The sequence below is a fragment of the Cupressus sempervirens genome, chromosome 6 (genome assembly GCF_028749045.1).
Source record: "Cupressus sempervirens isolate cs-2001-9-10 chromosome 6, ASM2874904v1, whole genome shotgun sequence".
NCBI classification, from domain to species: domain Eukaryota; kingdom Viridiplantae; phylum Streptophyta; class Pinopsida; order Cupressales; family Cupressaceae; genus Cupressus; species Cupressus sempervirens.
In genome coordinates, this window is record NC_143123.1 from 289,629,533 (window position 1) to 289,701,621 (window position 72,089).

General features: G+C 34.1%; 1 protein-coding gene across 5 annotated transcripts; it reads right to left on the reverse strand.

Moving 5' to 3' along the window:
- Positions 1-36,964: 36,964 nt before the first annotated feature.
- On the reverse strand, positions 36,965-42,105 carry LOC149552350 (uncharacterized). 5 transcript variants are annotated; one of them, XM_089787887.1, is made up of 3 exons: positions 41,808-42,105; positions 37,417-39,701; positions 36,965-37,272 (listed from the first exon to the last, which is right to left on the reverse strand). In XM_089787887.1, the coding sequence occupies exons 2-3, from the start codon at positions 39,244-39,246 to the stop codon at positions 37,096-37,098; spliced, it is 2,007 nt and encodes a 668-aa protein (XP_089644013.1). In that variant the 5' UTR covers positions 39,247-39,701; positions 41,808-42,105; the 3' UTR covers positions 36,965-37,095. The 5 variants fall into 5 exon arrangements, with proteins under 5 accessions (XP_089644013.1, XP_089644016.1, XP_089644015.1 ...); XM_089787890.1 differs by having other exon boundaries at positions 37,417-39,696; positions 41,808-42,098; XM_089787889.1 differs by having other exon boundaries at positions 40,865-42,098.
- Positions 42,106-72,089: the final 29,984 nt, after the last annotated feature.

The following is a 72,089-nucleotide window of genomic DNA, read 5'->3' on the forward strand; positions in this document are numbered from 1 at the left end:
AAAGATCAATATGAACCAACTCCAAAATAACATCAAAAGTACAGGTCTTTCTCTTGAAACTAGACTGTCTTTTTTTCCTTTTTCCAATTGAGATTGTTTACACATCACATTACCAAGTTTCTTCAATCTTGGTAAACCTCTTACTTTCTTCATCTTACTAATGCTTACCAAATTGTCAAATTTTGCATTACATAGCCTCTTGTGCCATAACCAAATGTCATCACATTATGCAAACAAACGTGTATTATTAGATAGGTCTAGATATAACAAGTTGCCTCCAGTTTGGTCTTCACTTCCATTTAGTTTACCATAATCATTATATATCTTAGCCTTCTTGTGTTGAAATTCAACTTAGTATCCTATTGTTCAATTGTGCCACAGTAAAAAATTATAATTAAGTCCTTCAATCCAATAAGCATTATCGCATCTAATATTATCAGTCAATCTTATTGATCGTTTACATTTCACAAGACATGGTGCATCATTACCGAAATTAACACTACCTCCTTTATAATGTTCTAAGGTTTCAAACTTGTTTTTATGACCAATCATGTGATGTGAGAAACCAATATCAATTATACATCTACCACCTTTACTCACATATGAAATAAGTGCAATTTTCTCATTTTCATCAGAATCATCTTTCATTGCAACATAAACAACTTCCTCATCATGACTATCAGAAACATCAGAATCTCTTCTTTAGCAATGTAACAAGACTTCTTACCTTTTCCACTGTAGTCTTTGTATCCCATGTTGTCTTTTCAATCTCTCCTTCCCTTGAACTTTTTGTCTTTCTTTTCATCCTTGTCATCCTTGTCAAGACATCTTGTAGAAATATGACCAACTTTATTACATGAAAAACATATTATAAGAAGTTTACCTTTGAATTTTTGTTTGCCTCTTGGTAACCTTCTAGCGATTAATGATTCTAGATCCTCAAGATCATCATCAAAATATTCACTCTCACTATTCTCAAACTTTTATTTCTTCTTTTTAGACTTATGTAAAACCAATTGTGACTTAAAAGAAGATTCAATAATAGGGGTAGTAAAATTACCAAAATTTGACAATTCAAAAGTAGTAAGTCTACCAACTAGACTATCGAAGGTTAAATCATTACCAGGAGTACATCTCAGATCCTGCATTGCATAAAATCTAATAGCGTAAATAAAAAGTAAGGTTCTCAATACCTTGTTCATCATAGTCTCATCACTAATCTTTCCATCAAATCCTCTGATTTCATTTACAACTTCTTTGATTCTTCCAACATATTGAGCAATGTTCTTATCTTCTACCATCTTCACATCATCAAACCTTCCCCTCAAACTTTTTGTTGGCTCTTAGTACATTTGTGTCTCCTCCATGGATCTTTGCCAACTTTTTCCACATTTTCTTTATAGTGTTATAATCCTTTATGTCATCAAATCCTGAGTGGCTTAGGGTAGATGCAATCTCCAACATTGCATGATTGTGCTCTTATTTCTCATTTATCTATTGGGCTATCATAGGTGAAGCTATTGCAATATATTCATGACCTAAGTAGTATACTCCTAAATCTACAATTCTAGAAATGTCTAGCTTCATAAAGAAAATTTCCTTGTTTAACTTAGGTACCTCTTTTCTATATATCTTGATCTTTATCTTTAAGTCCCTTCAAAATTTTCTTTATAAGCACCAAAAGCTTTGATACCAATTGCTAGAGTGATTTAGAATAACTAGGGGGAGGGGTGAATCATTTATCCCCAAGTCCATATGTACCAATTAAAATTTTAAATACTTCAAATAAATTAGATCTATTCATTAAGTAGCTCGATCTCTATATCAAATTATCAATAACATAGACTTGTAGTCTACTATCCCAACAATCACCTACTAGCAAAATGTAAAACATTAAATAGTAAAACATCTCAAATAACATCCACACAAGTAAGAAACCAAGATTTAATGTGGAAACCAAATTTGGGAAGACCCACCAGTAACATGCTACCAGATTTTCATTCTTTTGAAGTGAGCTTTGTTAGGAGCCAACCATGTTAAAGGGTAAAATGCACATTGTTAAGTGTGACCCTGTTAAAAGATTTAATCACCCTTTTAGGATTTTCATTGTTAGAGGACTTTGGAATATTCTATTATAATGTCACCTTGATTAAAGGATTTAAAAATTATTGTTAGGTAAACCTTGATTAAAGGATTTTAACTGATACAATGGTTAGAAAGTAACAATGGGTTGATCTGATAAATACAACTCACTTTACAAATAGATTTCACAATGTAGCCCAACTACTAAATCATCAACTAGACTGTATTCATATCTCCATCATCAATCTCTATTATGCTTGGAAAATCCTTCAAGCAATCACTCTTCATCTATGCTCTGCTCCTTCTTCTTAGCCTTCTACTCTAGTTTGCTAGTAAAAAAAATTAGTCACTACTAACCTTTCTATGTTAATCCTTATGCCACCTTAAATAGGCAAATTTGATATTTTTGCACTCAAACATCACCATTGATCTTAGGGTTAGGTTGAATTCATCGAATCCTTTCATCTTTTTATTTCATCATTTCCCCTTCCAGATACTTCTCAAAAATTATCTTTGAATCCATGTCTAAAAATGCTCAAACATGGCTTCTTAAAGATTAAATTCTTTAGCTCATCAATACCTCTCCTTCACACACTTTAACCAATCTAAAAATTTAACTATGTCAGCTGGGAATCTCAATTCCTTCACAAAATAACAAATGCTGATACTTGGTCAAAATTGTGTTCCTCGACCATGGTCATCATTAGATAACTCGTTCAATACCAACTATCTTGCTTGGCTTATATTGTCTTTACCCAGTTCAACTTTTCTAATACTTAGTCTTTACCAGTGCTTGATTGACACTATATTTTCTTGGCTTCTACTATTCACTCAGTTGACACTAGCAGAACTCAACTTCAACTAAAAGTTCCTTAATCTTCTACTTGGAAGCTTGGATTAGCCTATGCATTTGGTCTTTCATTTATCATCTCTTCTAGGTTTCAACACAACTATGTTCTCCACTTAATTTAATGATTAAACAACACATTATCTTGTCAAGGTCCAACTAATCAAGTGCTAATTGTAGTTCCTCATAACTTAGCCTTTCCACTAGGTCTTCTTGATATCTCTTCTTCTCAAATCCTCTTCATCAATCAAATGATATGGCACTCTATGAAAGTAGCAACTATCTCACCAATAAGGTTTGTTTTGGTGTAAATACGTATTTACTATTTGCACTTTATTTAAGTTTACTTAGGTTAATACATTATTTTATTATTTCTTAGGTGAAAAACTTAGGAGTTTGCATACTTTTATGAGTTGTCATGTTGACAACACAAAAGTAAGCAACTCTAATTAAGCACATGGTATCTACAACATAAATTTGCATGCTACACCTTTGTAGGGTTATCCTCTCATCATCACACTTACTCCTATGCTTAATGGAGGATAACCCACACTTGGTGGAAATGTGCTTGGTTATATGACTTATTGTGTTGCTGATTCCTAGGCATTCTAGGAGCATTCCAGAGGCCTTTATATAAAGGCACTCCTAGTGTACTTACACATTGAATTGAATACATATTATTATTCTGATCATACTCTTTTTGGTCTACTGTTGTGTTTGTGCTTGAGTTCCTTGATCTTGGGTGAATTTTTCCCTAAGGAAAATTCTTACAGTTTGACATTTCTTCCAATTGCAGTTTTCAACATTTAGTTATTTATCTTTGTACTTTATTTTGGTATTACCATTGTTACCAATTTTTGAATCTTATTCCAAAAATGGGTTATTACAGTCCTAACTTTTCAAAATTGCTTGTCCTCAATTAATTATATACTTATATTTTATTGACTAGCCTTGGAAAGAACTTTCTTCTAAGGTGGTCTTATAATTAATTGTATTACAAAATCAATTATTGTATTATAAAAAAGTGTTTAAATTTGAATATTTTGATTCATTTCATTTAAAAAAAAATTCTACAGCTCTATTGAAAATGTGAAATATATATATATATATATATTGAAAATGTGAAATATATGTGTGTGTTTGGTGATTCGAATTACACATGAAGACACAAAGAAAATTTAATTCATTGCATTCTTAGAATTCTTCCTATTGACTTAGAAAAATTCATTATCATTTTATTTACTCTTACCTCGTAGGATGATAAATGTAATTTGATACCACTATAATGTCCCCACCGTTAGGGTTAGCTTCAAACAACTAATTAATGCAAAATGAATGTTATATTTTACATAATAATAAATCTAATTTTATTATTATACTCTCTATCCTAACCCCAACCTCAAAGACATCTCCACATCAAGATTACTAACCCTTTTGAGGATCTCTAGGTGCTGAATGGTATATCATCGATTCTAGTACCACCATCCTTAATTACTTCTTCGTCTTCTATGGAGTGCTCCCACTAAGGTCCTTCCTAGAAGAGATATCCTCTATCCAAAACCCTTATCACATATGTATATGTTACCTTTAATTGAATATTCTAGCCTTAAAAAACCATGTTAAGACCACTCTCATCCCTAAAAGGGGACTCTCTTGATATTGAACCATAAACCATATTAAGATCACTCTCTTCCCTAAAATGGACTATCTTGATCTTAAACCATCAATCATTAGATCCATGTATACCATTCTTTAAAATTTCATATCTACATATACATATACATTTCTATATATGTATAGATATAAACTATCCATATAAAAATAAATTCATAATGTGAATTAAATCATGCACACCATACCTTCCTTACCTTTAATTTGGTCAAACAAGAATCCTTCTTTATAATATGTTCACCCACTTAGTTATATTTATTTTCCAAGATCTTGTTTTGCTGATCTTAGTGGAAGGCAAAATAAATAAGTAATAATTTGATGCTTCCAAGTTTCTATGTCCTTGCTAAATATCTTTCCTAGGGCTCACCGAACGATGTGAGACTTGGAAAGTTTGTCCCTTCTTTCTAACCATAATTGCTTAATTAATTTGCATTATTATTATTTCTTGTTTCGAATTGGTCTACCAAACTAATGTCCTTGTAATTATCAGTTTCCTTAGAGTATATGATTAGCTTAAGGCCAATTCATATTTTTTAATATTCTGGGTATTAGTTTTTAGATAGTAATAATAATTTCTTATTTTGTTTTATTTTATTTTATTTGAATATTGATAAGTATTTATTTATTGGTTTATAAAATATTTCTTAAGACTAATATGAATATATATATTTTAAATGATAATGAAAATTATTTGATAAAGTATATTGGTTTAACTAAGATTAATCTTTAATATTAATAGTGAGCAACTATTTTAACACTAATAATGAAAAATATATTGGTCAAATGTCATTAGTGTTTATTCAATTTTTGTTGTATATATTTAACATGAATTATTCTACATTATTTGATCCTTTATTCAATCATTCATTATATAACAATATGCCTTAGATTCTTAACTTAATTGAGATTCATTGCATAGGTTGATGTTTATCATAATTGATTTATGGAACATCCAATCTCTTTCCTTTACACACACACACACACACACACACACACACACACACACACACACACACACACACACACACACACACACACACACACACACACACACACACACACACACACACAAAGATCTAACCAATCATTTTGTCACGAAGTATATGATTCATTCTTCATCAGTAACTTCATTTTGCATATTTAATTGACCTTTTTGCAATTATAACTTACATTAACATGATTTATTAATATTAAACTTTCTTATCAAATCAACAACCATTGTTTAATTTAGGACTACATATGAATTAGTGATGACTAATATTTTATTCCACCATCTTTATTTAAAAAAAAAATCTTTGTACTTTAGTTTTGGTATTATCATTGTTATCTTTTATTGAATCTTATTCCAAAAAAGGGTTATTATAGTCCTACCCTCCCAAAATTGCTTGTCCTCAAGTAATTATATATACTTATGTCTTACTAACTAAGTTTGGAAAAAGCTTTATTCTAAGAAATAGTTTTTAGGTGGTCTTATAAATAATTATATTACAAAATCAATGATTACATTATAGCAAGTGTTAAAATTTGGATATTTTGATTCATTTCAATTTTTTGTTATTCCACAACTCTATTGAAAATGTGAAATAAATATTGTTGGCATTATGATTAGTTAGATGTTTGAAGTATTATCATTTATGGCAACATGTATTTAGTATTTCATTTATGCAATCATAGTTATAAAATTGTCCAAGTGTTAAACATATTGTAGCAGTACAAACATATACAACATATATGGATGAATGAGTTTGAGTTATGACATGCACAATTAAGGATCGATCAATGACAACATGATGATGACGTATGTTAGTTCACAGACCTATATAGATGATGTGACACAAGTTACAATCAAGATACCAGTTCAAGTATTTAACATAACAAAACATAGCATATCAAATAATTGGATTGTATGACTTAAGAAATTATTTTGGTAACAAAATAATTACTAAATCATGATGTGCCAACATCCTATATGTTTACCCAAAGTCATTTTTATATTTGGTCAAGCATGTGAAAGCATTAAGGTTAACTGTCTAGAGATTTATTAGTTTGCAAGATATAAGTAAAGATCATATCTTGCACAGATAAGATGTAAAATGTGTGAATTGCATGTGATGTGAACGATTGAGAAGAAAACTTATTTGACATGCAAATCTTATGCGATGCAAAATCTGATGTATGATCAAAGCAAGTGTGAGATACAATACAAGACAATATTATATGTATACCTAGTCTCGTGAAGAAACTAAATTGTATAATTGCATGTTAGGGCAGTGGGCTCTTCTTGCATACATTGTATTTGTTCTACCAACTCTTAATAGGGTTGAAGAAACTCTTAACAAGGTTGAGGCTTCTAACAGGGCCTAGTCCTCTAACAAGGACTCAAGACACTATATGTACTTCACAGACTCCTAATAGGGTCAATATCCTTAACATGATTCTTTTTTTTAGTGAATCATCTTCTGGGTACCATCCTTACCAGTGTTTTACCTTGGCTAGGGTTTCTCTAGTTAACAAATAATGGTGTTACAAGTTCTCTTTGTGCATAGTTATATTTACTATTTAGCATTATTGGTTTACTTTCATATGCAAGTTATAAATTAATTAACAGTATTTAGTTGTGGGAAAATGTTTGTAGAATATTGATTCACACCCCCCCTCTTCGTATTATCTATTCCTAACAATTGGTATGAGAGCCCAATCACTTAGAAGAGTCTTAAAAACTTGAGTAAGATCCCTATAGACATGGAACTGTTGAAGAGAAACCTTGAAGAAGCTCTTGAACAAATTGATCTTCTTATAGAAGAAAGAGACAACTTGAAAGATAGGTATGAGGATGCAAAAGTCCACATTGGTAAACTAAAAGACAAGATTCATGATCTGAATTTGGTAAGGAATCAAATGTGCATACTAGTAACAATGATGAAGTAGGAGTTCTTAAGAAAGAAAATGATATTTTGAAACATGAATTGAAAATTGTTGAACTTAAGTTGATTCTTAAGAAAGATGATAGTAAGAATGAACCCGATTTGAAATTTTAGAATGTAAACCTTAGATCTTAGTTGAGTCAAGTAAGATTTGAATTAGATCCTATCAAGATTAAGCATGCAAAATTAGAAAAGTACAATACCATTGTGAAAGGAAAATTGACACAAGCTAAGCAACAATTAGAAAAACTTTATTCCATTAGTGAGAAAATTGATGAGAAAATAATTCACTAGAGACCTTCATATAAAAAGATAGCTCTTGGATATCTTATTGGAGAAAAGTCAATAAAGAAAGTTGAAATTAAGAAAGAACCAAATCCAATTGTTGAGTCCTCTAAACAATATGATCTAAGTAAGATTGAATCAAGCACAACTATTGAACTATCTAAAGAGATTGAACTAATTGATTTGTCTGTGAAACATGATGACCGAAAGAAAACATACCATGTTGATAAACGTAAGCAAGATGAACCTATTATAAATGCTTTAGAATAACTAAAGGGGGGGGGGGGGGGGGGTGAATTAGTTATTCAAGGTCCAAATGTCCTAATAAAACTTTTTCACCAAGTAAAGTGAGCCCATTAAACTATTCATCCATCCAAGCTTAAACTTTCCTACTTTAGCAAGTTACTATAAAATCAGCATGCAAGCATAACACATGAAGAATCAACACATAACACAATGATTTATGTGGAAACCCAATTTGGGAAAAACCACTAGTATCATGCTACTAAATTCTCACTCTTCTAAAGTGATGCCCTGTGAAAGGCCTACCCTATTAGATGCTACAACACACTTTTAAATGTGACCTGCTTAAAGGATTTAACCATCCTATTAGAAGTGGGCCTGGTTAGAGGACTTTTGAACATTCACTTGGAATGCCACCCTATTAAAGGATTTACAAATGGATGCTAAACCAACCTAAGTCCATAGGATTTTACCCTAACTGATACAATTGTTAGAGAGTAACAACAAGGGCTTTTGACCTGATACAAATCACAACTTAACTTGCAGATTTCAAATCTCTGTTCAACACACAACATTGCTTGGCTTTTAGTCTTTGTAGCTCTGACAACTTGTCCTCCTTTCAAGCTTCATCTCCTTAAGGCTTCATGCTCGATATACCAGTACAATATCCAATATGGCCACTTATCAAAGCAGAGCTTGTATGCTCTATTCTTCCTTCTCAATGCCTTTTCCTTGATACACTTCAACAACTTCGTAACTTGGCATCCCAACAACTCTTGCTTCTTGGACTATGACTCCTTAAATAGAAGTCTAGAATACTTTTCCCTCTTGAATCTTCTCGCTCTTTCTTTTAGTTTGAATGGATTAGGTAGGATTCAATGAATCTACCCCTTTTCTTGTTCCTTCTAGAATCATCATGAAGAATCCTTTTGAATTCACCCAAAAATAGTTTACTTAAAATTCTGTGCCACCAGCTCATCATCCTTATCCTCCATTTGATTCACAAAATTCAAGATAACAAACTTGTCAGCTCAGATTTGGCAAATCTTTGACTTTTCAAATAATGCAACAATTCGACATTATTGAAATTCTGGTGCTTGGCCATACTATATTACTCAACACCAACTACATTTTACTGATGCTTGACATCTACTATGGATTCACTCGACATCCACTAAGTTTTCTTGATGCTCGACACGTATTATTTTCTCAGCACTTGAGCTTGCTCGGCTCCTTCTGTATCACTCGACACACACTAGATTTTGCATTTGCACGATACTTACTGAAAATATGCTCGGCATGAACTAGCTTATTCGACATCCACTAATGAACTTAGTCAAGCTTTGCAGACAGCCTTGTTACAACTTATACTTCTAAAGTTTCTAAGTGTGTCCAACCTCTGTATCTTCAAGTGTATTATCAATACATAATTTTACCATTGTCTTAATTGATACTTGCACTTCATGACAAAACCATAACTCAACCTTTCCCTTAGGTACTTTTGTTACATCTTGTTGATTAAATCCTCTTCATCAATCAACTAAGTGATAGAACCTGGATCTTATAAGAAATTGTCATTCCAACAAATAGAAAGTTTGACATCAGTGAAAAAACAATGATTGAAAACATTCTTTATCAACAATCTCCCTCTTTGCAAACATTCTACCTTCTTCAGTAGTGATCTTTTCAATCAGATTTCCAACAAAACCATCCAAGGAAGTTAGATATGAATTCAAAGGTAGATGTTTCATATGGAAATTTATTACATAGGTAACTCTTTTAAACCTATTACTAATTTCTATTGTTATAATTGTCATGGTTATGGACATAAAGTAGTAGATTGTAAGAAACCTAAGCTTGATAGTAATAATGAGAATAATAGAATGTTTAGGAATAATAACCCTATAGGTAATAGAAGAGGAAGATCAAAAAGTAGATCTAATGATGGAGAAAGATCTAATAGAGAAAGGAAACATGTTGTATGTTATAAGTGTAACAATCCTAGACATTGCAAGGAATTTTAGAGCTCCTAAAAATTAGAATGAAACTAATCAGAGAATAAATTCAACTGTATGTTAGTTATGTAATAAATTTGGACACACAACAAGATTTTGTAGAATGGACAGAAGGAACTTCAACATGAATCCCAATTATAGAAGGAACAATAAAAGGAATGACATAAAGAATGATAATATCAATGCTAATAGTTAGAAAGAAGCAGTAAAAGAGCATGTCGACGAATTTAAAGAAGTATTCATGAAAGCTAAGGATATAGAAAGTTCTTATACGATTTTGGAGGAACAATATTTTGATGTACCTAGCTGTAAAGTTCTTATTTAGTTGTATGGTGCTGATGCATAGTTTCTCGTGGGCTTTCTTTGCTTTTTTGCTTCTTAGTTTTTAAAAGGTTTCGGGTCCTTTCAAAATCTATTTTTACTTAATCAAAAGAATTTTTTGATGCACTTGATGATAAATTGAAGTTAGAAATTGTTTGTGACTCATCCTATTTGAATTAAGCATTTCTAGTAGAGGCAGAGTGTTAGTTGATTAGAAATGATGAGAGATTGTGAATTAGAAGTTGCATACTTAGTAGAAGGTGGAGGACATTGAGAGGAAGCTATGGTCAAGTGTGCAAGCATTTGTGTGATTGCAGTAAGCTGTGTGGAAGAAAAAAAGTTTACTAGTAATTGGTGACAAATTTTGAAGAAGTAGATGCACATTTAATGCAGAGTAAGATTTGAAGCAATTTAAGGATTGTGACCAAGATTGTGAGTACCATTTGTTCATGTAAAAATATTGGAGCGATTTGATAGCGAATTCAAGTGTGAAGAAAGGAGTTTGAAGTGAAAATTTTAGAAGCCCTAAAATGCAACATTAAAGGTATTTTACAAAGATTTTATTGGAATTTCTAGTATATTCTATAAACAACATAGCATGCCAGTTGATATGTGATCTAAGTGATAGACCTAGATACAAGTTTAAGAAACACCCATTTCTATCTCTCATAAATGATCCATTAGGAGCATTTCCTTGAATCTCGTTTAATGTACTTCATGTAGAAGACATTAGAAGTTACATTCACTAGAAATTTAAGATCATTGTCAATGAGGATATCCATAAGGATCTAGGAGTTATGTGTAATGGTGACCTAACCCTAAAGTTTGAATACGCATACATGAATGAGCTAAATTTGATTAAGTATATGTTCTACATAGAATTCAATAATCATGAATGGACCATAATTATTTTGAGTAGAGTTCATGAAGAGATGTTTTGGATAGGTGATGCGCCATTCAAAATTGACAATAACCTAGTTCATAAGGTCACATGTCTAAGTAATGAAGGCTGTAATCTAGTAAATGACAAGAATGTAAGAAAGAGAATTGAGACAAACTTGTATAATAGGCTTGATGGAAGGAACATGAAGGTTGACATGATTTAGGACAAAGGAGTCAAGGTGTTGAGTAAAATTGTAGGATATAAGTTGAATCATAGTTCTAAGTGAACTTAATGCCAAAAGGTTTTATGCATGCAAGATATGTTATGGCAGTTGAGAAAAGGAAGGTAAATTTGTGCAAGATAGTCAGAACACAACTGTTAAACAACATTCTGAAGCTAGAGAAGACTAAGAATGAAGTCTTTAGATTTGAATCTTTGTTAACACATCTATTCTTCTATGCAACCAAGTAGTTCCTTGGCATGACAAGTTGGGAAAGTGATGAATGTTCTATGAAATTGGTAACACAATTTTACAAGGCCAAATTGGAGAATGTCAGAGACAGTGACATTGATAGAATGATGAAGAAATTTCAATCAAAGATGAAATTGAGATACAAAATCCCTCCCTCTATGGTGGAGAAGTATAAATATGAGATATGTTTCAGGGTGGAAATAGATACCACATGTATGGAAGTAGTTGAACTAAGGGTGAAATTAATTGAACCCATGGGATATGAAATGAGTGAAGAACTCATTGAAGGTTATGTACATATCATATTGCAGTTAGAGAAGGATGCAAAATGCCCTAAATGGGGTACATATGAGGAAAAGATGAGGAAGTTTATTCTGAACTTCATAGCAAGGAGATTAAGAAAAATGTGGAGAAGAATATAGATTCTATTCTCAAGGAATTTGGTAGGACTAGAGAAGAATTTAATAAAATGAAAGGGATAGCAATGGAGATGAAAGCAAGTGGGCAGTTTGAGGTGTTAGCAGCTACACCTATTTCTATTTCAGTACCATCTGAAGGTGTAACAGTTGCAAAACTTACTACCCAGACACCTACAACACCTTATGTAATAGTTGCATAAGTGTAACTAGTTAGAGTACAACACAATCAACAAAAGAAGCACTTAGAGGTTGATACACCTATTGCATAGACAAAGTCAGAAAGATTGGTAAAGGTTAAACAAGAACCTACACCACCTTCAAAGGAAAGGGTCAAGAAAACCACTAGTGGACCTGGGAAAGAAGAAAAATATTACAAATCAGTGGTTTTGAGGAATCTGATGATGAAACTGAAGACAAGCTAGTTAAGTAAGTAGTTGAAGAAGGAAGGATACCATCTAACAAGAAGGCTTGGAAACCAAAGGTAGAAAACCTAAACATGCAGAGTATTAATAACGAAAATTTTGTAAAATTGAATAAATATTATGGATTGTATAGTAATATGGATAAGAGACAACTAGAGAATGCTATTGCAAGGAATATGATCTTAAGAAATAAGATATTTGATAGCATACAAGGTAATATCCTAGAAGATCTTTACAATAGTTACTAAACATTAAAAAAAGGAGTAGTAGAAGAAGACACCAAGCTAAGAGAGAGCATGATTAACAAATTATGTGAAGTAAATACTAAGGAAGATTTGGAATTTTTTTTGAAAGGCATTGAAACCTTGCCAAGGAATAAAAGAAGAGCTATTCTTTTGATGGGAGGAAGTTATGAAGAAATTAGGAAAGAAACAAAGGAATACATAGTAAAATTTAATACTTTTATGCCTAAAGTCACCAAGGAGAGTGCACAGCTGAATCAACTAGTCCAGTGTATGCGGAGGCTAGTACTCCTATTAATGGTGAAGAAGAAGCTGAAGAGAAACAACAAGCATTTTCACCTTCTCACACATTTATTGGTATTGAATCCATGCACATGGACAATACACACATAACTATTGATGTCAAAGAGAATCCATTTACTGGATATGGAACAAACATTTTTGGCAATATTACTGCCTACGCTAGTTCTGATGAAGAGGATGAAGAAGAAGAAAGAAAGAGGAATGCAAAAAAAAGATTAGAGGAAGAAGAAAGAAAGAAGGAAGCAGAAAGGAAGAAACAAGAAAAAGAAGAGAAGAGGAAAGGAAGAAACATGATGAGAAGAGGAAGAAAGAGGGAAGAAAGAAATAAGAAAAAAAGAAGAAGAAGAAAAGAGAAAAGAAGACGAAAGGAAAAAGAAAGTAGAAAAAGAATTAAAGAAAGAAGAGGAGAAAAGAAAAAGAAGCTAAGAAAGAAAAAGAAAGATTAGAAGAAGAGAGAAAGAAGGTTGAGGAAGAAATTAGAGTACAGAGCTGAAAGAAGTTACACTCATTCCTACAACAACCCTAGTAGCAACAACAACAACAATATTTGATGATGATGATGATCAGAAATAACTAATGAGTTCTTTGAGTAAATTAATTCAAAAGAACAAATCAGTTAAGTCTTTGGAGAAAATATTGTCAGAAGTCTTGGATAGGATGCAAAGGATAGTTCACACAACTGTTACAAATATAGACTTGTAGACTAAGGTAAAATAATTGGTGAAATCTTTTGATGAAGAATTCAAAATCTTGTCTGAAGTAGCTTCAGTACAAGCACAAGAAAAGCATGATGCATCACTATTTGATACAGTATGCATGAATGTGAGAAATGATCTGAAGAAACTAGATGTATGCATCAAGGAATTAAGTAAGAACATTGATGAAGGTAAGAAGTTGTATGGATAGTGCACACTATCATACAATTACCTATCAGATTTCGAGAATAAGATCAAAGGCCAAATGAGTGAGCTTCAAACACTCACTACTAGATTGTAGTGACCCGAGGCAAGAATTAAAGATATTGGAACTGAAATGGAGAAGATTCACAATGCTATCAGAGGCATTGAAACTGATAAGGAACTGGTAATCAGAACATTCTCTACTCTTAGAGAAATTTTGTCACCTAAAATCAATATTTTATAGAGGCATTTGGAGGAGTGTCTTGCAGCTAAGGCCTCCTATGACAAGTTTTCCTTTACTAACTTGAGCATGGTAGAAGTGGCATCCTATGCACTTTGCACACACATCAGTATATCTAAAACAATCAAGGAGAATTGGTTGAAATATCTGGAGTGACTAAATCTTAGTTTTGTAGATTGTTTATCCAGAATGACAAGTTGAACAACAAGAGGAAACATAGTTCTGTAAACAATTTTTGACACCTTTGCCATTAATGTCAAAGGGGAGCAGTGTATATAAGTAAAATTGTATATGTATAAAGGAGAAGTATATATGTATATGTAAGAGGGAGTACACCTATATACCATTGTAAGGAGTGATAAGGAATTTAATGATCCATCAAAACATGAATACAATTTTCTTTTTTGAAGGCAATTTTTGTGTAGTTACTTTTTGTATTCATTTTTGCATGACATCATTTTGGGACTTAGCCAATTTTTCCAAATGATGTCATCAATGCCAAAGGGGAGATTGTTGGCAATATGGCTAGTTAGATGTCTAAAGTATTGTCATTTATGGCAACATGTATTTAGTATTTTATTTATGCAATCATAGTTAGAAAATTATTTAAGTGTTAGATAAATTGCAGTAGTACAAAGACAGATACGATATGTACGAATGACTGAGTTTGAGTTAGGACATGCACAGTTAAAGATCGATCAATGACAATGTGGTGATGATGTATTTCAGTGCAAAGACCTGTACAAATGATACGACACAAGTTATAGTCAAGATACTAGTTCATGTATTTTATAGAACAAAATAAAACATATAAGAGAATTGGATTGTACAACTTAAGGAATTATTTTGGTGACAAAATTATTACTAAGTCATGATAGGCCAACATCTTAGATGTTTACCCAAAGTCATTTTTATATTTGGTCAAGCATGTGAAAGCATTAAGGCCAATTGGGTAGAGATTTATTTGTTTGCAAGATATAAGTAAAGATCATATCTTGCACATATAAGATGTGAAATGTGTGAAGTGCATGTGATATGAACGATTGAGAAGAAAGCTTATATGATATGCAAATATTATGTGATGTGAAATCTGATATATGATCAGAGAAAGTGTGAGATACAACAACAAGACAATATTGTATGTATACCTACTCTTGTGAAGAAACTAAATTTTATAATTGCATGTTAGGGTAGTGGGATCTTCTTGCATACATTGTATTTGTTCTACCAACTCCTAATAGGGTCGAGGCTTCTAACAGGGCCTAGTCCTCTAAAACGGATTTGAAACACTATATGTATTTTATAGACTCCTAATAGGGTCAATATCCTTAACAAGATTCTTTTGTTTAGTGAATCATCTTGTGGGTACCATCCCCACTGATGTTTTCCCTTGGCATGGGTTTCCTTAGTTAACAAATAATGGTGTTATGAGCTCTCTTTGTGCATGGTTATATTTAATGTTCAACATTATTGGTATACTTTCATATGCAAGTTATAGTGTAATTAACAATATTCAGTTGTGGACAAAAGTTTATAGAATACTGATTCACCCCACCCCCCACCCCTCTCAGTATTATCTATTTCTAACACATATGTGTATATTTGGAGATAAAAATAATGCATGAAGATACAAAGAAAAACTAATTCATGGCATTGTTAGATTTCTTTCTATTGACTTAGAACAATTCATTATCATTTTATTTACTCTTAACCCATAGATAGAATGATCGTGCTTTGATACCACTGTAATGTCCCCACTATTAGGGTTAGTTTAAGAAAAGTAATTAATGACAAACCAATGTTAGATTTTATACAATAATAAATTTAATTTATTAATGTACCCTCTATCATAGCCCCAAACTTAAAGACATCTCCACATCAGGATTACTAATCCTCTTAGGGATCTCCAATGTTGAATGATATATCATCAATTCTAGTACCATCTTTAGTTATTTCTCTATCTTCTATGGAGTGCTCCCTCTAAGGTCCTTCCTAGAAGAGATATCCTCTATCCAAGGCCATTATCACATATTCATATGTTACCTTTAACATAATATTTTGACCTTAAGGAACCTTATTAATATCACTCTCTTCCCTAAAATGGGACTTTGTTATTCTTGAACCATTAACCATATTAAGACCACTTTCTTCCCTAAAAGGGTCTCTCTCGATCTTAAATTATTAACCATTAGATCCATAAATACCATTCCTTAATATTTCATATGTACATATACATATATACATTTATAAATATGTATAGATATAAACTATAATATATAGCAATAAATTCATAATATCAATTAAATCATGCACAATGTACCTTCCTTACCCTTAATTTGGTCTACATGACTTTCTTTGATTGGTTGAACAAGAATCCTTCTTAATACTATATTCACCCACTTAGTTATATTTATTTTCCAAGATCTTGTTTTGATTCTCTTAGTGGAGGTAAAATACATAAGTAATAATTTGATGCTTCTACTAAATATCTTTCCTAGGGCCCATTGAACAAACTAACCCTTGGAAAGTCTTCCTTCTCCCTTCTTTACAACCGTCAATGCTTTATTAATATGTATAATTTATTATTATTTCTGTTTGGAATCGGTCCACCAAACCGATGTCCTTATAATCATCGATTTCCTTAGAATATATGATCAAGTTAAGGCCATTCATATTTGTTTATATTTTAGTGATTAGTTTTAGATAATAATTATTTCTTATTTTATTTTATTTTATATGAATGATAATAAGTATTTATTTAGGCAAGAGCTCACAACACAATGGTAAGTTGCGACCTCTTATCTGTGAGGTCTTGGGTTCAAGTCTACTCAATTGTAACTTATACTAATAATTATTTTTAACAAATAAAAAATAATCCAGGCTTTGGCCCATCACCTATAAAAGAAAAATGATAAGTATTTATTTATTGGTTTATTAAATATTGCTAAAGACTAATATGATTGTTTATGTCTTAATTTATAACAAAATTATTTAATAAACTATTTTTTTTAACAAAGATTAATCTTTAATATTGATAGTGAGCAACTATTTTGAGTAACACTGATAATGAAAAATATATTGGTCAAATATCATTAGTTTTTATTCAATTTTTGTTATATATATTTAATATCAATTATTCTACATTATTCAATCCTTTATTCAATCATTCATATAACAACATGCCTTATATTCTTAACTTAATCAACATTCATTGCATAGGTTGATGTTTATCATAATTGATCTATAGAACATCCAATCTCTTTCCTAAACATATATACATGAAGATCTAACTAATCATTGTCTTACCAATCATATGATTCATGCTTCATCAATATAACTAACATGGTGCATATTTAATTGATCTCTCTGCAATTATAGCTTAAGTTGATGTGATTTATTACTATTAAACATCCTTATCAAATCAACAATCATTGTTTAATTTGGGATTGCATATGAATTAGTGATGACTAATATTTTACACCATCATCTTGGTTGTTTAGCTTTGTACTTTAGTTTTGAAATTATAATTGTTACCTATTATTGAATCTTATTCCTAAAAGGGGTCATTACAGTCACTAACAAAATCTCTAATGCCATCTAAAAGACGATTACAAAATCCACATGAAAGCCTAACAACAGTCTTGAAATATGTCTTATCGAGAAACCTTGTATTAGTCAACTTCATAATAACATATGAAAGAAAAGCGTGTAAAAACATGAACATCATGAAATAAAAAAAACTTGCATAAACATCATAAGCATGATAAAGAGTTGCAAGAGAAAAAGTCACCATATAAATGATTATGTGCCATAGTATGTTAGAGAATGTCATTGTTAAAAAAAGGAAAGCTAAAGCAATCAAATGTCTCAAGATAGACAAATCTTACTCCAAAATCTAAGGAGATTAAGTTCACCAAAAAAAGATCAACACCCAATGCAAAGAGACAATCAAACTCCAAAAAAGAAGGTGGCCACAATAAGAGAGATGTCAAAAGAGAAATATCCAACTCCAAGAAAAAAAGAGGTATGAGATGTTGGGTCCACCAGAATGATTAGTGGTAAAATTGAAGGACTCAATAAGGTATGCAAATATAGGGCTTCCACTTTATACTAACATTCAAATACAAGAGAAAGATGCCCTTTTAAAAGTAAAGGTCAATATAACCCAAGTTAGATTAGAAAAACCCAAGTAGGATTAAGGGATGTTAATGCTAAACCTAAATTATATCAAGGGAGTACACAAGTGAGTCCTCTTTCATACAATTTTTGTTAACTTTAAAATATGCAATGTGAATGTAAATTGAACCAATTGATTAAATGAAAAGAGTAAAATAGATCTTGGAGCTATATAATCAGCCCAATTAAGATATGGAAATAGGTCTATCCTAAGAGATAAAAGGAAGGGTGAAAATATGACCTTGAAATATGCAAGGGAAAGTATTCTTTTGCTCCAAAAATTGCAAATTTGTAACTATGATTGTAATTTTGGCTATAGTTCTATGATCATGATAGAAAATGAAAAAAAAATTAAAAAAAAATGAAAAGCTTGGGCCTCTAGGTATGTGCCGATTAAAAGAAAACCAATTGATAGGTTTACAAAAAGTTAGACATGTTCCTTGAGTGGTAACAAAATCGATCTAGATTGTCTTGAAAGTGCTCAACAAGTAGTTTTCAGCTTCAAAGCCACAATTATGATATTCTGTTCCTTTCTAGATGCAATTGATTGTGATATGTGATCAAATATGAAAATGTCCTTGAATCAAGGAGATTGAAAGGAAACCATAGAAGTCAAAACCTAATGAATGGGAATGTTCGTGATTTGGCTTGAAAAGGACTAGAAGAACATTAATGATTTAGATAATAGATCTCCTCCTTGCAAGCCAAACTTCACTACCAACTTGAAGGAAGAAGCTTGATGTAAGAAGGAAATACTTGATCTTGATGAACACCTTGAAAATACATGCTTGAAGTCTCATATACACATGTATGCTTTCTTTTGATAATGGATGGATAACTTGATGGATGAAAATCAAATGCCCAAGCCTCCTTATATACTAGTATTTGAGATAAAAAAAAAAGTAGGCTAAGATGATAGCAAAATCAAATAATTAAAAAACCTAATACATTTCAAGTCCTGAGACCTAAATTTCTCATGTTATAGGTCAAATTGGATCCCTATACTAGTATAGGCTAACTTGAGTTGACCTAAACCTAACAGTGTCCTAAGAAAATGGGTCCTTGAGGTTTTCGGGAAAGTATAAAAAGATTTGAGAAATGATAAAATTGTTAGAAGATATGGCCAAAAAGGTGATAAAATACCACCTAAAGGGCCATGCCAAAGAAAAAGAGATGACCTAGAAGTTTGAGCAAGATTAAGCAAGATTGTGTGTGTGTGTGTGTGTGTGTGTGTGAGAGAGAGAGAGAGAGAGAGAGAGAGAGAGAGAGAGAGAGAGAGAGAGAGAGAGAGAGAGAGAGAGAGAGAGAGAGAGAGAGAGAGAGAGAGAACACAAAGGAGGGCTAAAAGGTCTAAAATAAAGTGCTTCCATTTTAAGATGGTGCACATGGGAATTGATTCCTTGGCCTAAAGATAAATATTTTATAAGAACTAAATGGGCATTCATAAAAAAATGAATGAATGAGGAGAAGGCATAAGGAATAAAGCAACATTGGTATGTAAAAGTTAATTTCAATAGGGAGGTATTGATTCTGAAGAAATTTTTTCTCCTATGGCTAGATTAAAAGTAGTTAAATTGTTTTTGACATATATAGCTATTAACAAATTCAAGATGTATCAAATGAATGTCAAATTTTCCCTCTTGAATGAAGAATTGGAAGAGGAAGTGCATATTGAGCAACCTGATAGATTTCCTTTGACTAATTGGGCAGACGTGGTCTATAAACTTAAGAAAGCACTTACAGATTGTAGAAAGCTCCAAGAGCTTAGTATGTGATGCTAGATGAACATTTGTTGCAGTTGGATTTCAATAAAGGTAGTGTAAACAATAACTTATACTTGAGATTTAGTTTTGATAGTCTTTTTATTATTGAAGTAATTTTTGATGACATTATTTTTCGTGGAAATGATGGAATGGGTAATAAATTTTATGAGGAAATGAAAGGTGAATTTGAGATGTCTGTGATAGGAGAAATGAGCCACTTTCTTGGCTTACAAATAACTCAAACTTAAGATGGTATCTTTATGTTTCAAACTAAATACCTTAAGGGTCTGTTAGTAAGGTTTGTTATGGAAATTTGTAAACAAGTTGGGGTACCTATGGTAACAAGATGTAAATTGAGTACTAATGATGATTCCCCTAGCATTTTTATGAGAAGATATAGATCTTTGATTGGAGGATTGCAATACTTAACTCACACTAGACCTAACATAGAAAATGTAGTTGGTATTGTGACAAGATACCAAGAACCTAAAGAATCTCATTTGGCAACTAAAGAGGATATTTAGATACTTAAAAGGAACATTAGAATTTTTTCTATGGTATGATAGGTCTATATGCTTATATTGATGCAAATTAGGAATGGAACTTGATCACTGGAAATGTATAGGTACAAGAGCATTCTTCCTAGGTGGAAGATTAATTTTATGGCTAAGTAAGAAACAAGATTGTACATCTCAATTTACTATAGAAGTAGAATATGCAAGTGCAAAAAATAACTATAATCAGTTAATTTTGATGAAATAGATGTTGAAGGACATTGGTATATCTTTTATTGAACATATTATTATGCATTGTGATAATACAAGTACTATAAACATGTCAAAGAATCTTGTGTTACATTGAAAGAGTAAACATATATCTATCAAATATTATTTTCTAAAAGAGAAAGTTGTAGAAAAGGAAGCAAGATTAGAATATGTGAGTACAAAATAATTTTTTCACATATCTTTACTTAACCTTTGCCTAAGGATGCCTTTGATTATCTTAGATGTATGATTGGGGTAATGGCTTTGTGTTGTGAGAGTAAGTGATGTAGGAATGCATTAGTCTAGTATAATCAAAGAACATTCATACATCTAGATGTTATGCTTGGTACTACTCCTTAGAAGGATTAGTTACATTAAGCAGAGCTATTTGAGAGCTCTTATTAGATTAGATTTTGGTAATAGTATTTTTTGGGACTTGACTTGATTTTTGGTTGTAGATTGGCTTGATCCAAGGCACCTTTTTGAGGTTAAAGGAATTGAATATATTTCTTAAGGAAATAAATCTGTTTGCAAGGAGAGATCCTCTTAAGGGGGATAAATTGTTGTTTAGATACTTGACATTATTATGTCACCCCTTACTATTGATGTCAAAGGGGGAGAGAATCATGTGATTTTTTTTTAACAAGGAATGTATGTGCATAAGAAGTTGAAAGGTTATATATGTTGAGGATATTCAAAGTTATTATCTATGATGGAAGGTTGTATGCTTTTGGATTAATGGTTTTTAACCATATGTTGCCATCAATGCCAAATGGGGAAATTTTTGAGATTGGAGGCACTTGGCAAGGTTGTTCAGGTAGTAGATATGTTGTATTGATGACATATTTTTAAATTGACCAACACATGTTCTGAGTTATTTTTTAGTATATCATGGACAATAATTGTTCGTTATGGATATGTATTAAGATTACTATTGTGTTGCAAGAAGAGTGTAGACATCATGTCCATGGTCAAAATACTTTATGTGATGTTGTGTTTGAGTTACATATGATTTAGTAGAGACTGGTAGAAGACTGATGAACAAAGATTTATGCTAGAGGTAGTTATTGTATTTTGGATGTAGCTTGATGGAGAGTAGAAATTAATGTTGGTGAACATAGAGGATGATATAAAATTCTTTGGTGCATGTATGTTTAGATGTGTGCATCATGCTAATGCTAGAATGACTGTTGGCATGTAACATATGACATATTTCACTAGCAACTGACTAGATAATTGTAGATTTTTGGTTATTATTGGCAAGTGTTAATTATGTATTGTAGCATGTGGACCACTTCATGTAAATATTGTGCACTTGTTAAAGAAGGCATGCATACCTTAACATAGACCTACATATTTAATTATACATTGGAGAAGCTCTAACATGTTGACTAAATTTGATTATTTGTAATTAGTATAAAAGAAAGTTATTTTTCTCATATAAAATGTATGGAATGGTAATTTTGATGCGAGCCTTGATGCTAGAATATTAAAAAGAAGCTGAGATATTATTAGATGCTCTGAGAAGAGGTGTGAATGAAATCTATCATTCCTAGTGGACTTCAAAGGAATTGTTTTGGTAAGTAAGTTGAAGATCAATTAGATTACATTTCTTGAACTTGTTATCCTAAAATAAAGGTGGTTTAATCTTTTATCCTTTGAGCAACTGTGCTCCAACAATAGGTCTTTTTGTTCTCATCAACTCCTAATAGGTTTGGAACCTTCTAACAAGGGCTCAAGGTCTCCTAATAAGGATCTGTCCTTTAACAAGGACAATTGTACTAAATGCATTGAATTTGACTTCTAATAGAATCACATCTTTTAACAGAGAATTTATTTATTAGTACAATATCTAGTGGGTATCATCCCCATAGGGGTTTTTCCCTCTAATAAAGGGTTTTCCTTTGAGCATAAGCTACTATGTTATGTTGTTTGGTTTCTTGTTATTGTGTAATATCCCCATCATAAAATAGTTTATTAATCAAATCTTTGTTATTGGGTTGATTATTTTAAAATATCTTGGACCCATCTTTGTTTTGTTTTTGTAGATAAGTGTAGCCATCAATTATCTTTATACACCCTTGGAAAGTCTTCACGACATGTATTTAAGCACGACTTGTAGGTAGTCATAGATATGCAATTTGGATTATTTATTTGTACTGCAAATTCTAGTTGGGATTCTCTATAATTCACCATTTTGAAAGTAAAAGATCTTCCCTACTTGGCTATTTGCAATTTTGGTGGGATTCAACCCTCACCGTATTCCATCACCTATAACACTTCACTTGGATTTGGTAAATTGGAGCACCATCTTTGGGAAAATATCAATTAAAGGATATTCTTGTTCAAATCTCCATTTTTGTTTGGTGTTACCTAATAAATTCAGGATTGATAGTTTATGGTGCATGACTAAATTTTTTTACCATCCGTACCCCATCTATCACTCACCCCTCTTAGTGCAACGTCTATACCACCCTCAAAACCCACCATACAACCTCCAATATTACATCATATGACCTTCCTTGTTCCACCGTATAAACACCCCACACTTCCCATCTATACAGACTTATTAGCTACCTTCTATCGTACGACCACTAGACTGTATGACCCCCTTGTGCCTCCATCTACCATATGACCATTATACCGTAAGACCCTCTTGGCCTCCATCTATTGTATGCTATTACTAACTACATTGTACGACCATCAAACATCCATTGTATGACATTCCTATTTTTCACTGTACAAAAATATATATCATTCCTTGCACTATCGTACACCCCCCAGTCATTCATCTCTGTACAATCACATCGTCTTTGCAGTCGCCTACAGAGGATAGGAACATTATAGTGGTATCAAAGCTTCAATCCTTTCAGCTTGTAGACAATGAATGTGAGTTTATAGCCATAAGAGAAGAAGAATCTATTCTGTTGATATAATGGTTGTTGAACTGGAACCCACAGCTGCTGAACTCATGGTACTACTAAGAGAACTTGTGAGGAATCAGACACAGATCAATGATATTCACTGACTCATGGAAGAGACTCTCAAGAAGTTGGCAGTTAATAAAATATCCAGAGAACAAAATGGTCACAACACAGACTTGGTGTCGGGTAAAGCAAACCCTCATCCAACATGCTCTTGATCTTCAATGCCATCTTTTCCCCCATGAACGGAGACACCACCTAGAGGGAAGCAACTGACTTTTGAAGAAATGCAAGAATGACTGAGAGAAGACTAGAAGAATGCAAATTTTGAGGAAGATATATCTTACAAAGATTATGCAGATCTAAGAATGAGATACTTGGGAGGTAGAAACAGAGGATATTTTAATGATGATATTAGGAGGAAGTTGAGTAAAGTAAATATGTCACTATTTGACAGATCTAGATCCATATTTGCACAAGCATGGGTAATGAAGGCATATAATTCTAGCTTAATCCCATGCTAGACGAAGAAGTAATTAAATTTTTTGCCTTACACTTGGAGGGAGTTGCACATGAATGGTGGCATCACGATACCATCACACTGAGACACGATCAAATAAATACCTATGCAGAATTCACTGAGAGATGGATATATCAATTTGATGGTAAAGATCTAGAACTCAATTTCAAAGATTCAACATAGTTGAGGCAAACTGGACCGGTTGACTAGTACATTGCAGAATTTTAGAAACTCTCTGTTTTGGTCATGGACATTTTTGAAAGAAGACAAATAGTGCTCTTCATGGACAGACTCACAAAACCACTGAAAGGTTGGGTAAAAGGGTTCAATCCTACCACCCCGTTGAAGGCTATTAAGAAGACAATGAGTATGGCATCATCAACAACATCATCCTAATGAAGTTACTCACATTCCAAGCCACCAGTGTTTTCAAGGGACAAAGATAAAAAACCTCCATCGAGAAAGCTGTACATGGATGAAGCTACTAGATAGGAGCTCCGAAGGAAGAAACTATGTTTCAATTGTAAAAGACCATGGGAACCTAGGAATAGATGCCTTGAAAAAGGAAAGATCCACTGCATTGAGGTCATGTTTGATGTTGAAGATGAACAAGAAGAAATACCATCTGAAGACAACCAACACCATGACGACACCAATGTGGCTAGTTTGAATTGTATAGAAAGAATTACAACATTGGTATAATGTAGAGGAATTATTGCCCTAGTTGGTAGACTGAGGTGCATGGGAAACCCTTTAAGGACAAAGGGTTATGGTGATGCTCGATAGCGGAGCCACTCTGAACTTCATAAACTCATCCCTAGTGAAGTGAAGAGGTTTACTTATGGATACACATACAAGATTCTAGGTCAAAGTTGCCGCAAGGAATCTTTTTCCCTACACACACCTTGTTCCTCAGCTAAGTATCACAATGGTGACTGAGGATTTCTTTACATTGGCCCTTGATGAGATGGAGGTTATTCTAGGCATACAGTGGATGGAGACACTTGATGAATACACTCAGAGCTTCAAATAGATGGACTTCACTTTTGTTGTCAATGGAAAGAAGGTTGTTCTCCATGGAATGAAAAATGAGGGTCCGAAGGAAGTTTCTGCACATCGGATGGAGGCAATTTTTTGATGTGATAACATTTATTGGACTACACATTGTTTTGTTTTGGCAAAATCTATAAATGGGCAACAGACACCTCCCTAGGATGATGATCTCTAGAATATTTTATATGATCATGATAAAGTTTTTATAGACATTCCTCTTGATAGACCACCTCATCGAGGGTTTGAACATACTATCGAGTTGGAAGTAGGAGCCAAGCCAGTCATAACCACATCCTATCACCATCTCAATAAATTCAAAGATGAGATCAAAAAGATGACTCATGATTTTCTAGAGAAATGATAGATCCATCCCAGTTCTAGCCCTTTCACATCATCAGTGGTATTGGTCAAAAAGAAGGATGGGATGATGTGCATGTGCATGGACTACCATGCATTGAACAAAAAAATAATATAGAACAGATATCCCATTCCAAGGATGGATGAGTTAATGGATGAATTGCATGGCACAGTCTATTTTTTAAAAATAGATCTCCATTCTGGATACCATCATATCCGCATGAGGGAGGAAGACATAGAAAAGATGACCTTTTGTTGTCACTACGTGCATTATGAGTTCTTGGTCATGCCTTCGGATTAACGAATGAACTTGCTGCATTCCAATCATGCATGAATCACATCTTCAACAAAAAATTGAATAAGTACTTACTAGTATTTTTTGATGACATTCTTATTTATAGTAGGACATGGGGAAGAGCATTTGAAGCATCTAGATGAAGTCTTAAGGATCATGAAGGATCAACCTTTGTTCGTCAAGCATTGCAAGTGTGATTCAATATGACAGAAATATTGTACTTGGGACATGTTGTTAGTAAATATGGAGTTCAAGTTCATTAGGAGAAGATTTAGGCTACCCTTGATTAGCCTCCCCCAAAATCACTCACAGAGTTGTGAGGATTTTTCAGACTGTGTAGTTATTACCGGAGGTTTGTAAAAGGGTTCTCTCAACTTAGTACACCATTAACAGATCTGACAAGAAAGGGGTCTTTCTAGTGGAATGACAAGGCAGAACTCACTTTTGATAAGCTAAAGGAAGGAATGAGCACTTGTCCCATGCTTGCTTTACTTGATTTCACTTGACTATTCATTATGGAGTGCAATGCATCTAGAGAAGGCATTGATGTGGTACTGATGCAAGATAAACACCCCATAGCCTATGAGAGTAGGAAGCTTATGCAAATAGAATGCTTGTATTCCATCTACGAAAAAGAGATGTTGGCCATCGTACATGCACTAACCAAGTTTTGACAGTATTTGGTGGGTGCCAAGTTTATCGTTCATATGGATCACAATAGTTTAAATTTTTTTTGAAGCAACGAAACTTGAACAAGAGGCAAAAAAAATGGGTAAGCAAGGTTTAGGCTTTTGATTTTGACATTGAATATGTGAAAGGAAAGAATAATGTGGTTGCATATGCTTTGTCTAGGAAACCCACCATTTTCTTACTAACCTAGATTTTTAGCTGATTGGAAAGCACATTTGTTGGTATAATATTCTAAAAACACATTTTCCTATGAGCTAATGGATGGCAATACCAGGATGATTGTTAAAAAGTGGTGGATGACATCATTTACTATAAGAATTAGATATTTTTAGTGCCAGAATTAGAATTGAAGTAGAAAATCTTGAAGGAGGTACACCACTCACCCTTGGCCAAACACCCAGGCTTCTTCAAAACTTATAGACATCTCAGGGAGAGGTTTTTATGGAAAGGTCTTAAAGGAGACATATTATAGTATGTAAGAAAGTGTACAATCCATCAATAGAACAAATCTGAACATACTCTACATGCTGGGTTACTGTAACCTTTGCCAATTCCAAAATAAAAGTGGAAAAGTATCTCGATGGATTTCATAATAGAACTTCCCAAGGTGAACAGAAAGGATTGTATCTTCGTAGTGGTTGATAGACTAACAAAGTATGCACATTTCTTCACCATCTCCTCAAATTTTTAGGTTGAATAGGTTGCCGATCTATTTTTAGAGAAGTCTTTCATCTGCACTAGTTACCCTAAAACATTGTTAGTGATTGAGATGAGTGATTTATTTGTATTTTCTAGACAAAACTATTTTAGTTAGCAGGGATAGAATTATCACCGAGTACTAGTTACCACCCTCAAACAGATAGACAAATAGAGATTGTGAACAAGTGGCTCGAAGGTTACCTTCGAAACTATGTTTCAATACAATAATGGGCATGGGTCAAATAGATACGCCTAGGGGAATATTGTTACAATACCATGTGCCACATGTCCATCAGGATGACACTATTCAAAACATTATATTGGTACAAACCCCTTTCCTTCATTGACACAATTCTCGGTGATAGTCATGCACTAAGGGCGAGGGACTAGCTTTAGGATGGTTAGGAAATTATAAGATACTTAAAGGAAAACTTACAATGGGCACAAAATCAATAAAAGATGTAAGCTGACAAACACTGAATGGAAAGGAGTTTCGAAGTGGGAGACTTGGTCTATCTTAGACTCCAGCCATACTGACAATCCTCATTGAAGGAAAAGGGGAAAGAAAAATTGAAGCCACAATTTTATGGCCCTTATCGTGTAGTTCACCGCATTGGTGAAGTCACCTATGAGTTGGAAATTTCGGAGGGGAGTCGTATTCACAACTTTTTTCATGTTTCCTGCTTGAAGAAAGTTGTGGAACAGAATGTCACGGTAGCTTCAGACATTCCACCACTCACCGAAGAAGGAAAACTCATATTGGAACTAGTTGAGATTATTAAAGTACGTGAGAAGACCCTGTGAAATCAAACAATGAAGGAATATTTGGTACGCTGGTTGGATGACGCAACTTGGAAAGGTGAACAAATTCTATAGAATTTGGCATTGCATTTGCTTGAGGAAAAGAAAAATTTGGGATGGGAGGATTGTAATATCCTCATCATAAAATAGTTTATTAATCAAATCTTTGTTATTGGGCCGATTGACTTAAAATATCTCAGACCCATTTTTGTTTTGTTTCTGTAGATAAGTGTAGCCGTCGACTATCTTTGCAAACCCTCAGAAACTCTTCCCGACCAATATTTGAGCATGGCTTGTAGGTAGTCATAGGTATGCAATTTGGATTATTTATTTGTACTACAAATTCCAATTGAGATTCTCTATAATTTTCCATTTCGAAAGTGAAAGATCTTCCCTACTTGCCTATTTCTAGTTTTGGTGGGATTCAACCCTCACCCTATTCCGTCGCCTGTAACACTTTGCTCAGATCTGGCAAATTGGAGCACCATCTTTTGACAAATATTAATTAAAGGATATTCTTCTTCAAATCTCCATTTTTGTTTCGTGTTACTTGATAAATTCAAGATTGATAGTTTATGGTGCATGATTGGACTTGTTTACCATCCACACCCCATCTGTCACTCACCTCGCTCAATGCAACATTTGTACCACCCTCAAAACTCACTGTACAACCTCCATTACTACACCGTACAACCTTCCCTATTCCATCATATAGACACCCCACTACAAACTTATTGGCTACCTTCTATCGTACAACCACTACACTGTACGACCCCCTTTTGCCTCCATCTACCATATGACCATTATATTGTACGACCCTCTTGCCCTCCATCTACCATACACCATCACTAACTACACTGCATGACCATCAAACATCTATTGTACGATATTCCTATTTGTCATCGTACAACAAAAATATTACTGCTTGCACTACCGTACCCCCTCCCCTAGTCATTCATCTCCATAAAATCACATAGTCTTTGCAGTCACCTATGGAGGTCAGGAACATCACATATTGCACATTGCTATTTTGGTTATTGGTGATTAGTTTTATATGTTTGGAATTAATTACCTTTATGCACATCTGCTTCACCCTAGAGTTGTGAGGTGTGGATTTTACTTCTTAACACTTTTTTCATTTCTTGCTCTTGATATTAGACAAGCCTTTTCTAATAATTGACACAAATTATCCATGAGAAATATATTGCAATGATTTATGACATGATATTTAGTTACTAGGTGTGGTCTAGACTCTTCCTTCCAAAGAACCCATCCTTCTTTCTTTCCACCAAAAGTTTTAATGTGTTAATGACATTGATATATAAGACTCTTATAGCAAAGAGATGTGCCAATCGCCATTGACATGATGTCTTTTAGTATATACACTTATAATGAATTATAGTTGAATATCATTCTCTTCATCAACAACAATAATAATGAGAACAATGTTATGAGTAGTGTGATTTTATATTTATTTTGTTTTGCATTTCAAACAATAGACATAAACATAAAATTAGAAAAGAATAGTAATCTGATGTACAATACAAATAGTAGATATAAACATAAAACTAGAAAAAAATAGAAAACAAAGATAATATGAAGCATTTTGATAAATAATAAAAAGTAGACATAATTCATAGTATTTTCATATGAGAAATTAGTTTAGATGAAAAATTTAATACAGTTTTGACTATCACAAAGAATCAACTCACAACTTTTTATGTTTTTGGATTTGATTATGTATTAGAAATGGTTTGCGAAAATTTGATATTATTAAGCCGAGAGGCTTTCTGCAGTGAAAGCATTCATCAATGTAAACATTTAAAGTTTTTAAAAAAATTAGACAACCATTTGCACGTCTTGTATATTTTAGAATGATATTATAGAATATCAAAGGTTCATTGACAGTTACAAAAGAATAAAAATGAATTGAGAAGATGTAACGGTTGGAGTTATAATGAAATGAAGCTAGGTAACTTGAGTCTCTGCAGAAATGGAAGAGTCTTTTGATAAATACACTTTCTCATCGATAAACAAATCTAGAATACTACGACGATTGAAAATACAATGCCTCAACATTTGAAAAAACACATTTCAAGAGCTGCTATGGTGAATTAGGTTTTGCATCTGTCAATTAGTTTTAGTATTGTTTCTTTCTATTTTGGACATATGCTATTGAAACAGTAGTGCTATAGTGCCAGTCTTTAGTGGTAGCAATTTTAATGTTGCAAAGTTAATCTTGTTTTTCATAAAATCTTTGTTACCTATAATCTGGTAACCTTGCGCTATAATCTTTTCAAAACTGCTCCAATACTAACTCATCTTATCTTTTAATATATTTTATTTGGTTGCGATTGCACTTTCAAATAGTAGTTTGGCAAAATTTAGGTTTTCATTGTGTATATTATTTTGTTTATTCAACTGTGTAGTATTTTTGTATCAAATAGTACACAGATGAATTCAAAAAGAAATATACAATCTGATCTATGAAGTATGGCAATCTAAATTGATATTTGGAGTTCTGTACGTGGCTAGATGTGTATCAGTACATTTGTGATATTAAGCGTTTTGATTTGAGCAAGCTGCCCAATTTTGAGAAACTATTATATCAATTCAAGCAAGGTTTTCAATTGATTTGAGCAAGTACTTTGGGTTGGCTTTCTCCTTAGGTGAGTCTCATTTTCTCTAGGATGATGAAAATTTGAAAATTTGATAGTGCTGATGATATAAGATTCTTTTATTTCAATCAGGAGCTACTTTTAATGTATTTTTTTGAGGCACACAAATGATTTGTTTACAACTAAAAATTGTTATGCAATTGACTTATGAGCATGACATTCAATAGCATTTTTAAAGCTTTTTAAAAATCCTTTTTGGTTACAATTAAATGATCCTGAGCATTTTCAGATTCTTTTCCTAAATAAAAGTTCTTTGTCTACAACCTTTGAATATGGTGCGTTGATTAATGGCTTGAGGGAGAGTTAGGAATGCTTTTGGAGAGTTAGGGATTCTAAAAGAAAATTTCAATGTAAGAGAATATAAAAGAGAGATAGTTACATAGACATGAGTGAGAAAAACTATGAAAGAGGTAGATACAAATGCATGTTATTACTGTAACCATTTAGTTTATATATTCAATAATCAAGATTTTGTAAAAAGTGTGATTAAAGAGGTCTTTTGGTAAAATTTTAAAGGAAGCAAAAAAAAAATGGTTCTTAAGAATTCATAATAGAAATATGTCATTTGAATTTAATTAACATCAAATATTTGCATAAAATAAATAATTATAAAATATTAAATTTATAATTAAAAAATTAATTAAAAATAAAGAAAGAAGGAATATATAGGAAAAATGGTTTCTTTGTATCTTTTTAATTATTAATTTTTTAAAAATTTATAAAACATAACATAAATCTATGATCTAGAAGAAATCTTTAATAAAGATACTATATAAACATTTTATTATTGTTGAATACTCTTTCAATTTATCAAATAGAAAGCTTTTAAAATATAATAGAAATAATTTTAAAATAAGAAAGGGGTGAATGTTAAACAAATAAATAATTTAAAAAGAAAAAAGAAAAAATAACTAAAATAATGAGTTTTGAAGTTTCTTTTAATTCAAAAAATCTTTATGAAAAAATAGAAGTTTCATTTTTGAAAAAAATTATAGAGTTTGAATTTTAGTAACTAATTTTTAAACCTTAATAGGAAACACTTCAAAATATTTTTTATGGAATAGTTTCTAAGTTAAAAATTATAAAAATATTATATAATTCTACTTTAGAAAGCTTTGCATACAAGATCTTTTAGTATGTTTAAGTGGACATAATTTATTTATTATTTAAAGTTAATCATAGACACCACTTAATTTGTAATATAATCGATTAATTTTCAAATTTTAAGATTTAGTTTTCTATAAATATTTAATTATTTTTAAAAAATTGGAACAAAGAGTTAGATATTACATAAAAAATTATAACTAAGGTTGAATTTAAAAATTTGGACAAACCTTAGAATGTAGTCAAACATAGATAAATGAAGGTTTAGAAGTACTGTTAAATTTTGAATGTTAGTGAATGCTTTGAAATAAAATTTAAGTTTACAAATAAATTAAGATTTATAAATAAATTCAAAGCAAATACATGTAATCAATTTTGAAAATGAGTGTATGACATGTGAGAGGGAGTGAGACAAAGGAAAGAGGGTGACACATAAAGTAGACACTATGAGAGAGGGCAAGAGATAAATATAAACATGACAAAGAAATTGGGGCAGTAATAAAAGAAGAAAATATTAGAGGGGTAGTGGGAAGTGCAAGAAACATGAGGTAGACATAGAGAGAAAAATTGAGAGATAAAGTGATTTTGAGGGAGGAGACATGCACGAGAGAGAGAGTCAGATAAGGGGATAAAGGGTAAAAGACATGCATTTGAGAAAAAAATAGAGTGATAAGTAGGTGTGTGTGTGTGTGTGTGTGTGTGTGTGAGAGAGAGAGAGAGAGAGAGAGAGAGAGAGAGAGAGAGAGAGAGAGAGAGCACATGAAGATATTGTGATGCGAGGGGAGCATTAAAGTGATAAATTAGGGAGATAGGTATGTGTGGGAGAGATAGAAAATGAGAGAATGTGAGAGGAGGGAGAGGGTGACATATGAGAGGGAGATGAAGAGGGAGGGAGGGAGAGAGAGACCACATGAAGATATTGTGGTGGGGGGGAGAGCACTAAAGTGATAAATTAGGGAGATAGGTATGTGTGGGAGAGATAGAAAATGAGAGAATGTGAGAGGAGGGAGAGGGTGACATAGGAGAGGGAGATGAAGAGGGAGAGGAGAGGAGAGTGGGTGAGTGAGTGAGAGAGGGAGGGAGGGAGGGAGGGAGGGAGGGAGAGAGAGAGAGAGAGAGAGAGAGAGAGAGAGAGGCATGTGTGACGGAGAGTAGGAGAAGGAGAGGGTAAGAGGTGGTGGGAAATGAGAGAGATGAAGTAGAGAGAGAGAACACAAAGATATTGTGAGAGAAGGGCAGATAGTTATATGTGGGAGAGATATAAAATGAGAGAGTGTGAGAAGAGAGAGAGGGTGAAACACAAGAGGGAGAGGGAGAAAAAGTGTGTGAGAAGAGGAAGAGGGTAAAACATGAGAGAGAGAGAGAGAGAGAGAGAGAGAGAGAGAGAGAGAGGAGAGAGAGAGAGAGAGAGAGAGAGAGAGAGAGAGAGAGAGAGATGCATATGTTAATTTGGGGAAATGGTATGAGGGGGTAGGAGATAGGATAGATGGAGATGAGGTAGAAAGGGAAACTAGGGACATGGAAAGAGATGGGGTGGATAGAAAAAAAAATTAGGGCATTGAATAGAGAGAGAGGGAGGGGAGGGAGGGGAGGGAGAGAGAGAGAGAGAGAGAGAGAGAGAGAGAGAAGAGAGAGAGAGAGAGAGAGAGAGATGATGATGACGATACCAATGTATATGGTAATTAGGGGAGAAATGGTACGAGGGGGTAGGAGATATGATACATGGAGATGTGATAGAAAGGGATAATTACAATAGTGAAAGAGATGGGGTAGATAGAAAAAATAAGACAAAGAGATGAGTGTAAGACATGAAGTAGACACCAAGAGAGATTGTGAGAGGTAAAAACATGAGACAATGAGAGTGGGTGGTAATAATAAGAGGGGATGAAAGAGATTTAGAGAGATAGTGGAGAGAAGAGGGGGAGGGCAAGAGAGATGAGATAGCCACACAGAGATAATTTTAGAGATAAAGAGGCATGACAGAGGGGAGATGTGTGTGTGTGTGTGAGAGAGAGAGAGAGAGAGAGAGAGAGAGAGAGAGAGAGGAGAGAGAGAGAGATGATGATGATACAAATGTATATTGTAATTAGGGCAGAAATGGTATGACGAGGTAGGAGATAGGATACATGAAGATGAGGTAGAAAGGGACAATTGTGATAGGGAAAGACATGGGGTAGATAGAAAAAAAAGACAAAGAGATGAGGGTAAGACATGAAGTAGACACCAAGAGAGATTGTGAGAGGTAAAGAAACATGAGATAATGAGAGTGGGTTAATAATAGGAGGGGATGAAAAAGATAAAAGAAAGACAGGGGAGAAGAGTGAGAGGGTGAGAGACATGAGATAAATATAGAGAGATAATTTTAGAGATAAAAATGCATGAAGGAGGGGAGATGTGTGTGTGTGTGTGTGACAGGGAGAGAGGGAGAGGGAGAGGGAGGGAGAGAGAGAGCGAGAGAGAGGGGGGGTGGGTCAACATAGAGAGATAGAGAGACATTGTTTGAGAGAGAGAGAGAGAGAGAGAGAGAGAGAGAGAGAGAGATGATAAAAAAAATGTATATGGTAAATAGGGTAGAAATGGTATGAGGGGGTAGGAGATATGATACATGGAGATAAGGTAGAAAGGGACAATTGTGATAGGGAAAGAGATGGGGTATATAGAAAAAAAAAAAGATAAGGAGATGAGGACAAGACATGAAGTAGACACCAAGAGAGATTGTGAGAGATAAAGAAAACATGAGTCAATGATAGTGGGTGGTAGTAATAGGAGGGGATGACATAGATAGAGAGAGATAGGGGGGAGAAGAGGGCGAGGGCGAGAGAAATGAGATATCCATAAAGATAATTTTAGAAATAAAGAGGCACGAGGGAGGGGAGGTGTGTGTGTGTGTGTGTGTGTGTGTGTGTGTGTGAGAGAGAGAGAGAGAGAGAGAGAGAGAGAGAGAGAGAGATGATACAAATGTATATGGTAATTAGGGGATAAATGGTATGAGGGGGTAGGAGATTGGATACATGGAGATGAGGTAGAAAGAGACAATTGCGATAGGGAAAGAGATGTGGTAGATAGAAAAAAAACAAGTCAAGGAGATGAGGGTAAGACATGAAGTAGACACCAGAGAGATTATGAGAGGTAAAGAAACATGAGACAATGAGAGTTGGTGGTAATAATAGGAGGGGATGACAAAGATAGAGAGAGATAGGGGAGAGAAGAGGGAGAGGGCGAGAGACATGAGAGGGAGAGAGAGAGAGAGAGAGAGAGGAGAGAGAGAGAGAGAGAGAGAGATTAGAGAGAGAGATCTATGAGGGAGAGTAGGAGAAGGATAGGGTAAGGTGTGGTGGGGGCGAGAGAGAGAGAGCATAGGAAGATATTGTGAGAGGAGGAAGGGGAGAGCCTTAAAGTGATAAATTAGGGAGAGATATGTGTCGGAGAGAGAGAAAATAAGAGTGTGAGAAGAGGGAGAGGAAGAGGTAGAGAGAGAGAGAGAGGGACGGAGGGAGGGGGGAGAGAGAGAGGGACAAAGGGAGAGAGAGAGGAGAGAGAGAGAGAGAGAGAGAGAGAGAGAGAATAATTACGATAGGGGATAGATGGACATGATGATGGGGGAATGAAGAGGGAAGAAAAAAGAAAGAGGGAGGGAGAGGGATGAGAGAGAGAGAGAGAGAGAGAGAGAGAGAGAGAGAGAGAGAGAGAGAGAGAGAGAGAGATATTGTATTAGTGGGGAGAGAACGAGGGAATGGATTTGGGAAAAATGCACGAGAAGTGGAGAGATGAGGTAGAGAGAGAGAATTGGGATTAGAAGACCAATGAGGTAGAGAGAAAGATAATAATTAGGGCATGGAATAGATAAATATGGAGAGAGGGAAAGAGGGAGAGAGAGACAGAGAATAATTTCAAATTTAATTTTAATTTTAATTACTTTAAGAATATTTTTATTTTATTAATTATTATACATGTGGTAATACATTTTTAATTTTCAAAGGGAATTTATTGTATTAAATATACTTTTGAAGTGAACATATAAAATATCATATTTTTTATAACTATAATTTACTCTTATAGAATAACAATAATAATGCCTTTCATTTTGCATCGTAACTACTACTAGCCTATATACATACATATACATACATACATACATACATACATACATACATACATACATACATACATACATATATATATATATATATATATATATATATATATATATATATATATATATATATATATATATATATACATGTATGTATGTATATACATACATACATGTATGTATATATATATATAATAGGCTGATAGATATCATTCTCGAGGCGCCTATTTTCATAATCTGACTCAGTGTAATAGGCGCCTCAAGAAAATATCTCTTGACTTATTATATATATATATATATAAAAGCTAGTTATTATTAATAATAGATCTCTTCTAGTCCAACTTTAAATAAATGCTCATACTAATAGACACTTCAAAAGTAAATTTATACGTTGAATGGAATTATGCACAAAATAAACATAATTAGCAAAATGCATATACAGAAACATAAAATACCCAGAACACATTCAATTTTCTTTTCTCAGAATGTAAATCATGAAGTTGGGATGATCTCATCCATACTATTGAACATGGACAGAATACATCTATCCAACACTAACCTGTTAGCCAGCCGAAGCACAAAGAGCCAAAGGCTATGTAGATCCCATGGCTTGTGATTGCTGTCGATCTAATGCCTCTTTAGCTTTTATCCTCGCAAGAATGACAATAGCTGACAAAACTTGTATCTATTAAGCTACTTTCATAGCAGTGAGGTGGAGATGGTATCCTGCAAAAAAGCTTTAGAGAAAGAACATGTTTGACTGAACAATCTAACACTATAAAGAAAGCCATCTCCATCGGCAGAAGGCAGTTCACTTATTCCCTTTTTGATCTCTATATTTACACTCGTGTGTTGGCTAAATCAATAGCTACATTGGCTACATTCCACTTCGCAATGTTAATGACGATCTCAATCGATGTCTTTCAATGTCTTCCTTGACTCATTCATAGCAGGATCTCCAACATGAAGTAAAGCCACACAAATAGAGAAAGCCTGTAAAGCTGATAACTGTGATTGGAAGGTAAGAATGTAGAGACCCTCATCAACAGGTTCTATTGTGAATGTAGGGCTCTTTTGTTTTCCTCCCTGCAATAAGGCTATATAAGCTTAGAAAAAACTATGAAAACAAGAAGACCTAATGATATGTACAATAACTCATCCTGATATGTTAAAAAGGGCATACTAGTTGCATAAGCATGGCGATCATTGTGAGAGTTAAGAGAAGTGTACCTTGGAAAGAGAAAAAGATGAATGAGAAACATCTATGTTTGGGTCAGCCATAACAAATTCATTTCCTTTCTGCTTCTGTCCATGAAGAAGGGTTATGGGGCAACCAATATCCCATCCGCCACAATCACAGTTGCCATCGAATCGCCATCTTTCAATCAAAGATGAAGGACGGGTTGAATTGGTTACTGGCAAACCATGTACATCTGCTGGCACAATGGCTGTCACACTTGACTTGTGACCTTTCTCTACACAGGATGAGCGATCCCCTGCCTCTTCAATTTTGCACTGTGAATCGCAAGATTCGGGTTTTTCTTTGCAATCAAGTACAACTTTTGGAGTCGAATTTGCAGAACGTTTCTCAAGAAACTTTAAACCCCATCCCCCTGATTCTTTCGAGACAACATCTTTTTCAAATCTTCCTCTTACACTTTGTGACTGTGAGATCACTATGGCTGCTAACTCTGGCATATCTGTGTTCAAACGGTTTTCTTGTGCAGCTGCATTTGCATCCACGGTTTGTGGTTTGAAAGAGTTTTGGCGTGAATGATTCTCAAGCTTTGATTTTTTCACGTCGCGTAAGAACACATGTCCTGGATAAGGCATTTGAAGGAGGAGGGTTGAAACGGGAAGAAGGGAAGTTTCTGATGTGGAAAGCGAAACAGAGGAATCTATACTTGTAGTTGTGCGAAATGATTGATCAGGATAAGAAGTGCTTTTCTCTTCCACCCTTCTTGGTGTCTCATTGGCTGGTTCTATTATTTCTCCACTTGCGCTGAAGAGAACAAACTCAGTTTGGACATTATGTTGTGAGCTGATGAAACCCTCAACAGGAGGTTTTGGTGAAGTAGAGACCCTCATCCGCCCCACAAGATCAAGTGCGTTCTTGTCCTCCATCACTGAAGATACCCATTTGCTCTTGTTGCTTGTTTTCTTAACATCATGGCTTGAATGAAATGTATATATCCAGTCAATATCTTCTCTCTCACCACTGTTTGCTTTCCATGTCTTTGCTACGAGAACCTGGTAAGATTCATTCAAGGAAAAAGTATAATAGGGAAGGCCATTCTTGTGGACACGATGAACAAGGCCTTGTGAGTAAGATGCTTGAGAAGATGAAGTTGATGTGGTCGAATGACTCTCGCTTGATTCTCTTGCAGAAATCGAAAGATTTTCAGAAATCTTTTCTTGATTTGGGCCTGGGGCAAACAATGTCTTGTATTTTTTTGAGAGCGGCTTGCGTGGAACTCCATCTTCTGAAGATACATTGGGCTGATTCTCAGATGTTTTAATTGCATTACTAACTATTTTCGATGTGGAATAGATGGCTCCAGGGGAAGCAGAAACAAAGTATTTGCTTTTAACATTTCTGGCTCTCGCCCATATTTCAGGGCTCCATAGCGGAATATAAGAAGACATGTTTTCAAGATTACCATTTTCTGGATCGATTTGACATTTTCTTACTGTTACTGTTTCTTTGTGATCTTTACCCGAAAAATCTGTAGATCTATCCTGTTTCTTTGTGATCATTTCTTCGTAATCATTACCCCAACAAATATCCAGAGGGGAATGAAAAGAAAACAATTCCCCGTCACGTCTACTAGAAGAAATAGGCAATGATGCTTCTCTTTCAGAATGAACGGTCAGTCCACCTCCTGCCACTCCTAAACTGGACCATTTTGCCAAACTGGACCAGTCCCCTTTCTCAAAATGCACACCTTTATCCTGATAAATCTTCCCACTCTTCCTGTTTTTAGGAAGAGCAAGTGCTGTTTTCTCTTTAAGATCTCCTTGCATACCAAGAGCCAAGATTTTGTCAGCCTCTTTCGGCATGTTGTCTTTCAAATGTAAGGTTTGAGCACACTCTTTGACAGCCGCCCTTAAACATCATACACTAAGGAAAAAAATTAAACCTGAGAAAAATAACTCAACTTTGACTATTTAACACTTCCAGTTTAGAAATCAAGCCTTAGCATTGATATTTAAACTCTTTGACAACTCCAAATCCTTAGACTGTTCCAGCATGGTAACATCTCTCTTAGAAAGAAACGTCATCACTGAAGGCTTAATACCCAGATTAAAATCTGAAGTGATGCCAATTGGAGGATCCTTTAACTAAGCTACCATCATCCACCACCTCCACTATTGTCTACTTATTTCCCATCACTGAAAGATTTGGTTATTAGCTGACATGATTTATTGAATGGAATATGTCCCATCATAAAAGTCCAATGTATTCTGGTTCTGCTATAAGGTCATTGGTTCTGTTCAATGTTACAGAGCCTGAACTGTACAATAAACACTCTATTAGATAATGATATTGGGAGCTTCAAAACGAGAAATTTTCAATAAAAAGAACTGCGGACAATATCTTTAATTGCACATATTTGCTAGATCAACATGAATACTACAACTCTTGGAAACAAAATTACTGGTCCAGTTGAAGCACTCGAGTGATTACAACGATATTTCAAGTCATATCACATACTCAGCTAGAGTCTTAATATCAATAAGCGACGAGTAATCAAGAATATGACCAGCAAAATAAAACCCACAATGATGAAAGCTGCTATTTACAATTAAGGCAGTTCTAACTATTGAAATAGGGCTCCTACGGATCTAGAAAAGAACAAGGAAAATAAACCAGATTAAAAATGTTCTCTACAGTCGCTCCAAAGGTGCAGAGACTTACATTTTAAATTTTAATGAACAGCTTCTTGTTGTTGGCATTCTATCGAACTTAGGAGAACATAGACTTTTATTATCTGATGCAAGCAAGCTTTCAAAACGATAATACTAATAATGTACAAAACCTAATACAAAATGGAGTTTCTTTTGGAGTAGTTGGTATGAGTTTTCCACCATTTTCTGGAGTAGTTGATATCAGTTTTCCACTACTTTTTGGAGTAGGTGGCGTGGGTTTTCCAGTGTATGATCGATTCACATTTTCTATATAACAATCATTGAACATACAAACCAAACATTACTTTTTCAAAACATTAAGTATTTTAACTGATCATGACATTTTTTATTCCTAAAATATGAAGAGATTATTAATCACTTTTGTACATAAATAAATTTATATAAGAGACCAGTAGAGCGGGTGGTTTCAGGTTCAAATTTCATTTCCTTACTTTCAATAGTGCATCTGGCATCACACCCAAAAAATATCAGAATTTCAGTCATTTGCCAAAGTTCATTTGACTTATTGTACTTGAGTTCAGGTATGGATGCAGGCATTTTGAGTTTTGGACAAACTTTGAATGCAGGCGTTGTGAGTTTTGGACCAACTTTGAACACTTCTAGAACTCAAGAAGTCTTTTTTATTTTCCACTTTAGCATCCCAACAAGATAACTTACAACTCTGGATGAAACAGGGGAATCCTGGCATCTCATTAACTCACTATTGCCTATACACTAAACTTATTCAAAGTTTTAAGTATTTCTGTACCTTATACAAGGTTTGCTTCAGCAATGTTTGAGATTTGATATCTCAGTTATTGGTATGAAGATAATTTCAATAATTCTTCACTCTTCAAAAAAAATGCATGCAGTCAGTCCAGGCTTTTTTAAAAAGATGTGGAAAGTGTGATAAATCATGATTCGAGAAGTGTCAATAAGATCTTCAACAGTGGAACATAATTTTGAAATGCGTGTGATTGCCCTAAATTAAAGAGACATCCATGAGATTTGATGTCTATACAAAATTCATATGGACATTCCCAGGAGCCTGCAGGTAGGTTAGATGATCAATTGAATTTAATTCGAGTTGAGCCCTAAGTTAATATTCACACTAGTTTGTTTATGGGAGTACAACTCATATGTTGAAGCAAACTCTTTTTCTGGATTTGATTGTGTGTGTTTATATAATATCAACATTTCGGATCACAAAGTCCATCATCAGAATGAGAGAAAGATAGAAAGATGAATAGTAGCACTTGTCGAGAGTTAAAGGGAATGCTGAAGTGCAATTTCAATTGTACCATTACTTATCATTTGCAGCTTTTGGAGAGGAAGCAAAATTGGAGCTACCCTGAAGTTTTTTCATGGGAGGCTTCCAATTGGGTAATTTCTCAATATTAGGCAAGTAATCAGAAAGCAGTGATATTGAATTCCTAGAAAGCTTATGAATTTGGCTGCATATATATTTCTCATTAAAATCTCAGATACTAAATACTCCATGATGTATATCAAAGCTATTTATCACAATTCAACAGTGTTCATGGCCATTCCAGTACTACTCAAGAGGGTTTATAGATTTATCAGTGGAGTTTGCCCTACAATCAAACTCTCTCATTTGATACATAATCTAAAACAGAAATTTGCAGAATGGGTAGTGCCTCAGCCAGATTGTAGAAGAAGAAGATGAGAAAGGAAACCAAGATAATGCTTACTGTCTACACAAAGAAAATTGAGCAAGCAATCACGTCATGAACTGGTCGTTATTCCAAAATTTGAATTTGGGAACTTATCTCTTGGAGAATTGATTGTGATAGTAGATTCCCGAGAGCAGAAGATATTCACTTAATTTGCAGGCAGACACCACAAGCAATTGATATCGAAATCCAGGTGTCGCAATCAAATGGGAATGAGAGGAACAAGTACAGAGGGAAGAATGCGCATTTTCACAAAGAAGATCTTCTCAAATTTCAGAGAAAGAGATTAGAAGAATAGTGTTTCGAGTCTATTATTGGAGACAATCTTAAAGCTGGAGGGCATTACAAACGAAATCAGCGGAACAACCAACTTTGAGCCCCACAATTGGTTTGGATTTACACAATTGGGTGTAATAAAGTATAATTGACTTTTTGGAAGGATTAGATTCTAGTTATTTACGTCATGTTAGGGACCCAGCGTTTGGAAAATGTTCACCTCCCTTGGAAAATAAGGAAAATTATATGAGGACGTTCAACTATTCTCCGGCTCTAATTCCATGCCCACCCTAAGACCCGGGTGGTGTTGGGAACGTGGTTTGAAAGGTGCATGAACCATTTTATAGTGCTCAAGTCAGGTATCCATCTTCTTTTTGTTGTGAACTTAGTTTTGTGATTATTTTAAAGGAATGTTTTAAATCTTGGAGGGAGTAAGGTATACATGTTTTGTTTAGATAAGTGTTTCTTCTTATTATTAGGAGTAGTGTAGTTTATGATGATGACATGTTCATTATTGTTAAGAAAGTTCAGGAAATAAGGGGAGAGTTTATGATGATGACATGTTTCTAACTTGTGTGATGCATATGTGATGTTTATTAAGAGTGTGATGATGGAGGATGTAATGGATGAGACTAGGCTTATATAAGATGTGCATGTTTGTATTATAAACTAAAATTGATATGGGAATGATAATGAATATGATAACATGGTAATACAAATAAGGAGTAATGATGATGTGAAACTATGTGGCAATGCATAGAGAGAGATATCGCATTATGAAAGTGAACATATGTGTTTAAGGAAAAAAAAGTGCCTAATTTTTTAAGACAACTTCTAAAGTTCATATACTATAGTAATTAAAAACTAAAAAAATCTGACACACAAGTACCTTGATGGGCCAAACTTAGGGCCATGTTTTATATGTTTTTAGTTATTTCTTAAGACTTTGTCACTATATATGATGTTTTATGTTGGTCTCTAACGATCTCTTTTCATGGATTAGGTCCAAATACTTTAAATATATTAATATTGTATGATGGTTCTACACTTTACATGCTTTGATAATATGCTTGGTACGTATAATGAACTAATTTACCTTTATGATATTCGTTGTGAATTATTGAAGAGTGATATAAGTTCCTGCAACCAAGTGATTTTTCATCTTGCAACCACTGATGTGTGCATAATTAATTAGGAATGATATACTAAATAGATGAATGTGAAATAAATGAGTTGCATATCTTGTACTTCTAGCCTCTTGTTGCAAGAGCAAGTCAACAAGATAAAAGGAGAAGATTAACACATTTCTAGCAAGGATTTTGATGTAGGGGCATATGAGGTTCTTGAAGATTTTGGCATTTTCGGTGGAAGACTGGAGGTGCTTGACCATCTTTGTGGTGTTTCTTGGTTCGAGGCCTGACCGAATGGGCTCAATTGAGAAGCTTGGTGTTTGGTTGAGGAAGTGTTGCTCGGTCATTATTGAGTACAATGTTGACCGAGTAACTCAGTCGTCAAAGAAGCTCGATGATGCTTATGGTGATGCTCGGTCATTGAAGGAGCTCGGTGGTGCTTATGGGAACTCAATAGTTGAAGAAGCTCGATGATGCTTGGTGTGCTCGACTTATACTGGGTTGCTCGTCTTGTATTGTGGTGCTATTGCTCAATGTTGTTTGGGGGATTTGTTGAAGCTTGACAACGTGGTTTTTCGAATGGAGTTCTTATGGATTAGATTGGCTGACTTGGAGCATTTAATGCATGAGGAGTGTGATCGTGATGAAGAGTGATTGTGGGAGTTTGTGTGGACCTGTTTGGGTCTTGGTTATTTGTCCTAAGTGTATTTAATGAGTGTTGTAAGCATTCTAAGGCATTTGGTATTTAATATTTGTTGTAGGCTGACTTGCGGCTCAAACATGTATTTAATGTAAGCGTTTGCTTAATTTGTGACTTACTAGGCCAACTTGTGGCTTAGTTGGGTATAAGGGGGTCTTATGGAGTCTAGAGTCATGAATTCAGTTCAATATGGAGTAGCTAAAAAGAGCGAATTTGCTTGGTGGCTTGTGAGCACAAGTTTAGATCTCATTGGAGGTTTCCATTAGAGTGTTGTTGTGTTACAAATATGGGCTAGCTAGGGTTGGGTTGGATGTTGAGGGATCTTGTAGAATTACTTTTGTAAATTGCTTTGTATTTGACCTTAATTGAGAATGCCTTACAACCTGACACATTGTATGTAATCAATTATTTTATGAACAAAAGTTATGTTTGGTATTAGATCTTGTACCTTGTATTTTGTTTCCATTGTGTGTTTATTTGTTTGGGGGCTAGGACATCTCCTTTGGGGATTCTCCTACCTTGTACTGCATTAGATTTATTAGGCTCCAACTCTTAGTCAGGCTATCATGAAGGAGGGAGTTAAGCTTATGTGCAAGTCCATCTAAACCACTTGGTTTCTTGGAAAATATTGTTGTTTTGTCTTTATGGGCAGTAAATCTAGGTACCAAACTTCTCTTTTTTGTTGAAGAAATTCCTCCATGGAATCTTTAATGTAAATAACTACCACTATTTATTTCGAGGAAGTGGTCACTAGTAGGTAAGACAGCTAGTTATATTCATAGGTATTAATCAGGGATAGTTTTAAGAAACATCCCTTTAGAAAAATGTATAAAATTTTGGCGAATCAAACATTAGTTCAGGGGGAAAAATTAATCTCTACTGGCAAATTTTTATTTTTAAGTAGGAATTTTTTAAATTTTATTGGTGATTATTTTTCAATCATTTGAAAATTCTATAATATCATGGCGAATCTTTCATTATTGATGAAAATCGTGGAAAAAAGTACACATACCTAGAAATAATAATTTTTTTATTATTATTATTATTATTATATGGAGCCTAATTAATTATCAAACTTTAAGGTTAAATCTAGCCCACTTTTATCATTATAGTTTCCTTCCAAATTATCGAATGGTGGTTTGGGGGAAGCACCCCTATTATTTTTAACTGTTGGATGGTCCTATATCAATGGCCTAAATCCTATTTCAAGCCAAACTTTTAAATGGATACCAAGTTTTAAAGAAAGTTCCCAAAGTAAAGACATGTATCCCCAATCAAATATATTTCGCGATAAAGTGAGAAATGATAAAAAGTTCCATTAAAGTCTTCAGAATAGAGACACATGTCAAATCTACATACTTAATATGTAGTGTAACTTAAAATTTTACCAAATATTGGTGAACATGACCATCAATTAAGACAAGACTTGAAAATTATAGGCGAATATAGTTCGATTACTATGTAGAAAAATTAGATTCCATTGGCGAAGTGATCACTGAAATATAAATACATTTGTATTGTTATTGGTGATTAGCCTAAGCATGGGACCCAATTTTGGTGAAGTGTAGGCGACATGGACACCCCAAAAGTGCAAAAAATTAGCCAAATCTAGGATCCCCAATGAGTGAGATTAGCCTATTGGTGAATATTAGCCACTAAAGTTATCCTTGGTACTAATAAAGTATTGAAATCATTCTTGGAGTTAGCTAAGTAGAGAATAGAGACAATTTATTACTTGTATTCTATTTCAGCAATAAAGATTGATTTCAATCACTATGTATAACAAATTTAAATATCATGAATAAAAATGCATTGTTTATCTTGTATCCATAAAAGTAAAGTAATCTAGTTTCACTCATCTAGTTTCCTAGTTAATTTTTAGATTCTTTCATGCTACTACAAACATAGAAAAACAAGTTCAATGATTGTTCTTATAGCCAAGGCTGATAGAGTAGTTCATTCCTAAAAGTTTGGATTTGTTATCTTTTATAGTTTGTTCTTTCTTTATTAATTAGAAATTAAATAGGTTCCATTCCAGTACTGATCTTTCTACAAATTTATTTCTAAGTTGTAAATGTATGGCTCTAAAAGAAACTTAATACATATATTATGATGAACCATTTCAAGTATATGTCCATGGGTCTGATAGTTAAATGCACCTCGATATAGACAAATAACTACTTATTGGATGCCTAATCCTTATGTATGGAAACCATTCCTAATTATTATTCTTATTGTTGAGGTCAACATTTTTGGCATCATTGTTGGGGATGGTGTCAGGATAAGGGCCTAATGAAATCATTAGTTACAATTTTTATCTTAGATTTTACTTTGTGATGTTTCAAGTTAGTGATCAATATTCTTGTCTAATAAACTTGTATGAATAGAAGAAGAAGACCAAGATATGCCTTAGGAAGACCTATCTTCCTAATAATTTGAACAATTAGTTAGGATAAAATCTTATTTGCCAAGAAGAAGAAGATAACCCTTTTGTTGATGTTGCATATGACTTACCGACAAGTTCCTCATCCTTAGAAGAAGACCCATTTTGCTTGCTCATTTTTGAGGAACCCAACAACCTCAATCCTTTTGTAGAGATATTAGCCAATTTTCATATAAATCCTCCTCATCAACTTATTGCACAAGGACAAGTTGATAATAGGAAAACCTTAGTTATTTATAGATGTCCCCTAGAAGGTCCTCCAAGAGGTTTACCAAAGATGACATCTCCTCCTCCAACCTTTCCATTTCCAACTACCACCCAACATATTAACGATAACCTCAAGAATATTCCAACTTCATCCCTTCCTAAGTTATGTGGGTTAGTTACAAAGGATCCTGATACCTTTCTCTTTAAGTTTGATATCCTTTGTAGGCATTATGATTGTAGCATTGATGCCCATAGACTCAAGCTATTTCTTGGAACTCTTAAGGAACCAATCTTGAGATTTATTCTTCTTACACTCTTTTTTCCTACCTCTTTAGGTTTTTGTAGTTTATTCTATTTTTGTAGGAATTGTTTTGGCCCAATGACCATCTTTTTTGTTGGTAGTGGGCCAATATCTCTCACAAGATTTGTGACATGGCTTAACTGTCTCTTGTGTTCTATAAGACTAGTGGTTTCATTTGTTTTTAAGATTTCAATGTTTTGGTGCAATGACAACTAGCAACTTAACAAGTGGTATCATAACCACTTAGAGGTTTGAATCCATATATGAGAGTAACATTGGGTGAGGGATTGTTGGTAGTGGGCTAGCATCTCTTATGAGATTTGTGACATGGTTTATTTGCCTCTTGTGTTCTAGAAGACTAGTTGTGGTATTTGGCCTTTTGCCCTACTTTTTGTTTTTTAACCAGTTGGAAAAAATGAGTATTGTTTAGATAGAGAAGTGATTCAAATCCTTGATCGTGTTTGAGTCTAGGTCTAAGTCCATAAGGTTAGGTGATCTCTATCAGATTTTCCCTTTTTACCTTCTCTTTTCCTCTTGCTGGGTGGGTGTTTATTTTATCGTGTGCTAGTTGGGTAAGTTAGTACCTAGTCTGATAGAGATCATATTTTATCTTTTGATGATCAATCATGCTCCATATTCACTCACAACATACCACTCTTTAATAATTAGGTGTTGGCAGCAATTTGAAAATCATCTTCTCCTTGGTGGGTTTCAGACCCATGAAGGTGATTTCCCATAATAACCATTTGAAGACACATATGGAGTAAAAAAGTACAAAGGGTGAAGGGTTCTAAGCTAAATAAACATTCTAATATAAGTTAAGATCTCCAAGCATTATTCAAATTCATTGATACTCAAATATTTAAGCATCGGCAGAAAATCTAAAGTTGTCTTCTCCTCGGCGGGTTTTCAACCCATGAAGACAGTTTTTCGCAAAATGACTTGAGGTGAAAAACAAGATGTTTAAGTGACTCTCAAATAGGTCCTCACACCTTTAAAAGGTATTCCAAGCTTCTAGAAGTGTTTTTGTCAAATATTTAAGTTGGAAGGAAGCAACAACGAAAAATGGAAAATGTCTTCTCCTTGGCAAGTTTCCAACCCATGAAGACAATTTTTTAATTTTTCAAGAAAATCAAGTTAATGGTTAAGTTTGACCCTTGTACTAGATCTAGAGTGTGTCAAAGCGATATTGGAATGGATCAAATCATTAAGGAAGAGGAAATATAGCAAGAATCTCATTTAGTGGACTTCCTCAATAGGGTACCGCAATGGTAACTTTCTGGAACTTAGAGGAAAACAAAAAAGTTGTTGGAATATTCAAATATGGAAAGAGTACTTATGAGAGGGGGGGGGGGGGTGTGAATCATAAGTATCCCATTTATCCAATAAAAGTTTTAACTGAAAGTAAATTGCATACATGTAAATACATCAAATAAACTTGAAACTAAACACATGCATCAATAACTCATAACACTGGAATTTGGTAACCCAGAAACCCTCCAGGAATAAGAAGGTAAAACTGGGGTGGGGATGATACCCACAAAAGTTACTGCAACAATATTGTTCAACCACTTCTGATGGTCTGCCTTGTTAAAGGCCTACCCTATTAAAGGCTTTACACTGTGTCAATAGTGACCTGGTTAGAGGATTTCAAACACTTAACATGAAGTGTTACCCTGTTAAAGGATTTAATCACCTAATTAAGGATTTATCGAAATAGCTGTTAAGCTAACCTATCACCATAGGACTTTCATTCTAATACAATTGCTAGAGAGTATTAGGTACAATAAACCTGACTGATTACAATCCTTGATTGCTAAATGCAGACACTTGTTCTACTTTCTCTGATCTGGATCCTTTTTGTGATATGATAATCCTTGCTTCTGAAAATAGAATTCCTTATGAACCCTTGTATGTCTTCTCACACCTCTCGTCTCCTTTATAATGAAATTTCATCTTCCTTATAAAGACATTTAAAAATTTAGGGTTAGGTATGGATCTATGATCCACATTCAATCTTCATTTTCCGCTCAATACTTATCTTTTGCTGATTGGTTGCATGCCTTCATTATTTTTCTTATTGGCTGCATGTAAATTGCATAGGAAAAATAAAAGATTCGATCTCATCATTAAATCCTTGGAGATTTACCTTATGTTGGCTGTAAAAACTATTTGCATCATAGTTTGTGCAATTTCAAACTCTTATGTTGATCTACTGAGTTACTTGGCTCCTCAAGTATTGCTGATACTCGGCACATGATGTTTCCTGGATAGCTCGACACCTTAACAAAACTGTATCACTCGACACCTTAAGTAGCTCGGCACCTGTTAACACTCGACACTTTAAGTAGCTCGGCACTTGTTAACACTCGATATCTGATCTTCACTCGATATCTGATCTTTACTCGGTATCTGATCTTTACTTGGTATCTGATCTTTACTTGGTATCTGATCTTTACTCGGTATCTGATCTTTACTCGATATCTGAAAACTACTCGGCTTCCAATGTGCAATGTGATTAATTGTGTTGACACTCAAATGTCAAAAACCATTATGAGGTTAACAATCTCCCCCTTTGATATGAGTGACAAAAACACTTAACTGACCTTATAAGTATATTTACTAATCTGATTGGTATGTACAGATTTTGAAGAAAACTTGATCAAAATTTGTAACTTACAATCTTACATTATATACCTCAAAAAAATTTGTAACTCCACCTGAGTTGATTGTGCCTTAGCTGTATAACAAGCTCCTCCTTTGTATTTTTTCGTTTTATAACTCCCCCATTAATTTTATCTCATATATGTATCTCCCCCTTTTAATCTGTATCACCCCCCTTTTAATCTATATCTCCCCCTTTTTGACACTTATGTCAAAGAATGTTTAAGGGTTAAGACCATATTTACCCAAAAATGTGCTATTTACCTCCATAATCATTCTAAGAGCTGCATCCCAATTGTTCAAAGCAATTTCCAGTGACTTATGCTAGATAGTAGTCTCGGCAACAAGCTGAATAAGTCCATCTAATGTAGAAATATTTGGGTCTTTCTTGAGAACAATTTCAGCATAGACTTGTTCTTTATGGAGTATCTTTAAATGTGGGGTAATGGAGGACTGGAGCTGTATTAATTTGGCCTTGATATTAGCCTCATCTGCTGTTAAGACAGCTATTTCTTTATGAGTGTGAAGCGATTGAGCAAAATGCTTCTCACTTTGAGCTAGATCACTTGGTAGTTGCATGCTTGAAATGTTTAGATTTCTTTCCAAGCTCAGTATCTTTTGGCTTGTTTCTTGTGTGAAGTATGAAAAATCACACAACTTTTTGTACAGTGAGAATATATTCTCAAGTACCTTCTTCACTTTATCAATAAGCTTTGCCAATTCAACTTGTGAAAGTGTAATTTGTCTTGATATTTTCTCATTCACTTTCCCTGAAATTTTCTTTCTGACCATTCCATAAGTTTTGCATTGGTTTCTAGTTCTTCGTTTGTCACCTGGTCAATAATATCTATTAATTGCTCTGTGATATGCTTTGACTCATCTGGTGATTGCAAACTGAAGGCATCCATAAAGATGTCCTTTATCTCATAAAGTGTTTGCTTATGTTTATACTCCTTCCTGAGTATCTCATGTCTTTTCCTTTTATTCAGTGCATCCTGCACCTCATTGATTTGATCAATGGTTATTGATTTTGAGTCATAGCTCGGTATGACTATCTCCTCATCTAATTTAGGGTCTCCATAGTGAAGTACCCTTGCAACTTTGGTAGTACTGGATGATGGTACAGAAATTTGCAATGGTTGGTGTGAAGGAGTTCTCGAGGTAGGCAAATTTATTAATGTTTGTACTACCTCTTGTTCTTTAGGGGTTTTTACTATTTCCTCCTCCTTCTATCTACCATGATCAATTATTGTAATTTGTGGAAGTGCACCTTGTGTTTGTGCTGTAGGATCAGATGTAATAGTCTGTCCTGTTTGTTCTGTTTCTTTTTCTGTAGCTGCACTTTGCTTTTGTCTTGCAGCATCAATTATGCTTGTTGGTATTTCAAATTGACTACTAGTAGTTGTGATAGAAGGTGGTTCTTGTGGATTCACCTTATCTTTGACTGTATTTTCTACTAGTTTCTGTAACTCATCTATACTGACCAATATTGGATCTGTACACAATATTGCTTGTTATGTAGATTGGTCAAGAATTCTTTTCAGATCTTCTGCAGTTAATGGATTGATATTCTGACCAAAAGTATCAGGAACACCAGTTTTCGTCACAGTGTTTGCAGGTGAGATGAATGCTTGTGGAGGGCTAGGAGGTGGCAATTGTGTGTCTTGCACACTCTGATCTGGTTGCTGCTCTTGCTCAGCTGTTGCCATTTTGTCCTATTTTTGTGTCTCTTCCTCCTCTTCATCTTTCTTTTCTTCATCCTTCTCCTCTTCTTCTCTTTTCTTTTCTTCTTCTTCTTTCCTTTTTCTCCTCTCTTCGATTGGTATAGCAACTTCTTCCTTGTATTCTTCCTCAAGAAAATCTTCAATCCTTTTGTACAAACTCTTCCATGATTTCATTGTTCTTTGAACAATCTCTTCCATTCTATTTTGGAGTATGAAGAATGCCCTGTACTTAGGTGTAAACCTGTTATTATGCCTTTTGACTGCTTTGCTAACTTGTTCTCTAGTCAAATCTGGCAATACACTGGCTAGGGTTGATTCCCTCATCTCCTTCTCCATTTTCAAACAAAAATGCCATCTGTCTTCTTCAATTTTTGATAGCTCCTTTGGTAATTGACCATCTAGTTCAAGTGGAGTGTACTTGAACTGTGCCATCATTCCATACACTATTTCTTCTATTATATTTTGTTTTTCTTTATTAAATTTACTAAAATCAACTTTATTTAAATTATTCAAGTCACCACTTGCAATCTTTTTACATAAGATATCAACTGATGAATTGCTTACCTTTTCTGATTGATCTTCTTCATCAGTGTCAGGTTGAGCCACATACCTTCTTCTTTTCCTTGGCTCTTCTTGTGATTCCTTAACTTGTTTCTTCTTGGTAACTTCCTCTTTAGCCTTTTGAGTAAAGGCTCTTGTTGATGCTCGTGTTGTTGGCTTTTGAGGTGATGGAGTGGTAGCTTTCTTTGATCTGGGCTTAGCTGAAGGCTGTTCTGTTGTCTTTCTCTTCTTTGGCTCAGCTTTAGTTGGTGCTTCCTTGGCTTCTTCTTCCTCTGCACCTTCCTCTTTGTCTTCTCCAAGACCTTGAGTTAGTTCCATTGGCCCTTGTTCTTGCTCATCTTCATCATCACTGTCATCTTCTTCTTCTTCTGCCTCAGCCTCAATTTCTTTGCCAAACTTCTTCTTAATCTTCTTGATTAATTTGTCTTTCTTCTTCAATGTAGAAGCAATTTTTAATTCCATGTTTATCTTTGATCTTACCACATCATAAGTGCCAAAAAGTGGTGCACTTTTATCTGCTTCTTCTGCCAATAATGCAGTTATTGCTGCAGATGCCTCATCAATATTGATTTCGTATCCAAATGGCCTTAACCATCTTACCCTTGGTATTACTGCTTGAATATAGGTAAAATCTATGTCAACTAAGAAACATATATCATTAGTATGTTTTTCCACTAAAGAAGCTGGTATCCTTGATCTTTGCTTCATGGATTTCTTGAAATCCTCAAAATAGCTTGTCATTAAGGTATCAAAATTTTCTCCCATTTGCTCTAAATATTCATTAATTTGTGCAATGATGGTTCTGTCATTCCTCCATGCTACTTTACCAAAAGAAGGAAATTCATTCTGTACATAAAAGAATATGCAAACTAGGATTGCTCCAAATTTGTATTGAGTGCCTTTTGTTCTTCTTATAACAGCTAGGTTTTCATTGATTTGTTGCAATTGCAATTCTACAAGATCATAAGTATAATCCTTTTTCCCCAATTTGTGACCTACATCTATTGCAATGCATGGTACACTGTTGAGTCTACTGGATTGATAGAATTTGTGAGCAATGACTCTAACAACAAATTCAACTAGAGGATCCTGTATGGTGTGAATTGTCATTCTTCTTTTGTTCCACTGTGCACCAGTATTCTTTTCAATGACCTCCTTTGATTCACTTCTTAGGGTTTTGTACCAATCTAGGGTTGGGTACCCTGTTACTCTATGTATAATTTCCTTTTTCAATTCGATGGGCATATCTTCTAACCACAAGTTTCTTCCATGAATTCTACTCAGTACAAGTCTAATCCATTCAGTTTTGAATACGGTAGGAAAACTTAAAACTCGGGTCAAACCCTTTCTTTCTATGATTTTGAATTCTTCTTTCAGTACTCCATCTACACACAGTTTATCATATGCTTGTCTAATTTCCATGTCTCTTAGAGCTCCTATCTTGCAATTGTAACATTTCCTCACATCTTGAACCATTACAACTTTTGGGGGAATGTGGGAGAGAGCTCCGACTAGGTCATTTTTGTAGGCAACTTCGAGAATAGGACGAAAATCAGGTTGCTTGACTTCATTTGAAACTAACTGAACTTCAAATGACTCTTTTTTCTTGACTTTCTTTGAACTTGATGCCATTTTTGCGAACTAGGGTTTATACAACAAATGGGTATGAAACTACGTAGCTCGGCTCAAATGAAAATACCTTTAGATCGATGAAAAACGTGTTGAATGAGGTTGCAATCTGCTTGAAACACTGGATTCTTGCTATGAAGTCGCTCAGCTCTCTTTCTTCTCCTTTGCTTCTTGATCGTGATGAGAAAAAATGATTGAAATCGCAATAATATACCCTAATTTCATCGCATTAAATGCTCAATTGCCAACTCGACTTCTGAAGAAATTTTAACCTAACTCAACTTCCACTATATTTCACTTTACTCGACTTCCATCTTAATTCGGCATCAGTTATCAGCTTAGTCGCTATTGGGAGCTCGGCATCTTTTTTAACTTGGCATCCAAAGACAACTCGGCATCAACATTTAATTTTTGTCTTGACATCTTGTTTCATGTAGATTTATACTTTGCTTAGCTTCTTTGTCATGGGACTGATGTGTGGTATAGCTTTGTATATCACTCCTGTGTACTTCTCATGCTTAGTTTGATGAAGTGTGATCACTTGACCCATTGGGTGAAGTGATCCCTCCACTTGATGTGTTGCACTCATCTTTCTTTTTCCAAATCTTATTCATTTGCCCCCTTATCTTTTCAATGTCAATCTTTTGTTTTCCTTTGTTATCTTCAGTCTTGGGTGCCTTTGATCTTGTAGGACAGTTTCTGCTGATATGACCAGTTTTCAAACAACTGAAGCATGTAGTTTGATTCAACCATCTTTTGTAGTTCCCTTTGAAATGTGTTCTTATAAAGTTTTGTGGTATATGTCCATATTCTTGGCAATAGTGACAACTGTACCTGGTGTTGTAATCCCAATGCTAATGACTTTCATTACCTTCTATTTTTGCTGGATGATTTGATGTCCACATAGGTTTTGATCTGCATTCAAATGCCCTATGTCCATACTTTTTGCAATTATAACAATGTCCATCAAATCTCTGAGTCCTTGTGACATTGGATCTGCAATTTTGTGTCATATGTCCTTGCATGTTGCACTTGTGACAGAAACTTTTGGGTATGTTTAATTGATTGAATCTTCTACTCCTGCACACATTAGCTGTATGCCCCTTCTTATTACAGTAATGACAAGTGGGTTTTGAATTCTTACCTTTATCACTTCTTTGTTCAACACTTTTTGATGATTCTCCAACTTCAGTGCTATTGTATCCTAGTCCTGATGTATCATGGGAAGATTTTGGGGATTTCAGCAACTGTTCAAAATACTTGATGGCTTTACTTGATTTATTGAGATTCTTTGCTACCTCTTTTTCTCTATTTAATTCATTCTGCATTTGTTCATTTTGCATCTTCAAAGTAGAGATCTCAATATCTTTTACATTGAGTTCATGATGAAGGTTCATCATTTGGGCAAGTGTATCCATCTGCATGTTTGAGATCCTTGTCATTTCAGTACATTTTTCTTCAAGTCTGTTTGCAAGATTTCTTTTGTCATTTTTCGTCATGACCTTATCATCAACTGCTCTTTTCTTTTGCTCAGTAATTTCACATATCATTATGGCCTGTGATTCATGTTCCATCTTGAGAGATCTTATCTCCTCTGCTTGAATTTTTTTTTCTCCATCAGTTCTGCTATTGCTGCATCAAACTCTTCAGTGTCTCCATTGGTAAATATGTTGGTGGTATCAATCTCCTTGTAGTGTATATCATTTTCAGCTATGGCTAGATCCTTCCTTTTTTTTAATGAGTTTCTCAACTTGTTTCTGAATTCCTCCAAGCTATGCAAAGCAAATTGCACATCTATCACCTGATTTTCAATGATCTTTCCAAGTTTGAAAGCTTCCATCTTTAGATCTTTTCCTCCAAGCTGTTAAGCTTTTCCTTGTGAGAACCTAGATTTGCTCTGATACCAATTGTTGGAATATTCAAATATGGAATGAGAGAGGGGGGGGGGGGGGGGGGGGGGGGGTGAATCATAAGTATCCCATTTATCCAATAAAAGTTTTAACTGAAAGTAAATTGCATACATGTAAATACATCAAATAAACTTGAAACTAAACACATGCATCAATAACTCATAACACTGGAATTTGGTAACCCATAAACCCTCCAAGAATAAGAAGGTAAAACTGGGGTGGGGATGATACCCACAAAAATTACTGCAGCAATATTGTTCAACCATTTCTGATGGTCTGCCCTGTTAAAAGCCTGCCCTGTTAAAGGCTTTACACTGTGTCAATAGTGACCTGGTTAGAGGATTTCAAACACTTAACATGAAGTGTTACCCTGTTAAAGGATTTAATCACCTAATTAAGGATTTATCGAAATAGCTGTTAAGCTAACCTATCACCATAGGACTTTCATTCAAATACAATTGCTAGAGAGTATTAGGTACAATAAAGTTGACTGATTACAATCCTTGATTGCTGAATGCAGGCACTTGTTCTGCTTTCTCTGATCTGGATCCTTTTTGTGATCTGATAATCCTTGCTTCTAAAAATAGAATTCCTTGTGAACCCTTGTATGTCTTCTCACACCTCTCGTCTCCTTTATAATGAAATTTTGTCTTCCTTATAAAGACATTTGAAAAATTAGGGTTAGGTATGGATCTACGATCCACATTCAATCTTCATTTTTTTCTCAATACTTATCTTTTGCTGATTGGTTGCATGCCTTCATCATTTTTCTTATTGGCTGCATGTAAATTGCATAGGAAAAATAAAATATGCGATCTCATCATTAAATCCTTAGAGATTTACCTTATGTCGGTTGTAAAAATTGTTTGCATCATAGTTTGTGCAATTTCAAACTCTTATGCTGATCTACTGAGTTACTCAGCTCCTGAAGTATTGCTAATACTCGGCACATGTTATTTCCTGGATAGCTTGGCACCTTAACAAAACTGTATCACTCGGCACCTTAAGTAGCTCGGCACCTGTTAACACTCAGTATCTAATCTTCACTCGGTATCTGATCTTTACTCAGTATCTGATCTTTACTCGGTATCTGATCTTTACTTGGTATCTGAAAACTACTCAACTTCCAATGTGGAATGTGATTAAGTGTGTTGGCACTCAAATGTCGAAAACCATTATGAGGTTAACAAAAGTAAGTAGTGGAAATATAGAAAGTTATCATTGAGATCAATAGAATAGTGAAAATACCTCTAGATTTCCATTGAACTCTCACATTTACTATCCAATAGTTATCTCCTTAAATTAATTCATGTGGCATGAATTCTAAAGATCAACGGATGAATTGAGGCTCTCATATATAGATAGATAAGTAGTTGAATAAGTTACCACATTTCTTTGATGTTTCTTTCTATCCATAAATATAACTTTTGAAAAACCTATTACTGTTGCATTGTTCATCTCATTCACTTTCTCAATTCAAAATCTCATTCAAAAACTCATGGCAACCAAGTTTGCAGGTTTTGATGGGTTAACTGGATCAAGTCCGCATTGCAAAAATGCACAGGTACTTCTCTTTGCTTCTTTGACATGGTAGACTTCCAGAAAAGGTTGAGAGATGAATGAATTCATCCCATCACTGAGAAACTTTGAGGATGCAATTTAGTTGAGGCAACTGGTTTCTTGGTCATGGTCCAAGCCCCTAAGTTGATTTATGAATGCATTCATCACTACAACCCAGAAACCATACAAATTGTGCTACTTGATGATACAATGCTAATCTCAATAGATAACTAAACAATGGTGAACTACCTTCAAGTGCCAGAGTGGGAGGAGTTCTATGATTTAGACATTGGTGGAGCCATCTTAGAGTTCTTAGCTAAAAAGATGATCTAGAGGAAATAAATCATGAGGACATGGTTCTAGAAACTACGGAATGATAAGAGTAAAGTTCCCAAAACCTTGTTTGGGACAAACCTAAAGTTAGAAATCATTGATATTTTAGTCCTCTTGCATAGGTTGAAAGGTGAGGTAGAGGTTTTGAATTTCATTGAGCAATATTTATTTTTAGTTCAAGTAATTTGCTCAAATACCCAATACATTGACTAGGCTCAAGAGGTAAGCAAAATTTTGTCCAATGCTCTACGAGTAGCTAAGTTTTATAATACGTTCTACATGTCGTCCTTCTTGATTTACATGTTTTTCTCATTGCAATTATGGCTTGGCCTCCCAAGATTAGAAACTTTCCCTGATGATGTTAAATCTTATGAATTCTATCCATGTTTATAGTTACATAATAGTTATTCAAATTATGTTAAGGTGAATGATCCATTTACTATGAGGATTTGCAGGGATCTATAGGGATGCCTAGAAAGAAGATTTAGCCCAGAAGCCATGGTCACCATTAGTCAATTTGGATATTTCTTCATTTAGTTCTCATCTTTTTTGTATTTGCATCTTCCAGCATTTGACAGATTCCCCTTGAAGCTGCCAAGGTATCCAAGCGACATGATCGTGTTGATCGAGATCATAAGGCAAGCCCTACAAGTGAATATACTAAGTGGGAGCCTGAAGAAGAAAGGATACAAATTCTCCATGAAAATTGGAGCCTTTAGCTATGACACCCGGTCTGATGCCAAAAAACATGATGAAGGTGTTCGAGAAGAAATATAAGCTGGACATGTATGAAGTCCTAAGGACCATGTTTGACTCGAATGGGTATGCTAGAGATGTCTTGCAAATAGGGAGCATGATAAAGAACATCATTTCCATTGAAGACTATTGGGTTGACTACAAAGATGAGTTTGATAGCCATGGTTGAGCCTTTGCTAGACTGACATTTGACCAGGCAAAAATGTATAAGGTTAACATTGATGTAGAAGGAGTTGAAGATGATGGTCAAAAAATGTATAGCAACACTTACTTGACTAAGCTAAGGAATACTCTAATAAGTTTGAAAACTTATGAAGAAGTTGTGGAAGACCTAGATATGATGACAGCCATAATTTACAAGAGAACTAGAAAATGGGTCAAGTGGACCACTGCATGGTGAAGTAGGAATAAAGACACAACAACCCAAGCATCTCCAAATGTAGTGGCAGCCTCATCTTCTCAAAGTGGTGCCTCCAGCACAATCTTGCCTATCACTCAAGGGCTTGCTCAACTTGTTGGTGGAGGTGACCAACCTCATGACAAGAATATCCCCCTTGATAAAACTTGTCAAGATGGTTTAGTACCAGTGATCGAAACTAAAATAAAGGCTGAGAAGAAGGTGGTGGAGGAATTGAAGGACAACATAGTCACAGTGGCCCTCTCACCCCATAGTAGTCTGATCCCATTTATGAATGCCACGCTACTCCTACCAAGTAGTCCCCAAATACAAGTGGTGGACCTTGGAGATGGTGTAAGCAGCAAAAGTGAATCTACCAAATTTGACAAAGCTATAAAGAAGACTATAGAAATAGAGACAGGTCTTGAAGTTTCAAAACTTATTTCCTAGGTCTCAAAGAACTCTTTCTCTTCATCTCCAAAGACATTGACTCCACTCAAAAGAAATATGTTTAGTGTAGACAAGCTCAGGACTGCATCTAAGGTGATTGGCATTGATTCATGGTTGGAAGACACCTTAGATAGAAAGAGAAAGAGGAAAGAAGAGGGAGTCCCCAACAAAGAAACTTTATCTCTAGCTATCCATTCTAGATCAACATTGAGTAAAGTTAAGAAGTAGAAGACCCTATCAATTCTTGGACAAGATCTTGATACATGGCATTTGACTATGGAGATTGCTAAGCCCATTAAGGAAGGGAGGATTGAAGACATGTCCACAAAAGACTTCACCTTACATTCTGTGGACCTCAGAGAAGTTGGACATGACACTAAGGTGGGCATGTGGAAGTCAACAAATGATGTGATAGAAGGACAAATAGAAAGCCTTAAGCTAGCTAAATTCAGAATGAAGGTGGAGATTTATGAATTTAATTTCTTTATCAGGAAATTAGTCACCCGTTGGAAAGCATCTCAGGAATATCAACTGCTAGTGCTCCTACAACCACTGACATTTAGGCTATCATCTCCTAGTTACAAGAAGGCAAGCACTTCAGGCAAATTGGTAGGGAGTAAAGTGATAACTCAAGTCTAAGAGACTTGTAATCATAGAGAAACTTGGTAATGTAGTACTGCAACTTGAAACAAAGAAAGATAATATCTCACCTAACTGAGCTACCCTGGCAATAGAGAAATCCAAGAGTGGAGATTGCATTTCCTTATTCAAAATGATCATCCACATGAAGGCTAAGGAAGCTATAGAGGAAAAGATTCTTCCTAAGGGAGATGAGCCCTTGTTTGAATGGCTATAGAGTATGCAATTGAAATCTAAAATGATCCTAGTAGTAGAAGAAGGATTAAAGGAAACAAAGGTCAAAGTTAAGAAGGATCAGGACAAAGACTATGAATTACTAAGAGGGCTACATATAGATACCCAATCTAGTGGACAAGGAAAAGGGATAGTTGGAGTTTTTGTCATGCAAAATAATTTCTCCAATTATTTGGATAGCTTAACACCAGAATAGAGTGTTAGAGCTCCAAAAGCTTGGCAGGTGTGTACACATGGCTGTGGAAGAAATGCAAGAGTGGTTGAATGCCATCAAAGATCTAGCCAGCGAGCATTCCAAGTGGCTCCTAAGATACACTAACATTCATGTTCATAGACATGAGTAGCTAATCCCAATCATTGTTGCTGCTAAAGCCTTAGGGAAAAGTCAAAAAAAGGAAAGAAGGCAAAGTGATTCTTATCCTGCCCTTTCATATTTTGATGTAATGATTGTAACTGACAATTAGGTCCTTGCCATTTGTAAATTTTGAGGAAATGAACCAATTTGAATCTAATTTTGTAATGGTCATCCCAGAATCCTATATGTATGTAATTGAAAGATTAATAGAAGGTCAACTAATTTTTGGCAGAAGAGACAAGTTGAATGTATTTTGTGTTGATTATTTACTGTTCCATTGTTTCTGTGATAACCTAGGATATCTCTTTCAATTGAGTTGAGTTAAGGAATAAACCAAGTTTTGTTCCCCTGTTCAATGCAATAAGCTTAGATAATAGTAAATTTTATTGAAAATTTAAAGAGATTCTATTCTATGTTTTCCTTCAAGTTAGTTCTCTTCTTTGTTAAAGTTAGAAGCTTCAGTTAAGTATTTGATTAGTAGATAGAATCCATTAAGTCTCCATCAATCTTTGCGAGTTCATAAGATATGTGAGTTCATAGACTTGATTAGTTTTAAGATCCAAATCTTTGGCTAAGTTAGCTCCTTTCTAGGCCTAACTTGGTTTACCTCTGCTATTCTCTGGTCAAGAACAAACCCCTTTTAGACTTAGGAATAAACAAGATTCATTGCAAATCACAAAATCTAAGGGAGCTTTACCTAAGAATTCAGAGGGAAGTCAATCACTTAGCTATGATTTCCCAGTTGTTGTAATTAGATACTGTTCAAGAATATTGGGCATTCAAGAGTAGAATAAAAGAACAATCTGTTTGCCAACATGGCATTAAAAGTTTGAGATTTTTCTGCAACAAAAATACTAGTAGCTTAACATTTTTTACATACGAAGTATGAAAATGGTAGAGATTCATACTCCACCTGTTGATGACATTTCTCAAGTTTGGAGACAATCTCCACCGACCTTGGAAGATCTATGTTCTTTCCAACACAAAAACATATTTGAGTATTCACAAGCATGGACTTGGTAGGGGTAAAAGAACATGTATATGTGTCACCTTTTAGGACCTCTAAATCAATTTTGGTCAAATTTTATATCTTTATCAAAACTTGACTTTTTTCAAAAAATAAAAATACCCTTTTATAGATCTTGGATTCGATATCACCATCACATAAATTTCATATAGTTTTGATTAGTTATAATGTGTTATAATTTTGAAATATTATAAGTAAATATTGTAGCATTCGAGAAGATGCTACTGCAAAAAAGGGAAAAAAATGTAAATCATATAAAAAAAATTTAAAATTTACATTTAGAGCTATAAGAGAAAGTCCTCTCTAAGAATATGTATTTTTTTCTTTCAAAAAGGTCTAGATTTGATAAGGAAGTTTTGATGGGAGAAAAAAACACTTGATTCATGATAAGGTCGACCGTTAGTACTTATAAAATATAATAAACATCAAAAATTAATATTTCTTTTTTTCTCCACTAGCTATACATGTCATCTATAACATAATTTGAAATCAAGGCAAAAAAAGATTATTTACATATACTTATTTGACAAGAACTACACCCTATATTTTTCGCAATTAAAAATAAGACTTCAAAAAAGAAAAAAGAAAAAAAGATCCTTTCTTAAAAAAAATAAAAAAATTAAATGCATAAAATTCATCTAATTTTACACAATTTATAAGTTTACATCATCTCCAAATTCTACATACAAATGTCATTTAAGTTGAACAATTGTGTTGTGTGGTCCCTTTTCTTTAAAAAAGGTGACATAGGTTTGTGCTTTTACCTGTAGTCATTATAGGATCAATTGACAATAGCTCGCCAAAGGAAAAATCCAAGTCCTTAAAAATATCCTCATTAAAAAACTCTAGAGGAAGACCAAGTAGTTGAATCCAAACATGAGAAACAACAAATATGGAATCATTTATTTCAAGATTTGACTTCCACTTTTTGAGGGAAAGGGAGGATTTGTCAATCATCCACAAAAAATCACATAGAATATGTTCCATATCCTCCTTACTCAAGAATGAAAAGGAAAAATATCCTTTTGATATTGCATGAATCTCAACACTTTCTTTCAACTTCCATTACTTCTTCACATAGCTTCTAACGAAATCTATATTCATCCTTGGCCCCATAAATTTCCCAACCAAAGTAAGGGGCATAGATGAAATAGAATGATCTACTAGCTAGTTAGCAACCAAAATGAAATGCTTAGCATTGGAAAAGTCAGAGATATTTCTCACTAGGGGAAAAGATAATTTACTAGTAGGTTTGGCCCCAAAGAGAGATGACCATGAGTGCTCCTCCTCTAACCTTTTGGGTCTTGAGGTAAGGAAAAATATTTAGACTACAACTAATCAGACTTCATTTCTCTTCTAAAGGACCTTCCATCTTTCCATCATACCTCTTACAATCTCGTGACTTCACAATTCTCAGGGAAGATGCCCCCCCTCCCTCCCTCCCTCCCATCTTTTGGATCCCCTACATTTTCCTTATTCCTATTATCTTCTCACATTCTATTCTTTTCTCATGTTGGCCTTTCCCTAATGATCCCAACATAGATCCAACACAAAAAACATCTGAATCTCTAGGTCCACCTTTCTCACTCTCACCTAAAATTTCAAAAATTGATTTGGGGTGCAATCATGGTAGGCACGTGTTATCCAAACCTTTTTTCTTTCATTTTTACTTTCTATTTTTGAGTTTGTCTTATTTTGAATCCACTATAAATATTTTCATGTGATAGTTCCTACAACTAAAGAAAAGAAAATAGTTTCCTGTCCAATTGGACTAAGCATTGATGTAGTTTCTTGCATATTATTAGTTTTAAAAGTGGATTTTGTCAAGAATTCAAGTTAATTTATTTCTAAAAATTTCCTTTTCAAGTATTGCTTCTTTTCAAGCTATAGGGTAGCATGGTTTTAACTAAAACTTAGTGCACATACAATGTTGGTCCATTTCAAGTTACCGTCCCTAGGTTGACATGAAAAATGAGCCTTCACCTTAGGAAAGATAACAACTTAGTACATATTTCCAATCCTTTAGTTAAAGTTTTACACCTTAGTTAGTCATCCACATTTTACATTATATTATTGTTCCCACATTTAAGGTCAAGATAGTCCTCAACATCATTTGGGCCTTTCCTCAAAAGTTTACATTCAAAGTTTCTAGAATATCTCTTAGGATATATTAACTACACCTTAGACATTATTTAGTCATTGATTCATAGTTTTCATTTGTACACTTAGAAATGTGTACTTCTCCATGTCTTTCTATTCAAGGGATCTCATGGATTGAGACCCTCAAATGCCAACCTAGTGCTCCCTAGTCATGATATGCAAAGAGTGCAAGCATGAATAAAATGAATCTCAAATGAGCATAAGAATGCATTCCCTTGAAAGTAAATCATGAAATGGGAGATTCTAAGACAAGAGAAAATGATGATAGTGTCTAATAACCAATATGCGATGCAATGCAAAATGCAACTAAGCTACATAAAATACAAGAAATGTAAACTAACTAACAAGAAAATGAGAGTGTTACAAGCTTTCTAATTGAACTAGATGTGTTATTCTAATGCATAAAAGGAAACTATACTAATGAAACATGATATTAAGATACTATGATATGAAAATGTGAGAGTATGAGGCCACACGATCTTCCAAAGTTCCAAGAGTGCCTAGAAAAATTTGCAACATAATAATAGTGCAAAAGAGTGGATCCTTAGATGAGGAGAGAGCTCTCCCTTTTAAAGAAGTATGAATGGTGGAGATCATGAGACAAGAGAATCTAATAAAGGGTGGGGAATTTAATTTTTCATGATCCATGTGCACAATCACCTCCACCAATCACAAAGAGTTGAGTTTTGCATCTCCATGTGAGACAAAAGACTTTTCTTTTATTTTTAAAATAGAAAAAAGATTGCATGTGTGAAACTTAGGATAAGAGATGAATGGGGTCTTTTATTTAATTAAGGGGGACATGTTCCTTTTAATTAAATAAGTACTTAGGATAAAGTGGTCAAACTATAGGATAAAATCAAATAAATTGATTTTTGAAGATTTGATCAAAATTAATGATTTAATAATTTTAGCAAAAATTCTGAGAAGAGGGCTAATAGTCTAGATGGCCCTTTTTGGGTGGTTACATTTTCCCCTCTTTGACTAATGTGTGATTGATATAGGAACACATTACATCAAAGAATGAAGAAGCCAAGCAAGCGGTAAAGCGGTCTAACTTCGAAGAATGAAGTGTAGATCGAGACAACAAATCCTAATGCACAACTTGGTAGCGACAATACTGGACACTAGGAGAGAGAGAGAGAGACACTATCAAAACTCAAAGACAAGGACTAATATATCAAGCAAAGTAAGAAGATAGATAAAGAGAAAAAGGAAAGGTCAAGCATATGCTCCTTAGAAATAGATAGCCATAGAAAGCAAGCAATTTGCAGTGATGATAGAATATTCTGGTCCCCTCGGGATCAAAATCAAAATGAGGTAAAAGAGATGCAAAAATGAGCGAAACATGATCAAATCAAGGTAAATCAAGGTCCATGATGATAGATAAGCAATTAAAACCCAAGAGTGACTACTAAGAAGTGATAGGATGCCCTGGTTTGACTAAGTTTGACCAATGAAGATAAAGCATTAAAATTAGGTCAAAACAAGAACAATGATGAAATGAAATGAATGAGAAGAATGAAAGAGATGGGAAATGAGGAAGGGATGAAGTAATGATGATGCCCCAACGAGATTTAATGATTAGGCCTCAAAAGGCCAGTCAACTGCATAAAAGAAGGAAGAAATTTTTTAAAATAAAATTTTGACCTTCAAGATGAACTCAAATTTTGATTTTGATTCCAAAAATGGATCCAACATGTCAAAATTAGCTAGGGGTGCAATTTTTGTGCAATTTTGAGGAGTTAAAAAATTAGGTCAAAATTGGGTCGAAAGATTATATAAAGGGTCCAAGAGTCATTTTTAATTCATTTTATCTTCTTGTGATTTTGAGAGCTTTGAGAATTTGAGAGAGATAGCGATGCATAGGGAGGGATTCCAATGGATAGACATTGTTTTGAGTGCAACCAGTTACATAACCAACCTCCACAATATGGTGCCTCGGTGAGTGTTCGATTTTCCAAGCATTTTGGATATTTTTTGAGCATTTTCAATGTTTTTTCATAGGTTTTATAGGCTTTTCGTAAAATATAATACGATACTTTAGAAGTATTGCATGATAGTTGCATAAACTATTGCATGATACTTTTGGTATCAATATAGTATCGTGCAGGTATAGGAAAAATTGTCATACGAGCACCGCCCATTAGTCACACGATAAGATACAAAGTATTGCACAACTAAAAAAGTATTGCATGAGTACTCTGTGAAGTATTACATGATACAATACAACCAAAATTGTTGCACACTAATAAATAAAAGTATCACACAATACTATTTTGAGCATTTTTCTCATGTTGTTGGTCGTTTGGTTCATTTTTTGCACCTGTACAATAGAGTAGAAGTATTTATGATCTTGTTTTGCATGGTTTGGTTGTGTAGATGGTTTTTCTGTGGTTGATCATTGAGGCCCCCAAGTTTGTGGGGATGAGATTAGTACACTTTTTAGACATTGAGCAAGGGAGAGCACTAACAACCATGGGATTTGGATGGTTGCTATGGATGCCCCTTATCCAAGAAAAACATGTTCTTTTAACAAAACTAGTAGAGAGGTGGCATAGCGAGCATAAAACCTTTTACTTTCCCATTAGAGAGGCCACGATTACACTAGAGGATGTGTATCACATTCTTTGAGTGCCATGTTATGAGAACCCGATGAGTGTGATAAGTATGTTTAGATGTTTTTCTTTGCTTGATTCTTTCTTTACCATGAGTGTTGACATGAGTTTTGTGTGTCACATGTGTACTATCATTAGAACCTAATAAAGGGGAGGGCTACACTACAAGAGTTATTCTAGGATGTCATTGTCCTAGATAGATATTTGAGTTGGGAGAGGCTGGTGAAGGGTTATGGAGAGTAGTATTTGGTGGCCTGTATAGTATGCTCTTTGGTGGTATAGGCCTTAGTGATAGACTTAAGCCAAGAGGGCTTCCATTGGGATGGGGGAGACTGGTGATGGACCTGGTAGGGCGGCTGAGATGAATGCCATGGCGGCCAATCATCCTTGTAGATATGTACCATGAGCTACATGCTATAGTCTATCAGGAGGGGACGACATGGGTGTGTGGGGCTATGTTATCTTAGATATGGGCATGGTATCACATTATGGTGATCCAACCAAGAGTGCAGCTGAGGGAGCACAAAAATCCCTATATCTAAAGATACTCAAGCTTTGTAGCACAACCTCATAGCATAGATGTCACATACTACTAATGGTTATTTGGAAAGATGTCATCCTTTGAGTGGAGGCCTTACAGAGGGTGTGAGGTTTGGCAGGAGGCAGCAGATGAGCTTGGATATATGTCTATATTAGACTGCTACTAGACTGACTTTTAGAGATCATGGGGTGGTTTGTGATCAACTAGGTTTGGAGACAGTTTAGGCAATGACAGGTGGTTTCTATTGAGGCTACCACCTATGCTAGGTTTAGGGGGGAAGAGAGCCTCAGATGGCTACAAATGCTGGATTACATGACAATGAGGGAGGAGATAATGGGGCTATAGTGGGAGAGGTGGGATTACCTCCTAGATTTTGCAGATGTTGGAGTAGATGGATGACACAAAGGAGGAGGAGGAGAGATTGATTAGGTGACTATGAGTGGAGAGAGCTAGGGAGAAGAGGGAAAAGTAGAGGCAAGATTAGCCTATGGATGGAGAGGGAGAGGATCCTTAGGACGCTCTGTAATGCCTACCCCTAGTTTTCTTTTTATGTTGGATTGCAGGATTCTTTTAGGTTAGTTTTATGATTATGTTTTATGATTAGCAATAATTGGTTACTAGATTTGATTGGATGTTATTTCAAACTTAGTTTATATATGTGATGAGCTACTTGATATTCAATTATTTCATGTGTTCATAATTGTTTCGATGATGATATATGTATATTCATATAGTGATTTTAGTTATTTCACGATGATAGTTAGATGGATGATTTATATGCAATTTCTATTGTTACTTACCCCATACTTGCATGTGTATGGTGTACTTGTATGTTTTACTTTATGTTTGACATTCCTAATGTGGTTGAGGGAGGGAGTTGTAGTTGTATGCACCCAAAAATGGTTGCCTAGACTATGGGCCCCCATTATTCAATTTATCAAATTTTCTGAATCAATGGTTTGTAATATTTTATTAAATCAATTCAAATCAATTTCCTTGATCAAATTCAATTTATTTCATTTCTAAGATTGATCATTTTATTCCAAGTCTTATTTAATTAAAAGAAAATCTTCTCTTTTAATTAAATAAAATAAAATCCCCATTTAATTAAAAGAAAACCTCTCTTTTAATTAAACAGTTCATCCACATTTAATTAATTAAGAGAAAAAACTCTCTTTTAATTTAATTAAATATCTTCTATTTTATTAAAAAGAACTTGCTCCCTTTTAATTAAATAAAAATCCCACTTAAATATCTCTTTTGATGAAAAAAGGAAATAAAATAAATTCTTTTTATTTAATTTCTCTACACTTAAAAATGTGATCTAAGTGGGATTTATCTTTCCACTTTCTCCTCAACCACTCCTCTTTTCTAATTGGTGGAATCTTGTCTCACATAGATCACCACTTTCTTCTCAACCACTCCTCTTTTCTCATTGGTGAAATTTTGTCTCACATGGATCAAGCTCTATTATCCCATATTGGTTGTGAGAAGCCTCTCACCTCCATAATTTCCTTTATAAGGGAGAGCTCTCTCCTCATGTTAGACACCCATGATTATGCTATCGTTATGCTGTAGGTTTGAAGACCAATTTTTGAAGGAGTTTGAATACAAAAGCTTTTTGTGGAGAACTTCTATTTTCTTGTCTTTTTTTCTCTTGCACCCATCATGGGCTTTTAGCTTAGATCTTGCATTTATAGATTAGATTTTGCTTTCATAGATTAGATCTTATTTTTATGCATATTTGAAGATCATGGAGACTAGCATTCTTGCTTTTTCTCTTTGAATCTCTCATCTCATGGTGTACTTGCATGGGCACAAAAATAGGTCAAACTAAGGGCCTCCATTGCAAACCCTTGTACTCTATGAGTAGAGAGCTATGGATCGATTTGTGAGGGCTCATTTTTTATTTTTCTTACATGTAATGATTCATAGAAGTGTGACAACATTTTAGCACACAGTAGTCACCTATTAGTCAGGATCTACACCATGGACCACTCCCCACCATTGCCTATTTAGTTTAGATTATATGTATATGTATATTCTTGACTTTTATACAAATTGAAGGTATCGAGCATTGACTTTCCTGAATTTCTAGGATGAGCGTTCCCTATAACAATATCTCAATGGTAAAAGAGGGGAGATAGTTCTTTAGTCCAAGCCCTAACCCTAAGCCAATTGTCCTAGAAAGTAGAATAAGTATATGAGTTATTTACCCTTTCGAATTAGTCAACTGATAAGAATTCAATATTTTGACCCTTGAGTTTGATTTAGTGCTTCATCTTTTGAATGAGTTTTCTTATTTGGATTTGTGGGTCTGTTGTATTTTTCAATTAAAATTAAATAAAATAATTTAAAAAAAAGATTTAATTTAACAAAAAAATTATAAAGAAAAATTAATTTTTGATTATATTTAATTAATTGAGAAATTAATTAAATTTAAAAGATTTAACTAAACTTCTAATTTTGGCAGAATTATATTTATTTAATTTAATAATAAGTTATTTAAGAGTTTCATTTAAAAAAATAAACTATAAATATTATTGTTAGTTGAAATTAATAAACATATTATTAAAGATGTCTTATGATCTAATAAGAGAGAGAGAGAGAGAGAGAGAGAGAGAGAGAGAGAGAGAGAGAGAGAGAGTAAATTTAATAAAGTTTATTTTCAATTAAAATGCAAACGTTTGTCCATGAAAATAAAATAAAATAAAATAATAAAGCTAAAAGGGTTCATGTGATTGCAAAATTGAAAACTCGAAAGGGAGGACGCTCTTTACTAAGAAATCATAGTTCATTTCTCCACACATAGGTTTGGAGGAGCACATTTTCAAGAAAGAAGGTTTTTGAGAAGACATGAATTTCTTGTGAGCTCTGAGCATCCGACTCGTTAGCATCAGATCGAGGTAGGATCTTGTTGAGTTTTGCATAGTAATTTCCTCTTTGAAATCTCATTGTCTTCTCCATGTTTATATGGATTTGTTTTTAGAATTTAATTTGGGTTGAAACCCTTGTTAAAATTTACAGTTCTTTGAAAACGTCTATGAACAGATTTAAGATTGGAAACCCTTGTTTGAGAATTTGGTTGATTCATAATAGGATTGATTTAGAAAATTATGAAATCAGGATAGAGTCGGTAAAGAAAACCAAGAATTTATTGGACAAATTTGTTTGATAGTAATCAATTCTCCTACCAGATCTATAATTTAAATAAATTAAAAATAATAATATATTTTATATAAAGTTACCATAGTAAATAAATTATTGTGATAATATTTATATTAAAAGTGGAATAATTTAGAAAATTGATTTTTTTCAGGGGCTGTGACTTGGGTCTCACGTTTCTTTTTGTTTATAAAAACAAAATTTGAAAAATTAAAATGGGAATGGGCCACCAAAACTACCATTAGCAGCCAAAGCAGCAAAGGCTGCCACTACAGTAGGCTGACGGGCCTTAAACATTTTTAGGCATGCTTTAATTTAATTAGTTAATAAATTTTAATATAGTTATTATTATTAATTAATTAAATTAATATTAAATATTATTAATAATTTTAAATTGTTTTAATATTATAAAATAGTAATTATTGTTATTAATAAATTAATATTATTTATTAATAATTTAATAGTTATTATTTTATTATTTTAATAATTATCATTTAATTTTAATAATATTTATTAAAAGATTGGTTATAAGGTTAACGTCAATTCAAAATATAATTTAATTTTTAATTTAGAGATTTTTTAATGAAGTTGGGTTTTATTATATTATCATTCATTTTTATATAAAACATGAGAATTTTTATTTAAATGACTTTTAATGGATTGTTGAATCTTTTGAGATTCTTGTGAACTCAGAAACCTTAGTAAATCTGGCGCTAGAAAAATGGAAAACTGGAACTCTGTTTGTAAATCAAAATCTTATGTTTTCAAAACCAAACAAAATTGTGAAACTACACTTGTTGTGATGTATGTTTTACTTTGTGCTAGGTTTTGGGTTGACTTATTATGTTGACTAGTTTTGGATGTTTACCAGCTTGGGGAAGTGTTGTTTCGTGATAATGTTATGGTTATTATTTGGTCACGATCTTTTATCTCCGACCATTGTGATGGTTCCACATATTTATATGATGATTTTGTGATGATGTTATGGTTATTATTTGGTCACAATCTTTTATCTCTGACCATTATGATGTATCCACGTATTTATACGATGAGTTTTCATCAGATGTTTGTTAGTGCCTTCCAGTTGTTTGTGTAGAAATAAGGTGATTGGTGTATTTTTCTAGTGTAACCTTTGAGTTTTGATCAGTTATCTTTTGAAGCTTTTCAGTTGCTTGTATAGGACTGAGGTGAATATTGTGATTTATCTATAGGTGCTTTCTAGTTTCTTGGATAGGACTGAGGTGAATACTGTAATTTATTTTTGGGTTCTTTCTAGTTGCACGTATAGGACTGAGGTGAAAATTGCAATTTTATGTGTTGTACTTTTCATGAGTTTAGGGTAGGTAATCTTTGTGTATGTTAGGAAGTGGCTTGCAATGGAGGCTGAAACCCTAAGAGGCTGCCTATGTAACCCATTATAAGTTGTTTTTGTTTTAATAAGTGATAATGTTTCATTAAATGGGTTTAAAATGAATTAACAAGAGTCAATATTTTTCCTTGCCCATGCCTTGAGTGCTAGTACAGGCTAGGATGGGAGTAGAGAGGATGCTTGGTTGTGACTTTTCCATGCCACTATGCCTTGTCTGTATGAAAGGATATTGATGCCGCCTAGAGACACTAGGGAGCAGAGTCTAGAGAGGTTACTACAGTAATTTTAGAGTTGGCTCATGTGATGATACAAGCCCACTTGCATAGTAGATTTCCTATGTGTCTTTGTTGTCAATGGGTTTAGATGTCATTTGTGTCTTGGTACCTTTGAGATAGATTGCTATTAGGTTTTCCTTGACCTAGATGTTGGTTTTGACTTTTGGGATTGATATCTATATGGGACTTGAGATTATCTCCCTAGCATAGTGGGAGTGGGCCATTTAGGTTCAACGAGGTTGGATGGTAGTGTTTCTTAGACCATTGAGATTCAACAACTGGATGATGTTGCTAGATGTACTTTTGTAGTCATCCCTTTCATTTTGATCTTGTATTTTCTTTGGATGGTTATATTTTGTTATACTGTATTTGATTATCAGAGATCTTATGAGATGATGCATTTTATTATTAGTGAAACTTTAGGTTAATTTCTTTGGGTTTCTTGGTGGGGTGTTACATCTAGTATCAGAGCTCGAGTTTCTACATTGGGAGCTCTTTGTATATGGTAAAAGTACAAAGCTATGCTGCTTTCCAGGCTGACTTATCAAAATGACTGAGTTTGAGTATTTCGATCCAATAGTCATTTTTTTTCAAACATATGATCTAGATAAATTTGTTCTAGCTAAGTTATATATGGTCTCAGACATTTCCAATTGGAAACGTCTATTAAATGCATGTTTTATACTAGTTTGTATCCAATTACTAAAATAAAAAAAATATTTTAGAAAACTGACATTTCATTAACTCTTATTATTTTTTTTGATATTTTTTTAGTAAATAAAAACTCCATTTTATAGAGCTCAAAGTCAAGAATATTTTCATATAGAGTTTATAGTTTTTTAATTAGATATGGTATATTATAATTAAAAAATTCTA

What these genes read in the sequence shown, in the direction of transcription:
- LOC149552350 (XM_089787887.1), bottom strand. Translation starts at nt 39,246, where the DNA reads ATGCCGAAAGAGGCTGACAAAATCTTGGCTCTTGGTATGCAAGGAGAT. An exon ending in CATCTTTTTCTCTTTCCAAG is followed by an intron (nt 37,273 to 37,416) that starts GTACACTTCTCT and finishes GCCTTATTGCAG; the next exon opens with GGAGGAAAACAAAAGAGCCC.